This window comes from Chenopodium album, chromosome 1, assembly GCF_948465745.1.
Source record: "Chenopodium album chromosome 1, dcCheAlbu1.1, whole genome shotgun sequence".
Classification (NCBI taxonomy): Eukaryota; Viridiplantae; Streptophyta; class Magnoliopsida; order Caryophyllales; family Amaranthaceae; genus Chenopodium; species Chenopodium album.
Genome location: NC_137834.1, coordinates 82,690,069 through 82,762,157, shown reverse-complemented (window position 1 = coordinate 82,762,157; position 72,089 = coordinate 82,690,069). Strand labels below are relative to the sequence as shown.

Genomic DNA, 72,089 nt, shown 5'->3' with positions numbered 1-72,089 from the left:
AAACACACAAACTTTTTTTACCATTGTTGTAACTAACCCAACCACAAACGGATGGACTTTCATTAGCTTTGCTATCGATAAATATTGACAGCACCTCAACTATTTTGTGTCCATAAATTGGACGCAGCATACTATTAGTTAAAGTGTGCTCCTAGCATAAAGTACAACAAAAAATGAAGTCATATATATATAGTACATCCATCATGCATGCACACCAAGAAGCAAAAAGAAATAAACCAATGAACCTCAAGGCATTTTCGGGTAATGGAAGTGGTTGATCAGAAATCACCTGAAAATGAAACAGATGCCAATTAAAATCCCACATTTCCAATAATGGTAAAATATGTATGTATAGACTTGCGTACCTGATTATCCATATTAATTAATTTGAAACGACGAGAAACACAACAAATGATCAATAGAGCCTAATAGGATTTCTATATGTATACAAGAAACACAACAAATGATCCCCTCCCACCCCTTCACTTTTATTATAAAGATCAAGAGATATCATTGACTATGATTTAATATTATCATATTCGGAGTCATAAGAATTATAGTGAACATGATACAGAGTACTAATTAAGTTTTGTTAATTTATAATTAATTATGAAAGTTTATCTTAAGTTTATGAATAGTTTAGTGACTATGTCATTAAGCATTTAATTATCTTCTGTAACATTACATTATTAATAGTTGTAGAATTTCGTTCATTAATATAATCAAGATACTAAGGGCATGTTCTCTTACGTTGAAATTCAGTTCAGTTCAGCTCAGCTCAGTTCAGTTCAGTTCAGTTCAGCTCCTAATTTCCTTCGCTTATAAAATATTCATTTTATTTAATTTCAGTTCATTCAGTTCAGTTCAGCTGAGTTCAGTCAATGAGAACAGGTCCTAAGATATTTTATAGTCAAGTAGGACCATGTTAGATTCGTTATAAATTATAACTAGTTTTATGCCCCGTGCGATGCACGGGTTATTTATGGACTTTTAAGTTAAAATTATATTATGATTCAATTTAATTGAAAATAGAATTCTAAATTAACTTTTTTTTTTGCTTCAAAGTCTATCTATATTTATCCAACATGGTACGACACTTGGTGCGTGAAAAATTAAAATGCTAAATGATGTTGTCTTGTGGCCTAATTATAAGTTTATTATTTGGTATTTTATAGAAAATAAAACTCTAAACTAACAATATTATTCTAAACTAACTTTTTATCTTATGAAGTCTATCCAAATATATTCAAGGTGGTGCGACACTTGGCGATTTTTATGTATGAATTTTATTAAAATCTATCCAAGGTGGCGTGACACTTGGCGAAAAGTTGGAATGCCAAGTGTCGTAATTTCGTGATCTGGCTAAAAGTTTAGCTTTATATATTAGTTATATATGATGTCTATTTTTAAATTTTCAAAAATTTTGATAATTTTTGTATGATTTGTATGGATATGAGATACATATATTTTAAAACGCATATAAAAGAGAGTAATATATCAAATAAGGCAAAAAATTAGGAGACAAAACAATACGAGTAGTTTAGCTAATAGCATTAAAAAGTCATCATAATCATTTCAGATTAGCCATACATGTTCACGAAGAGACGCTCCGGAGGTTCGATTTTTGGAGAATTTCATACCTTTTGTGATATTGAAAGAATTGACCAAATTCAGCATGCTGATTAACGTAATACATAGTTTATTATTAAACGACAATCATATTGTTTGAATATTTGGACATGATTTCAACTAATCAATACTTTTATTTGATTTTCTCAACAAATGATTACTATATTACGTAGTATTATAGTTGTAATAGTAATCAACCTCGGACAAAACATATTGGAGTGAATCTTTAAAGATCAAGGTGAACAATTAAATATATTACTCCACCAATAAGGTGGTTGTTGTTGGCTGCAAAATTGGCTGCTGTGTGGGGTTTGTGGCGGTGGGACATTTTGAGGTGTAATTTTGAAAAATTGGCTGCGGTATAGGGTTTGTTTGAATGGGTATACAGTATGCTTGCTACAGAGTATTATTTTAGGACATGTTCAGATTTACTAAACAGAATTAAATTGATTGAAGCTGAATCAAACTGAACTGAATAGAGCTGAGGTGAATTGTTTATAAGAGAAAGAAATTAGAAATTGAATTGAATAGAGCTGAAATTAATTCTTTATGAGAGAAGGAGATTAGAAACTGAACTGAACTGATTGGAGCTGAATTGAACTAAATTAAATTTAAGCAGAAGAGAACAGGCCTATGACCAGTTGTTGTGAATGCAGCCTCGAAATGGTAGAACCCATGCTTTGGAGGAATTTGAGTTTGACTTATGAAATTAAGAAAAAATTCTTTCATGCTTTTAATGCGTAAGGTGCGAAATCATGATGAATTTTTTATTTTCTAAATTTTAGTTTTCAAAAATAATTTTTAAAAAATAAAAATAGAATTTCAAATGCTATAATACATTTTGACCTTTTAAAAATAAAGAAAAATTATGATATAGTAGAAAGATATGTCGCATGTTATGGTGCTCAAATGCTATAATTTCAAATGCTATAATACATTATTTCTTTTTTTTTTTTTTTTTTTTTTTTTTAGAAATGACACAATAGAATCATCCTTAGCTTAAAAATGGAGGATTATGATACATATGATTGGTTGATTAAGTATTCATGCACATCAACATTTTCGATAAAGGAAAAATTAAAAAGAATATTTTCATCTTTGCACAACTGGCTCAATACAAGCCAACCTTTGCATGCATAATCTGGTAACGAATCAACCATTGACCCTGATTTCTCAAAACAAGTCTTAACCCAGCCACCGTGGAAATCCACCCAGCTACCCCGAAAACCCAGCTAGCCCAAGTTCCACCTCCACCCTAAAAACTCCACCCAGCTACCCTAAAAACCCGACCCCACCTTAAAAACCCCTTCCTAACCCAACAATCAGCACCCTCGAAGAATCCTACATAGTCTCACCACCAAGGGAGGAAGACGGGGGTATGGGTTGAGGACAAGCTGCCGGGGAAGGGGAGCGGAGAAGGGGTGCGGGTGGCCAATTAGGCGGGAGCGACGCTACAGCTGGGAGGGGGTAGTCGTTTAGGTAGGGGCTGGGCCGGATGGGAAGGGGACTCGTGGTAAGTCATCACCTTCTAAAACCGGTTGTCAACTTAAAAAAACTGATTAAAGGCTTGTTTGATAAAATAGGGATGAAAGGTAGGCTCGTTCCCAAATTATGCAAAAATTGGCTCATTTTAAGCATATCGTGCAAAAGTGGGATTATATATTTATTTTCCATTTAAAAAATATTACGCAAAACTTATCAATTTGCTCAATTGTCTCTTTAGGGAGGTAATTAGCGCAATCACTAACCTCATTTTTGCTATAAAATGCCTTATCTCTCAAAGGTACTCATATGTATGATTATTTATTTATTGTTTGAGTAAATCAATGTATGAATGAAAAATCATATAAACATAACATGTATTTTTTTTAGTACGTAAATTGTTTGTTTGAAATATATTACATATCAACCCGACTTAGGTTAATGGTTTAGACACTTTGGGAATGAGTAGAAAGGGCAAGGGGATATGATCCTTCACTTATGAAATATATTATTCATCATTTGTTACATTTCTAGAACTCCTACTAACAACGTACATGGTGATCTCGAATTACAATACCACATAACAATCTACTTATATAAAATTATCAAATTATGTAATGAAGTAATTATGTGTATTACATGATACAAAATACCTAACGCATAAATTCCTCAAAGAAATACAATTTAAAAATAACTTAAATTTTTAAACCACTTTGATGAAAATTTCTTGCAAAAATTTCATCAAATTTCTCAATCATATCATCGGTGAAGTAATTAGCCCAATCACCAACTTCACCCTTTCGAAAAAAGATCTAATTATACTCCCCTGAAGACAAATTCCCAATCTTGTTTACCTCCAAATTGCTCAAATTATCAAAGCTACACAAATCAAGTATTTCTTCAACAATCCCATTATCTTTTATGCAAAGTAAATTAGATAAATAATGCAGAATGTCAAAACATTTCACTTATTTAAACACGAAGATAGTAGTGATTAACGTGATTATATTAATTGTTTATGATTAAATGACAATCATATAGTTACGAAATTGCCCCCAATTGGACATGATTTCAACAAATCCCCGTAAAATATTATTTTTATTATTACTTATTGGTAGTAGTCATACTGTCATAGTACCACAGACAAAACATAATAATAAAGTGAAGCTTTGAATCGACGAATTTGACCGGATCTAAGTGAGTAGTTGAACCAAACCATGTTCTACTAATAGTGTACATTATGATAATCTCAAACCACAATACAACATAAAAATCTTGTACCAGATGCATACATAAATTTCTTACATAAAAAACATAAACAGATTTAAAATTTCAAACCACATTGAAAAAATTTGTCAAAAAACATTTCATCAAATTTCTCAATCATCTCTTGACTGAAGTAATTAGCCCAATCACCAACTTTGCCCTTTCGAAAAAAGGACTTATTAAGCTCCCCAACCTTATTCACCTCTAAATTTCTCATATTATCAAAGCTACACAAACTAAGGATTTCTTCAACAACCCCATTATTTTCCTCCTCTAAAGAAAAAGGGCACCCCCAAAACTCAGCCAATTTTTTCAAATACAACTTAGGTTTCTCTTTAAGCTCTTCATATTTCAAGAAAAGAACCTTGTTAGGCTTATCTAAGCTATACTTCCAAGAGCTTAAAACATGATCCCAAAAAGGCCCACAAAAACTTACACCTTTGCAAAACTTGTCAAATGCCTCTTCTAGTTGGAGCTTACCACTATTTTGAGGTCTCAACTTGTTTGCAAAGTGCCACAATGATATGAAGGCATCCTTTGGGTCCCTAGCTAGGTACACAACTTTGCACCCCGTTTCCTTGATGGATAATGGAAGCAATTCGATTGGCAAGTGTGTCGAGAACACCCTAGTAGAGGGCAATTCGGTGAGATCAAGGACTTGGTGATCAACATAGACCTTACGCTCTAAGAAAGGTATTAACTCATGGGGGTTGTTTGTGAGAAGTGGGTGGTTATCTTCTTTTGGAGGATTGATTTTCCTGTTTACAATAGAATATGCTAAGGCTTTGAGCCATGTTGTGCACATTTAGGGTTAGTGATAAGGATGATATCGGTGTCACGAGCTTGGAAGTGGCGTTGGCTTGAAAGCAAACCTTCAAACAAAGTATTAGGATACCAAAACCCTTGGTATTGGTAAAGATGGGATAAAATCCATCCTTGTTCTTTGGGTAAAGAGGAGATTAAATCATGACATTCTTGGGTTAAGTCATCTTGTTGCGAATGTTTGGCCAATTTGGAAGGTGGAGTTGTATTTTTTGGATCATGAGAATCATGAGGAAGGGTTGATGATAGATTGGTTGCCATGAGAAATATTGTTGGCCTTGGATAAATGAACATTTTTATTAACATATGGTTGGTATTTAGAGAAGTTTGAGCATTTTGTTTATTATTATTTATTTTTTTAATGTTTAAATTTTGGTGCTATTCTACTAGTCGTGTTATATATTCCAAATCGTGCGTTGCTATCTATAATACACCCCCCATCTCATAATATAATGTCTTTTTTTTTTTTTTTTATTGAAAGAAATATAACGTCTCTTTTTCTTTTTAGGTGAAAACTAAAATACAATATATCTTTTTATTTAAGGGTTGTATTTTTTGTACTTTTAACATCATTTTCCAGCACTTTCTCTCTCTATCTCTTCGATTATATTCACAACTACTTTTTCTTTCTCTTTATCCCTCTCTAACCACGCATGCACATATGTATTTTGAATCATTAATTTTAAGGAATTTACAACTTTCTTAATTTCCGTGTAATAATCCAAAGAGACATTGTATTAAGGGAAGGAGGGAGTACTAAGGAAAGTAGATTATACGAGTTGATCGACATGGATTAGAGGACTAATCTAAATCTTCTACTCCCTCCGTCCTTTTATTATATGTCTTTATTTCTTTTTTGGATCTTAAAAATAAAGTGCATGTTTTATTTATAGATTGTACTTTTTTACTATAGTATATTATTCTTTATACTACCTCCGTTACACATTATCTGCAACGATTTGACATAAAGTAGATAGAAAAAATGTCTAATCGTTGCAAATAATGTGTAACAGAGGTAGTATATATATATATATTATTTGTCATCCTTTTTCTTTTCCTTTTTTGTACTTTAACACTAATTTTCAATACTTTCTCTCTCCTAATTCTTAACTAGTTTTTCCTTCTCTATATCTCTCTCTAACCCTACATGCATATTTATACTCCCAATTATTAGTTTAAGGCCATGCTTGGTTTGGGAGTAATATATTAAGGGGGTAATAAAATTCAAAGTTGAAAAAACATAGGTAAATAGAAAAAAAAAAAAAAAAAAAAAAAAAAAGGTATTGTTGTAGGAGACAAAGTGTTTACAAATTAAATAAGACAGTTGTAACATGAGGAAAAGAGGGAGATAGAGAAATTATTATCCTCAAAATAATAAGGGTAATAGTTCAACTATTACCCCCAAAATGAGGGTATTAATTCCTTTTTTTCGCCTCATACCACACCATCACTACATAATATTCGCTATAATCACACCATTACTATCTCCTCCTTCCTTATATCCACCTTAATTTTGCATAGTTTGAGTTTTATTACCTTAGTAATACATCTCCCTTAATCCAAGCCGACCAAGCATGCCCTAAGGAATCTTTAACTTTCTTAATTTCCGTACAAAATGAGAAATAGGCATATAATAAAAGGATGGAGGGAGTAGTATTTTAGGACTAAAATACTATGGAGTAGAAGATTTAGATTAGTTGGGAAATGGACTTTAATGATGAGAAAATAAATTAACCATAATAATTTAATAAATGATGTATAGTAATGTATGAATGAATGAATTGTACTCACTCGGGATGGCAATATTAAGTGAATATCCGCAACCCACTCCATCCGTTTTAAATAAATGGACGAAAATCCGAATTAGGAATTAAATGGATGAAAACTGGATGAGGGATAAAGCGGGTGATGGATCGGATCGGATGTGGATGATAGTTTTTTACCCACAAACCACCCACCCACCCATTTAACAAATATTAAATTTTTAATCTAAGAAATTTAAAAATAAAATATGAAATGTGCAAGAAAATTGTTTTTTTAATTTGTTGCAAATTAATTTTATAAACAATATGTTGTTATGGTTTCCTTTTTTATTAAATAAAATAAAAAAATATTGTATAAATAACCGAAAATTAGAGGTTATATGTAAATTTTTTCACTTTAATACTCATCCATTAGTCATCTTCCACCCGTTTCATCCGCAGATAATGGACGCACGGATATGGATGATGGGTGAAGCAGGTAACGGATGGATGTGGATGGAGTGATTAGAGTAGTGGATGGATGCGGGTAAAGCTCCATCCGGTGATCCGAATCTGATCCATTGCCATCACTAGCACTAATTAACCTACGTTTGGAAAGTTGAAATTAATTGGCGAAAGCTTTAAAACGGTAACCATCTAATAAATGACTAAACCGTAGTATGGGTATTACAATGCATGATCTATGCACCCGGGTGCACCATGAGTATGGTTCACCCGGTTAAATAAAAAAAAAAAGTCGGAAAGAACATTTAGATCTTCGAAAAGGATGCAGGTTTTTGAAAAAAAAAAACATATTTGTGTTTAACAATGAACATGCATTATTAAAGAACATAAAGACATTACAAAAAAAAATGTGACATAAACTTTATTAAAATTTTATGAAAAATTACACATTAACGGAAAAACTTACCAAAGATACCATTTCCCAAAAAATAGTTTTTTCTCTCTCCAAAAATTCTAATTTCCATAATAATTTTAGTTTTCTCTCTCTAAAATATTTTCAACTAAAAACATTCATGATTTCATTTTCAAATTAAATTTCAAAATTCAAATTAACACAAGTTAAAACTTAAAAGAACATGAGTTATAATGTAAAGAAAATATAATTTATACCCGAAAAACACATTGATTAAACTCAAAGAACATAAAAAAAATTATATATGATAATTAAAAAAAAAGAAAAAAAAAACAAAAGAAATTGTGCATCACTCATTACCTCAAAGAAAATACGAGCCAAGTTCAAAAAACATACTTTAGATTATTGAAACCCAAAAAACATGTTTAATCAACATATGTTAAAGAATTTAAGTATAAAAGAACATATTGTCAAACATATATGGGTATGTTATTTGTCAAATATAAGTATGTTTTTGTCTAATACGATATGTTCTTTATCAAACAATTGTATATTCTTTATGTGTACTCCGGTTTACTATCCTCTATTTTCCTGGGTATTAGGTATATGACGTGATAGCCAAATCTTTTGTGATATTGAAAGAATTGTCCAAATTCTGCAAGTGGTGATTAACGTGATACATATTCTATTATTGAACGACAATCGTGTTGTTTGCGTAATTGCATATAATGAAGTATATCTTTGAAGATCAAGGTGAATAAATTAATACTTCGTATATTACGACTCCCTCCTTGTTAATTACTATATTTATCTAGTGTTTCTTTTAAAAAGGACAATCATGTTTTAAAAACTGAGGATTAAGATTGGCTAAGTATTCACATCAACATTTTCTTTACAAAGGAAAAATTAAAAAGAATAATTCCATTTTTGCATGATCGGCTCAAAACAAGCCAACTTTTACATGCATAATTTGGTAACGAGCCAACCATTGTCCTTAATTTTCTCAAAACATGTCTTTTTATCTATATCCTATTTGATAAATAAAGTTTTAATTTTTTTTTTCAATTTTACCCTTTAATCTCCCCCCACCCAAACACCACAACACAACCCCCTTCAACGGCAACCCCACCCCTCCCCCAGCCACCTTCCTTGGTACCCCCACCTCATAAACCCCAACATCCATCTTAAAACCCCCACGTACATAGCCACTTTGAAAACCCCATCCAAAGTCTAAACCATCTCGAAAACCCCCCTCCACCCAAAAACTCTACCCAGCCAACGTGGAAACCCTCCCAACTACCCCGAAAACCCTAGCTAGCCCCAGTTCCACCTCCACCCTAAAAAACCCACCCAACCACCCTAAAAACCCCACCCCTACCTCGAACACACCCCTCTCTGTCCCAACAATCAACACCCCCGAAGCATCTTGCATAGTTGTACCACTACAAGAAAAAGACCTATTTCCGACCGAAAAGTTCCGTCGCCGAAGCTTGAAATTCCGTCGGAAATCACCTTTATGACGGAATTCCATCGTTACGCTTCGTCGGAAAACCTTTGGTAGGAAAAAGTTGTTTTTTGGAGAAAAATTCCGTCGAAAAGGGGTATTCCAACGGATTTTCCGACTGATCCGTTTCTGCGGAAATTATTTTGACTTTCGTATGTAATCCGTCGCAATTTTATTTACGACGGAAAAATCCGTCGTCGAAATTACCATGACGACGGAAAATCCGTCGTTCCGACCGAAATCAATCCGTCGCAGAGCCATCATATTGCGACCGAATTAAAATCCGTCGCAAGTTTACGACGGAATGTTTGGTCGCTAACTAATGACGGATTTTAATTCCGTCGCAATATGATGGCTCTACAACGGATTCTACTCCCTGTTTTTCTGTCGCAAAACTTTGTTCCGACGGAATTTAAGCTTGATTTTAATTTTCCGTCGGAAAAAACAGTCCAGGTCAACAATTCTAATTATTTTTAATAAAAAAAATAAGCATCATTCAAAACCTATATTCCTGCACCTAATACCTGTGATAATTAAAATCATAATCGAATTATATATATCCACAAAAGCTTGCTGAAGTAGAACATATCCAAAAGCAACATAATGTATAGTAAGTTCTACAAAAGTGGGAACATAATCAAATGCTATATAATTCAAATTAAGTACATGTCCATACTACATAAACCAAAGCTGCTAAACAATTGTCGGGGTATCCTGCCTGCTCCTCCACTACCCAGGTCATACATGGGGTCTCGACACTGAGGTTGAAAGGTGGAACATGTGTCGCCGTTGTTGGCGAATCGACTCATGAACTCATTCCATCTCTCCTCGGCTCTCCTCTCCATTTCGGCCACTTCAGCTTGAATTCGGGTTTGCATCTCAACTTCCATTTCACTCCAGATTTCACTACGAAGAGCCTGCACCCTATGCTCCATCTGATCCTGCATCTAAGAAACAACGGATGGTGTGTACTGTTGTGAAGATCTAGAAACTCGACCCATCCGGTTGCCATAATACAGCTCTGCACTTTGGTCAAGTCCCCTCACCCGACCCTTCTTGTTGCGACGGTCTAAGTCCGGTGACGGCATACAAGATTCCGTCGTAAATTTTAAATTTAACGACAGAAAATACAGCCCATCGAAATAAGTCCGTCGGAGATAAGCCTTTTCTAGTAGTGTACCCTCGAGGGAGGGGAAGATGGGGGTATGGGTTAAGGGAGGGGAATTGAAGACGGGGGTATGGGTTGACGACTAGCTATCGAGGAAAGGGGCGGTGAAGGGGTGTGGGTGGCCATTCAGGCGGGGCAACACAACCGGCCGAGAAGGGGTAGCCGTTCAAGCAGGGGCGAGGCTGGGTGGTATGGTAGGGGGTTGTTGCTTTTTATTTTTAAAATAGTCTGTTTTGTTTGGTTTATTTTTAAAAAAGGGACCAATTGGAAGGGGTCACGTGATAAGTCACCTTCTAAAACCAATTACCAACTTAAAAAATCGATTAAAGGCTTGTTATGAGAAAATTAGTGACGAAAGGTAGGCTCATTCCCATATTATGCAAAGATTATTGACTCATTATAAATAGGTCGTGCAAAAATGGGATTATTGTTTTTCATGTTTTCTTTTTTAAATGTATAAAATATTTAAAATTCATTTTCCTTATGTTTGAAATTCGAATTATGATTTCCATACAATTTTAGAAATTTAGCTATTAATTTAAACTGAATAGATATTATTTTTGTTGGGTGAAAAGATCATATTCTTACTGTAATAATTTATTTTAGTACTTCAAAAAAAAAAAAAAATCTATTTTGTACTAACTACGGAAATGGATATATTGCCTAATTATTGTACCAATTAAAGAACAGGTTCTTACTGTAATAATCTATTTTGAGCTAACTGCGGAGTAGTTTGCATAGTAGTTTGCATGATATTGTACCAATTAGGCAATGTATCTATTTCCAGTTTTACAAACAATTATTTAAACCCCACATTTGGAAAAATATTATGCAAATCTTATCAGTTTGCTCAATCGTCTCCTTAGGGCCAATTGACCAGATTGGTAAATAAAAAAGACCTCTAGCGATAATTTGGTAAAAAAACTTACTCCGGCGACAGTTTGGTAAAAAAAGCTAACAATATGTGACAATTTGGTAAAAATAATAAACTCCGGCGACATTTAGACCAAAAAATCTATTTTTTCCCGACAAACTCTTTAAAAATCCTATTTTAATTTGTTTTGTGTTCTTAAATTTATTTTTTCCATTTAAAATTTTGAATTTACATGTCATCCCTTTTTATTTCCAACCCCTTTTAAAAAAAAATTCGTTAATATATAAGGGGTATGAAACTTAAGTGAAAATTGATACTTAACGTTTTTTTTCTTCAAATGTTATTTCTGTAAAAAAAAAGGGTTGGTAAAATAACAAGAAAAACGAACTATATTAAGCATTCGCGAGTAATTTATCGAATTTTTTTTGTATTTTTTGGGTTAATTGTCGCCTGAGATTATTTTATTTACCAAATTGTCGCTTAAGGTTAGTTTTTTTACCAATTTGTCGCCGGAGTAAGTTTTTTTACCAAATTATCGCTAATGGTCTTTTTTATTTACCAATCTGGTCAATTGGCCGTCTCCTTAATTAGTGAGGTAATTTGCGCAATCACTAACCTCAATTTTGCTATCAAATTCCTTATCTCTAGAAGGTACTCATATAGTCATATACTCATGTGTGAAATATATATTATAAACATCGAAGTCCGTTTCTTTATAGTTTTAAATTGTAATACACATTTTATCACGGTATTTAAGAAAATTGAACCTCACATGATATAATACACTTAAAATTGAGTTAAGAGATAGGAGTATAATCAAGTGTGTCATGTGCTTTAAATAAAGGTTTTTTCAAAAAAAAAAAGTGCTTTAAATAAAGGTAATACTACAATTTTCACCATAAAACTCTTCCATTAATACTGTATTGCAATTATTGTGACATTTTTATTTTGGGGAAGTGTTGTAACTATAAAGAAACAAAAGAAGTATTTTGTTTAGTAGGTAAATTGTTTGTTCAAAATCTATTACATATCTTCTCAAAAAAAAAATATCTATTACATATTAACGGTTTAGACATTTTGGGAATGAGTAGAAACTATTACACGCATGAAATATATTATACATATGTTACATCTCTAGAACTCCTACTAACAACGTACACGGTGATCTCGAATTAAAATTCCAAATAATAATCTTTTATTTTTTTATTTTTTTTATAAGACAATACAACATAATAATCTATATAGAATTTTCAAATTATGTAATAAAGTAATTATGTGGATGACATGATACACCATACCCAATGCATAAATTCCTCAAAGAAATAAAATTAAAAAAAATAATTTAAAATTTTAAACCACTTTGATGAAATTTTCTTGCAAAAATTTCATCAAATTTCTCAATCATCTCCACAGTGAAGTAATTAGCCCAATCACCAACTTCGCCCTTTCGAAAAAAGAAATTATTATGCACCCCTGTAGACAATTTTCCATTCTTGTTTACCTTCAAATTGCTCAAATTATCAAAGCTACACAAACAAAGTATTTCTTCAATAACCCCATTATTTTCCTCCTCTAAAGAAAAAGGACACCCCCAAAATTCAGCCAATTTTTTCAAATACAACTTAGGTTGTTCTTTTAGCTCTTCATATTTCAAGAAAAAAACCTTGTTAGGATTGTCTAAGCTATACTTCCAAGCGTTCAAAAGATGATCCCAAAAAGGCCCACAAATATTAACACCTTTGTAAAACTTGTCAAACGCTTCTTCTAGTGTGATTTTACTATTTTGAGGCCTTGGCTTGTTCATAAAGTGCCAAAATGAGATGAATGCATCCTTTGGGTCTCTAGCTAAGTATACAACTTTGCAGCCGGTTTCCTTGATGGATAACGGTAGCGAGTCAATGGGTAAGTGTGTTGAAAACAGCCTAGGAGAGGGTAGTTTTGTGAGGTCAGGGACTTGGTGATCAGCATAAAGCTTAAGCTCTAAATAAGGTACTAACTCATGGGGGTTGTTTGAGTGAAGTGGGTGGTTATCTCCTCCCGGGGGATTGATTTTCCGGTTTATGATAGTGTATGCTAAGGCTTTGAGCCATGTTGTGCCACATTTAGGGTTAGTGGCAAGGATGATATCGGTGTCACGAGCTTGGAAGTGGCGTTGGCATGAAAGCACACCTTGAAGCATCTTAACAGGATACCAAAACCCTTGGTATTGGTAAAGATGGGATAAAACCCATCCTTGTTCTTTGGGTAAGGTTGAGATTAAGGCTTGACATTCTTGGGATATGTCATCTTCTTGCAAATATTTGGCCAATTTGGGAGATGGAGTTACATCTTTTGGATCATTTGGAAGGGTTGATAATAGATTGGTTGCCATGAGAAATATTGTTGGCCTTGGATAATTAAACACTATTATTAACATATGCTTTATATATAAAGAAGTTTGAGTTTTTTTTATGTTAAAAATTTGGTGCTATTCGACCTAGCGTTGCTATCTATACTATTCCCTCCATGCTCCATCTCATAATATAATGTCTCTTTTCCTTTTTAGGTAAACCAAAATATAATACATCTTTCTAGCTATTTAAATATTGTACTTTTTGACAATATTACCCTTGTTTTGGAAGAGTTGTCATTATTTTTTTAACATCAATTTTCAGCTGAGCAAGCCCCAGTTTTTCATATTGATAAACATCATTATATCTCAAAATGGCATATTGGTAAATACAAACAACTTTTTTAATATTTTATTTTATTTTTTGTACTTTTTTGTTTCTAATCTTTCGTCCCCTCACCTTCACCAAATCACTAGTATACTCCATTAAACCGTTATCAACCATAAACCACCATCATCGTGTTGCTCATAAACCACCATAATCTTCGTCGTCCCCTATTTTCTTCAACCTCCATACCTTTTCGGCCGTCGAATTAAACGAAAAATCCTAATAAAAATAGAGAAATTAGGGCTTGGTTAACCCTTTAGGGAAAGGTTCGACTTCTACCTTCATCGAAGATATTCATGTATTCTGATTTCTCCATTCAATTTCATTAAAGTAGGTGAGAGAATGGAGAACAGATGAAGGGAAGAAGGAGAATGGATAGAGGAAAAGAATGCCAATTTAAGAACAATTTACATCACTTACATACCCAAAATGACAAAAAATATTCCTTTGAGATACATATCATGTTTATCAAGAAGAGAAACTTGAAATTACCCTTTTGAGCTCTTTCTCTCTATCTCTTCAATTATTCACAACTACTTTTCTTTCTCTTTATCTATCCCTAGCCGTACATGCATATATATACTTCTAATCATTAGTTTTAAAGAATTTACAACTTTCTTAATTCCTGTGTAAAAACCCAAAGAGATATTGTATTATAAGATGGAAGAAATACTATAATACTAGAAGATTTAGATTAGTTGGTAAATGGACTTTAATGATTAGAAAATAAATATCCATAATTATTTATTAAATGGCGTATAGTAATGTATGAATATGAATGAATGATCTGTACTCACCTACATTTGGAAAGTGCAAATTAATAGGTGAAAGCACAAAAACGGCAATTATCCAATAAATGACAAAATCGTGATAACAGAAGCATGCGCAGTTTTGCGAAAGAATTTTGAATTGGTTAGTTAGGTCGGCAACTTGAATATGGTACTCTTCTTTAAAGTCAACTAGTTTAAGTCCCGTGCAATGCACGGTTTTTACTTAGCATATTTATAAATTATAATGTTAATTTAACAATAATTAAAAATAATAAAAATTAATATTTTTAATTGAAACAATACTTGATTTTCTTTTCCATTGAATTTTATATTATATTGATATCAAAAGTTATTTAAAAAAAAAAAGCAATATTTAATGATTATAGGGTTTTATATAAGATTAAAATGTTTTGTTAATTATAACCCGTGAAATGTACTTATGTACCCCATATATCCCTATTTTGTTGGCATGTTTTGACTGGCACAATGTTTTATAGAATACTTTGACGTTATAATGTTTTATACAAATTTAATTGAATATTTTTTTTTGTGACAATTAATAATCAAGGTTTTTTTATTTTTATTTTATAGTTATTGAATTGTAGTGTTATTTTTATAAATAAATCAACAATTCTAAAAAAAATATAAATAATAAATAAAAGGAAATGTAACAATCCCGGTTGGAGCAAAAAATCTTTCAAAGGAAAAAAAATATATGATGTAGAATGATATGAACTATGGAAAACTGGAGTTTTACATTATTCCAATATTCCTTATATTACCTTATATGTAGTATATGTTTGTTTGATATAGAAAAATACCTATTATAAAATATTATATGTCAAAATATTTTCATTGATTGAATGCATATAGAATATACTTTATATATAGTTGTCAAATTGAAAGTTAAATATTATAGGATATTATAAAATAATGTTCATAAATATTGTTAAAAAAAAAGGAAAGTAAAAGTGGCGGGAATTTTTTTAATCAAGACATGACAAATGTCATATCAGATTCGCCTTTAGTATTATGTTATTGACTAGTCTTCTTTATAGGTGTATAATATAAATTTTTATTTTATTATATATTTTAATTGAAAAATGAATTGTTTATACTCCCTCCGTTACATATTACTCGCAGCAAAAGAATATTTTATGCCTCACAAATAATACCCCTTTGTTACGAGTAATTCGTAACGGAGGAAGTAAAAAGAGAAAAAAGTTAAAATTGAAGACTTATTATGCTCCCCTGAAGTCAATTTCCCAACCTTGTTCAAAACTAAGGGCCTGTTCTCATAGACTGAACTCAGCTGAACTCAACTGAACTGAGCTGAAATGAAATAAATATTTTATAAGAGAAGGAAATTACTGAAAATAAATGTAATTGCTCAAATTATCAAGCTACACAAACCAAGCATTTCTTCAACAATCCCATCATCTTCCTCCTCTAAAGAAAAAGGGTAACCCCCAAAAGTCAGCCAATTTTTTTCAAGCACAATTTAGGTGTTTTACTGTTTTAGCTCTTCATATTTCAAGAAGAAAAAATAAATAAACTTGTTAGGCTTGTCTAATCTATACTTCAAAGAGCTCAAAACATGATCCCAAAAAGGCCCACAAAAGCTAACACCTTTGCAAAACTTGTCAAATGCCTCTTCACAATTTTAAGGCCTTAACTTGTTTGAAAAGTGCCATAATGAGTAGAAGGCGTCCTTTGGGTCCCTAGGCCCTAGCTAGGCACCCATCTTTGCGGTTCATTTACTTGATGGATAACGGTAGCAATTCAACAGGAAAATGTGTCGAAAGCACCCTAGGAGAGGGCAATTTTGTGAGGTCAAGGGCTTGGTGATCAACATAGACCATCCGCGCTAAGAGAGGTATTAACTCATGGGGGTTGTTTGTGAGAAGTGGGTGGTTATCATCTTTTGAAGGATTGGTTTTCCTGTTCACGACAGCGTATGCTAACACTTTGAGCCATGTCGTGCCACATTTAGGGTTAGTGATGAGAATTATATCAGTGTTACCAGATTGGAAGTTGTGTTGGCATGAAAGCAAACCTTCAAACAGATTATAAGGATACCAAAATCCTTGGTACTGGTAAAGATGGGATCATCCATCCTTGTTCTTTGGTTAAGGTGGAGATTAAATCTTGACCTTCTTTGGTTATGTCATAGTATGTGTGATGATTTTTTTGTAAAATATTTTATATTTTGGTGTTAATTGACTAGTCGTGTTCAATTATTTGTGTAATCATTGTACCATATTATATTAAAAGGAAATTGATTGCACAACAACTAGTGTCTAGCTACAAAAAGAATTATAATTGGGAAAGGGACTATTTAACAACCTTATATGAGTAATGTATAGTTTTGGAATAAATTTCAACTGTATACAGAGTACCATTTGAAAAATATATGACATTTCTCTTTTCACGCTTGTCAATGTATTATTTCAATCGTTAATAGCTTTAACTATCAATATGTAAAAATTACAAACATTTGATACTAAAATAGTACCAACATGTAAAAATTAAAAACATTTGATATTAAAATAATATAAACCGAGATGAATCTAACTTTTTTTTTTTTTTTTTTTTTTTTTTTGTGAAAAAATCTAACAAAATAGCTTAAACTTTGATTAGCTCTCAGGAAAGCTTACATGTTAAAAGTAATTCAAAAATTACCTCAGCAACTACTTTTAAAATGATAGGCCAGTTTTTCATTTCATTCACATAAAAAAAAGTACATACTTGGATGAAGTGATACACCATACCAGATGCATATACAAATTTCCCTCACAAAAACACAACTAATTTAAATCTTCAAACCACAAAGCTGAAATTTGTTCAAACAAATCTCGTCAAGTTTCTCAGTCATCTCTTGAGTAAAGTAGTTAGCCCAATCACCAACCTCGCCCTTTCGAAAAAAGGCTTCGTTATGTTCTCCTGTAGACAATTTTCCAATCTTATTCACCTCCAATTTACTCAGATTATCAAAGCTACACAAACTAAGTATCTCGTCAACAACCCCATTATTTTCCTCCTCTGAAGAAAAAGGGCATTCCCAAAACTCAGCCAATTTTTTCAGATACAACTTAGGTTGCTCTTTTAAGTCTTCATATTTCAAGAAAAATACCTTGTTAGGATTATCTAAGCTATACTTCCAAGAACTCAATACATGATCCCAAAAAGGCCCTAAAAAACTAACACCTTTGCAAAATTTGTCAAATGCCTCTTCTAGTTGGAGCTTACCATCATTTGGAGGCCTTAACTTGTTTGCAAAGTGCCACAACGAAATGAAGGTATCTTTTGGGTCCCTAGCTAGGCACACAACTTTGCAGCTTGTTTCCTTGATGGATAACGGTAGCGACTCGACGGGTAAGTGTGTCGAAAACAGCCTAGGAGAGGGCAGTTCTGTGAGGTCAGGGACTTGGTGATCAACATAAACTCTAAGCTCTAAGCAAGGTACTAACTCATGAGGGTTTTTTGAGAGAAGTGAGTGGTTATCATCTAGGGGAATGATTTTCCGGTTTACGACAACATATGCTAAGGCTTTGAGCCATGTTGAGCCGCATTTAGGGTTGGTGGCGAGAATGATATCGGTGTCGCGAGCTTGGAAATGGCGTTGGCATGAAAGCACACCTTGAAGCTCCCTAATAGGATGCCAAAACCCTTGGTATTGGTAAAGATGGGACATAACCCAATCTTGTTCTTTGGGTAAGGTGGAGATTAAGGCTTGGCATTCTTGGGTTAAGTCATCTTCTTGCAAATATTTGGCCAATTTGGAAGATGGGGTTGCTTCTTTTGGATCATGAGAATCGTGAGGATGGGTTGATAAAAGATTGGTTTCCATGGATAACAATGGTGTTGGTTTTGAATAACTGAACACCTATCATATGGTTTATGTATACATATACAGGTTTGACTTTTTTTTTCTTTTTTCTTCTGGTCAACTAGAAGTGAAATTGTGAAAAAAGATATCTGATAGAGAAAGGGAGTTTTTTTAAGAGTAATGTCTAATATTTCAACTTCATAAAATAATATTCTAAAAAATATACTTTGTATATACTTACTTTTTATTAATAAGAAATTATTATAAGTTATTGACCATGTAGAAGATAATGTATTAACGTGGGTACATCTCTTTTAAATTCTTATGTAGATGATGAAGTATATTATTATTATCATAGTACCACAGACAATATAATGGAGGGAGTCTTTAAATGGACGAATTTGTGCCGATCCAGGTAAGAATTGAACATACTACTCCAGCTTAAACTTTTATTAGCTTTCAGCAAAGCTTACATTTTAAAATTTGTTCAAAAATTACCTTAGCAACTACCCGACTACTTCTAAAATGATTAGTCAGCCTTTCAATTCATTTCATCTAGTTTCACATTTCACCTAACTAAAATGTAAACAGACAAACCAAATCAGGCATATGTTAACCTCATACCGGTAAAATTACTTCAACAAAGCAGCATAGTGAATGAAATTGTTAGGGCTGTTGTTCTCCAGATAAGAGGTAATTTCTAAAATGACTTTGCATGTAGAGCGAAAGATCACTATTGACAAAACTGACCACAAATTCACTTCCCATTACCAAGCATAGTCAACATCAAGTGATCTCCAGAGTATTATAGAAAGACTCCAGAGTGAACAAGACACATACAGTATGCAGAACGGGAAACTGGAGAGTTTGACGGTAGTTTACAGCTCCATATCCGGGACTCCCATCAGCGTGTAGCTAGGGTCATTTACTCCAAGCATTGGTATATACTCTGATCCTCTCACATGTACACTGAAGCAAGCTACAAAAAATAAAAGCTCAATGTCAAGAACGAAGAGGAAATAAAAGCAAACTTGACCTGAAATGATTCATTTTAAACTGATAGCATTTCAGATGCTAAAATGACTGCAATCACCCACATTTAAGTCAAGCTAGTATTAGCCAGCATACCATTTTCTATTTTCATCACACTTTGAAGCATTGTCTCCATTTTGAATTTCATATCATGGCTTTCATCCATATTTGGGACAATAATGGTCAGCTCCCTATGTAAATCACGTACAAATCTGCATATCTTGTCAGCAAAGTCAAGTTCACCATCTGATATTCGGCTGATAGCCAGCCTCATTAGCTCTCCGGTCAAGTCTGCAAGCTACATACAGATAGATTAAGCACTCATTGAAATTGAAACAAGTTTTTTAGCTCAAACACCCTCACACCACACAATTTATTAATTTTTTAAAAAAAATTACTCTATATGAACATCAGACACTATAAATATTTTATATGGTACAGTGGATGATACGCAGATAACTTTGAAAGATAAATCAGTAGTTAACACGTGCCATAAACTACAAAACACTAGAATTGTGTTTCATGTTAATTACCCCCAAAAGGTAGTCAAGTATATTAATTTGCAGAGGCTCAATGGAAGAATCACATAAATGTAAGAAAGTAGCATTAATCTCATCAAGATTCAGAAGAGTTCCAGTTCGGCAGAATTTGCAGAATGTTGCAGCTTCAACATATTCTTGTACCTGAAAAAAAAAAATTATATAGCATCAATTACCTAAATGTACAGTAAATATATACCGTAAGAGAGGGATGGAATAGGTGCAAACCCCAGGCGAGTATGCACGTCTCAGCTTCCAAAAGTCAGTCCCATTCAATTCTTTCACAAGTCGGGAGACATGCTGATCCCTCACAGCTTGTAGATCCTTCTCTGCCTTCTCTAGTACTTCATCTTTGTTATGTTTGCCAATTCTGTTGTTAAAAAAAAAAAGCTCCACACCATTAACCACCCATAGCAAAATCTAGTGCGAATAAAGAACTACAGCAGAATGAGATAGACAAGGTGGGAAAAGGCAGGAAAAGGCTAAAGTAAAATGAAGCCCCTCAGAATAAACTGTGGCAAATTCCAACAGGTCTTCATCAATACCGCCAATTTTAAATATACCATCAAGAGTAGAAAGTTCACAGCTTAGAGGGATTACATAAATTGCCTAAAAGTATTTCCACACAAAACATCACTACCTTAAAGATTGTGGTACAGCGTGAAACAATTTACCTGTGCACCTGAAAAATAACTTTTTTGCTGTTCATGGTGATATCACGGCTTGCTTTCACCACTCTTTCTCTCTTCTCATTCTACATAGAAATGATAGCAACATTGAACTGAGAATAAATATCATCCTAAACAACACTCACAATTCACGACATTTTGATGTTAAATCGTGAAACAAAATCTAAAATAAATCCCAAATATCAAGTAAAGAAAGCCATGTCTATTGTTCAAATTTTGATCATAGAACACCAACTTATAACATATGCACACAGCATAAAGATTGCCATACATAAAAGATCCAGCACAAACTAAGAGAGAATCCTTTACTAACATCTGAGTGGAATGGTTAGTAGAGGCATTGGAAAGCTCTGCCGCATTTAAGAAGAATTAAGGTAATGTTAGAAGACGACTGTCGGTATCTGACCATCAGATTTTATAGTGAAGATTGAAGAGAAAACCTGACCTGCCTATAAAGGCTCCAACTTCTGGCCAACATTGCACGGAGGGATGGAATCTCTTCTCATGCAAAGCTAAATGGGGGTGTAGTTGAGCACTGAGAACATAGATTTTTGGCAGGTTGAATAGACTAAAATAAAGATCCTAAGAAGCTTAAATCTCTATACCTTAGTACATCATGCAGAGCTGTTTGGGATGATCTGCCTTACCAACTGCATAAAATCTCCTTTGTTGGTCTGACCGTCTGATAAGAGAGAGCGGCCACCAATCATTCCTAGCTAGAAATTTTGCAAAAATAACTCTTGTGACTTGCCCTTTTTGCCAATCTCAAGAAGAATTGCCAGATCCCCAGAAAATTGAGAAGACTTGCCCACCCCCAACTCCTTCCTTCCTTGCATGTCTACAGATGAGTGGCCAAAAGTCAATTCCCCTATAAAGCCTCCCCCCAGTGGCATGTTCCCATTTCCTCTTCCATCTAGATGATTGGTTAAGAAGATTTATATGGGTCTTCCAAAATCATAACATAATCTTTCAATTTCTTGGCTAATATGATTCTCTAGCTTTGGTTCTTGCTCTTACAGCCCTATCACCCCTTAGATTACCACACCCCCCCCCCCCCAACTCCCCACATCTTGCAGTCTTGTAAGCATCTTTCTCTCAGGCTAACTCTTCCATCTGTTTGAGCAGCCATGTGCCAGGACCCCAGACTCCCAAAGGCATTTGGATCTGACTGTGGAGCTGTGGACCAGCCATACTTGGTGTATCTTGATGCAATCAACCAAAAACACTCTAATAAAATAAGGACCAACAGGCAACTACTCTCTCAGACTACAAGAGAGTAATCAATTGAATCACAGCAACATGATTCTCACTGACGATCAAAACTCAAGAGCCTACAACAGGTGAACATCAGCGGGATTAGTGATAAGCTAGCAAAGGATGCTAGGAGGAAGCTAAATTTGGATATCATTAACCCCTGACCTGGTTTGGTATTATTCCAACTTTTAATCAGTCAATGGCCCAATCAGTGGTTAACTCTTGCTTTGTTAATCTAAGTTCCCATTATTTTCTTAATTGAACAAAAATGTAAAAACACATTGTAAAGACAAGATCATCGGGTAAGTTTCTTCTTGGCAAACAATCCTAACCATTATTCCCTCCAACAAGTTATCATCAAAGCTGCTCAATAATATTATTGTACCCAAAACTTATCTTTGGCCTGAACCTGCCTCCAAGTATAGCCAGTTAGCCATAGGGAGTAAATGACATACCAAACCATCTCCACAGTTCATATTTACTTCTTGGGTTTTTCTACATGGTACCCTTGAATTTTTGAGTTTTCTACCTTGTACCCTCCTAAATTCAGATTTCTGCAAGGTGACCTTGAGTTATTAGTTTATTTTACATTATACCCTTGAGTTTTTGGATTGTTCTATATGATACCCTTGAGTAGTAAAATAAATGGCTCTAAATTAATTTGACTCAAACCCACACCACCTAAACGACTTATTTAGCACCATCAAATACACAACTAACATGTTTATTGCAAAAACAAAAAAAAAAAGACTAACAACTTGAGTCCCTCTAAAACAAGCTCTTTAAGTTAAAGTATGAGCAAAAAAAAGTTCTTATCTTCCATCTCAAATGATCATACAAAAGTTCCACTAAATAGCGAATAATGAAGATTGGTGATTCCTCCATCTAATATAAATATAGAAGTGGTAAATAGATCATTTAGACGGTGTCGGTTTGAGTCAAATTAAGTTAGAGTCATTTAATTTACAACTCAAGGGTACCATGTAGAAAAACCCAAAAACTCAAGAGCACCTTGTAGAACTTAGGATTTAGAAGGGTACAATGTAGAAAACCCAATAACTCAGGGGTACCATGTAGAAAAACCCTTACTTCTTTTATTGGGTTTAGGAGGATGACACCAAGACCGTACAAAGTTTGTGCGCAAAACATTCAACCGCCTTCTGATTTTTTTTCTTTTGTTGGGATTAATCCATCCACAAATGACTATCAACGATAACAACGGCCAAACAAATGATAAGTAGCCAAGAGTACTACCAGCCAAATTTTTAAAAACTTTCAAAAGAAGTACACATATGACTATAAGAGCGTAGGTAGGTCCCTGTTTACATTGTTTTACGTCAATACTTACCCATTCTTCACCTAATTACCAAAAGTACTACAATGTAATTTAATATTCAGTGGTGTGGCTAGGACATGGATAACATTAGAGCTCACAAGCCTAGAAAAGTGTTATCAGCAATCCATTACATATTCTGAATTCATAATTTTCATAAAGTACCATGGTATAATTCATGCACTCTACAAGGACCAATAGCCAATCCAACAAACCCTTCCTATAACAAATTACTGTATAAGTTCAGTAACATTTAGAAACAAAGGATTACAATTATTTGACATAACCGGTCAAAAATTAATACAAATATACAATACCCTTGCACTTTTCATGCTATCTCTCCTGTCATACTCATCGAAATGGTGCCAGGCTAACTTCTTTTGTAAGTATACTTGATTAAACTATACAACTCCAAAAATCAAATTACAGCTCCAATAATGACCCGATGAAGTTGAACAACGCAAAGAGATTTGTGTTTTCGTGCTAAAATAACATAGGTTATCACGTAACAGCAAAAAGCACCCCTTATGCTGACATGTCAACTGCAGCAGAAGGTAATGATAGTCTAATCTTCCAATTCTCTCTCTTGATTATAAAAAATATTTTATCCTTATTGCCACAATTTGTAAGGCACCATTACTATACTCTTCTGTTTTAGTTAACAAAATGTACAGCTCTAGAACAAAAATTTCATTTACAAATAAATTTAACTCCACAGAGTGCATCGCAGATGAGATATTGTAAACTAAATTTAAGTATTTAACCCTGTACAGAAGACATTCTTGGTTTGACCTAATTTTATCCACATGTCATTATTGGAATTTCCACAAATCCACAACTGCTAGTTATGTCCTAAAAAGCTTCTAAAACAGCCCTTGCCATCCCATCAATCATATCAACAAACTTCAAAATCTCAGTAGACGGGCAGACTTCCTAATACTTCATCTTTGGACATATTTCCATATCAACAAACCACTATCCAAAAAAGAGTACCGCATTTTTCTCATCCTAGAGTCCTACTTGTAAAGCATCACTACAAATTACCATCCAGGTACTACTTACAAAGTGCGCAAAGCTTCCTAGTAGCTAATCCAGTCAAGTAATAACAATTAAATCAGTCGCTTATTCAATACTCCCAATTGCAGTTTCTTCAAACACACTTTGAAGTCAGAAATTTTCCCAATTCCATTAAATATTGAAGATTTCCATCTCCAAAGGTGACAAATAACAGGGTACTCTCATTCAATCTGTTTAGGTCTACACTAAATGCCTTGATAAATAATAAGAGGATAGCAGGATCATCAACCTCAAAAGAACTTCAACAACATGCAATCCTATCATCCTAAACATCTTACGATAATTTCCAAGCATTTACAACTGCCTATTAATGTTCAAAATGCCCCTGAAAAAAAAATAGAGCCTAAATTCCACTACAGCAGAGAATTGTAGCAAATAAAGCAATGACCAATTCCTTCACCAAATACAACTTGCTCCACACACATCAATAATACATCACTGTCAAATGCAACAACGCCATGCCAAATATTGTCAACCATAGCAACACACTGTACACTGTCGCCAGGATACATGCAATATTACCATGAAACTCCAGCATGGACCTTTGTAACTATCAATAGACCTCCAGTTAGAAGAAGAGGGGAACAACAAACATCCCACTCATAAACCATCTCTTACACATAACCGCCGAAACAAGGTCTTCCTGTCCAGCGATAAGGACCCAACCAATGAATCACACAACTCTCTCAAATGCAGCCTCCTTAACCTGTTCCAACCCGCGTTGAAGTGAGGCAACTTTTTCCATTCCATTAAAGCTCAAAGGATTCCATCTCCAAAGCATGACAAACAACTGGGCATTCAAATTCAATCACTTAAGGGCTCCCTTGAGTGCTTTGACACATAAAAACGAGGGTTTACAAAACCCACCAAGCTAAGCCTGAAAACTACAAAGTTCCATACACTCTATTCACACATTCAATTAAAGTCACTACCAACAACAGGATTCAATTCAATTAATTAAGGGTTCCTTTCAATAACTTGATAACATCTATCATCAAACATTCAACACCCAAAAAAATCTCCAATTTCAACAAAAACTTAGAGAAAAATCCCAGGAAACTTACAAGGTTATTGAGATATTCAGCATACTTGCTGAAAGAGTCACTTATAGAAGCGTTAGTTGTCATCATCCTAGGCTTCTTTGCTACACTTTCCCACCTGGCTCCTGCTACTATTACAGATTTACAGCAATTTTCAGAGACAATTACAAAAACCCAGAATAGAAAAACAGTAAATATTGAAAAGGGTTTAAGGTTTAGGGCTTTAGAGTGATAATTCCAACGCAAATTATGGAAGAAAACTAGGGTTTAATAAATGAAATTGTGGGAAATTCGATGAAGACGTTGAAGAGACAGAAACAGAGGAGAGAGAAAGAGAGAAACTTACAGTTATGGAGGCGAGAAGACTTAGGTTTAGAAGCCATTAGAGCGAGCTTCTGAATTGTAGTAGCAGCATACATGTGTCTGTTAATGGGTACTTGTTCTTTCACATGCCTTTCTAACTACCAAAACTTGTTTCATGTTTCATCATATTCTTGCTTGAATCAACTTGTGCTAATTATTCTACTCAATCAATCAATCAATCAATCAATCAATCAAAGCCTTAATCCCAAAAGTGGGGTCGGCTAACATGAACCAAATTTGATTATTCCGTGTAGTCATCAACATAAATCTTTCTCCTCCATCCCTTACGATCCAAAACTTCATCCTCACGTAAATCCATGCACTTCATATCCTTCCTCACTCCTTCCAACCAAGTCATCTTTGGTCTCCCTCTTCCTCGTTTAATCCCTCCATGGTCCCACTCTTCCACTCTTCGCACCGGTGCACCCTCGGGTCTCCGTCTTACATGTCCAAACCAACGCAGACGATTTTCCCTTAATTTATCTACAATGTCCGCCACACCTACTTTCTTGCGAATAACCTCATTTCTGATTCTATCTCTTAAAGTGTTTCCACACATCCACCTTAACATGCGCATTTCCGTAACCTCCATCTTTTTAATATGCTCTTTCTTAGAAGCCCAACATTCTGTACCATAGAGCAACACTGGTCTTATGGCAGTCCTGTAGAATTTTCCCTTCAACTTTAAGGGAATGCTGCGGTCGCATAACACTCCCGTGGCCGCTCTCCATTTAAGCCACCCTGACTTAATCCTGTGGGTCACGTCTTGATCAATGTCACCATTCTTCTGGATGATCGACCCTAGGTACTTAAAACATTCACTCATGGTCAAATCCTTTCCATCCAAACTCACCACTTCATTGCTTGTCCCCCTCTGAGTGCCAAAACGACATACCAAATATTCAGTCTTACTCCGACTTAGCTTAAACCCTCTGAGTGCTAATTATTCTACTAATGAACAAATTTGATTTGTGGTAAAAACAAATTTGAGATGGTTTAGTGTTATGAAGAGAGAAAAATGTAATTAGACTGTTAGAATAGAGGTGATTGCATGATTATTGGATTGTTTGTAAGGTGATTGTTGTATTGTGTTGGTATCGTGCAATTCTCGTTTTGGTCGATAAAAAACTGCTGAAAATTTTGTAAAATTTGTACTAAAAACCGCACAACGTGATGTGATTATGTATATATTTGTCATGAAATGATGTGAGTCTATGTGTTGGTTGTGTTACTTCAATCTCTAATGGCTAATGTAATAGTATTGTGCATTAATCTATACTCGAATTTTCCAAGACCAAGGACTAGACTTGAAATTTCCGGTCCATACTCATTGCTTCAAAATATAAATTACAAACTTATACTTCTAACAAACGTAATTTGATGGATTTGTGCATGATGAGAATTGAACCTCACACCTCAAGGATGCGAGCGACCTCTGGCCACTACTTTAAGAGGTCTTTCTCCCCTTCTCCTTTGGCCCCTTGTGTTTTCCATACCATATTGCTATCTTTAATTTTTTTTTTCTTTTAAAAAGTGTTAGTATCCCCTAATGAATAAGTATTATTACACGAGAATTTACAAAAGGAAAATTACAATTAAAACCAATTTTATCCAAACGTCAATTACACACAAATCTTCTAATGAATGAAAGATTTATCTTAATGCCCTACTACTATCCTATTTCTATTGACAATGTCCATGAAAATAAAGTCTTTTTTTAAATAAAAAAAAAATATTGATATTAAGAAGAAGGGGACATACTTGAGGGGAGAAATAAGGAAAATCCCTCGCATGAATCCCATGAGAAGTGATGGAGCCACTGTGTGTCTTGGTAGGGCACACCATATTTTTTTTTAAAAACAAAAAAATTAGTTTTTTTTTTTTTTTGACGGGAAGTAGTGAGGCTTTATTAAATACTCATAGCATCAGAAATTACACAAGCATGAACCTCATGTGGGACTTTTTCAATCCACACACGAAGATATGAAAAGTTCCTGCTTAATTGTGCTAACTTATGAGCAGCTTTGTTACCTCCTCTACCAACATGAGTAAAAGAAAAATAAGAGCAGTGTTTTGCAAGCTCCAAAATGTCTTGCACAATCAGACCAAGGTGGGAAGGATCGAAGCACTGCAGCTTGAAATGTCGTACCAAATTCAAACTATCAGTCTCAAGTTCAATTTTATCAAGTCCAGCTTCGAGGGCAATAGTGATGGAGTGCCTAGCTGCTAGGGCCTCGGCCACATCAACACACACATCCTCTTTCACAACCAAGCAAGTGGAAACCATTATATCACCTACATGGTCACGCATGAACCCTCCAAGACCCACGACTCCATCTTTAAAGCAAGCAGCTGAAGGAATTGTGTCTTCGATAAGTGCAATTACTAGATATATCAAGGATCACTATTATGGAGATAATAAGTTCATTCTATTGGGGCGTCATCCTCTGTTGCTAGACTATGAGAGATGATCTTTAGGCTAGTCAAATAGCCCAAAGCCCTTTAGAATGGATCCTATATTGGTCACACACAAGGGTATTGGGTTAAGCAAGTAAGAGGCCCATTAATGGGCCTCATGAGCAATTAACTAATCATGAATTGGATTGGGCTAGCATAGTTAGATTGGAATTAGGTTTTGGGCTTTTGACATGGGCTCTTATTTAGAGATGAGATCTATAAATAAGAACCATGCCTAGGGTTTGCAGAGGGAGTCATAATTCACACACAGTGAATTTTGACATCAAGGCAACCAATCCCAAAACCCTAATCCTCTCTCTAACTCGTGGCTATCTCTCTCCTCCCCTCGTCCGTACAGCCGGCCACCCTAGGTGGCGCGTGTGGTGTTCGTGGTGGTTCATGGTGGTTCGTTGCTCGCTCTTCTCCATAGAAGGTCAATTGAAGTGTTCAATTGCAACTAACTAGCATTAGTGGAGGTCTTAACTTGTGCCCGTGGACCAATTAGAGGAATCACGCTTGGGGTTCTTTATCTCCCTTTGTTCTTGCTCGATCGCACGTGGAATCACGCTTCAATGGTACGATTATTTGTGCTTTATGTGTTATGCATTAGATCCTTGGATTAGGTACTGTATGAATATGATTCATGTTTATTTCCGCTGCGTAGTACCTATAAAACCCTACAGTGGTATCAGTTAGCCTATTGCATTTACGCATATTGCCAATAATTCTTTGATAATCCACAATTTTAATTCAATTAGGAGGGAGAATATTTAATTATGGGTCAATTATTATATTAAATGTGATTTAACTCTTGGAATTGATTAAATGTGATTTAATAATGCTCAAAATAGCCATGATGTGATCCGATTTTTGCCCTATTATGCTCGAATATTTTTCGAACCCTAACCCTATTTTTTCGAAAATTTTGAAACCATAAACCCGAATTTGTGAAATTTGTGTTTTAATTTTGATTTATTTCGATGGTAATATGTCTAAGGAATTTAATCTATTTGATTACATGTTAAAATTATGAATTTTTCATGATCAAATTATTTAATTTAAGTGTTAAATTAAATTGGGGATTAATTTCATCAAGAACCCTAATTTCAAAATTGAATATGATTTAATTTTGGGATTAAAAGGACCACATTAAGTTAATTTAATTTTAACAAAATGTTTTGTTTTAATTAAAATCACAAAAAAAAAAAAAAAAAAAAAATAAAAAATAAAATAAAAAAATTTAGCAGCGGCAACCGCGGCTGGGTGGCGCAGCCACGGCGGCTGCCGCTGCAGGTGGTCCGGAGGGAGGGGCGAGGAGGGGCAGCAGGTGGATCAGAAAGGTGCAGCAACAGCAGCACCGTGCAACAGTTGCGCGGCACTGCTGCTGCTGTGCGTCGCTGCCTATAGCAGCGTACACCTCACGGTGTACGGCCACCGTGGCTGGCTTCGGCTGGCGCACGTTTTTTCAAAAAAAAAAAAAAAAAAAAAAAAAAAAATCATGTTTATTTCAAGATAATTATGAATTATTTTGGGATAAAATCAGTTTTATTTTGGATAAGTTAAAATATTTTGAAAATATGATCTTTTATAAAATTGGTTTTATTTAGATAAAATCTTTTATTTTAGGATAAAATCAAATATTCAAAAGTTGTTATATTTGATATTATCCATATTTAAGTTGTTAAATTGGTAATTATCCTAAATTAAAGTGGTTAATTATGGATAAGATTTGTTAGGATATTCTGAGCATATTCCAAAAGGATAATAATTGATTTAAATAATGTGATTATCCCATAATTATTTTGGATATAATTGATTTAAAATATTGTGATTGGCAAGTAATTAGGATAGAATTCCTAAATTATTTAGGATAATCATGGAATATAAATATGATTTATATTCCATAATTTCAAATAAGATTTGATTCTATCTCATACCTAAATTAAAATATATGATATTTTATAATTGGTCATGATTAATATATGATATTATCTAATTACAGTAATTAATTAAAATATGAGATATTTATAGCCATGTTTCCTTTATTATAGACATTCGATGTTGTAGTTTAGGAAAGCATGATGAGTGATTTATTATATGGCACTTTATAATATATGATATTGTTTATTGCTATATATAGACTAGTATGGCCCATAGATTCTAAAATACGATCTGCGCATCGTGAAGTATTTTTGTAATCTAAATACGGTCTGCGTATCGTTGAGTATTTTTGTAATTTATTTTATTTTATTTAAGTAGTAGTAGAATAGAATAAAAATTACAGGTTGCAGTTGATCCAAAACCAATGAAGTGAAGGCCCAATGGAGCAAGATGGATGAGATCCATGATGTTTCAAGTGGGAGCATTTTGCTTAATTAGTTTTCTTAGGATTAAGGGGCCATACTATGTCATGTTTTATTGCATTAGTAGATCATGCATGTTTAGGTTTATTTATGTTGCTTGATGATGCGTTAGAGTTCACTATAAAATCACAACATAATAAATCTAGATCCCAGAAATATTGATGCAGCTTTTCCAATTAAAAACCCGATGAAAACCTTGATCGTTTGTGATGGGTCAGCACTCAGCAGAGCATCATAATATATCTTGGGGAAGTGGGGGTAGAACCGCATATCTACACTTTTAATTGGTTATATTCAACAAGGTTACCTAAATCGTTTAGAACCTTGAAGCTAAGAGTAATAATTAAACATGCGATGGTTAATTATTCAACCAAGAATTACAAGAGTTGTAATCAGTAAAGAGTTTACTCACCTTGAAAATGTAATGGTTGATGCGGAGCTTCACTCTGGTTAATTATTGCACAAATAAAGGATCTTGGAATCATTTTATTCAATAGGGGTCAATTTAAAATTGAATAAAATGCTTTAAAGTCACCAATAAATTCTAAAATTACTTATGGTACTTTAAATTTAATAAACATAATTGAATTTTGCGTTTACTTATTAGTAACATGTCGTTCTAATTTTATTATTATATATAATCTCCTCGATTGAAAATAAAGTTGAGAATCGTTCTCAAAAGTTTAAAAGATAATCCATAAACCTATATTCCAATTTTGCTAAGATTGTTCTAAAAGGCAAGTTTTAGAAATTCATGTCACATGTCTAAGGTTGGTTTTATTCAAAATATTTGAGTAAAATACCAACACATCTTCATTTTGAAAAATGTTTCAAGGGACATAATGAGATGAGAGGTACAAATCCTCCAAAAGACAATTATAGAAATCCAATAAAATCTCTTATCTTCAATATGATTGAATATGAGAAAATGATTGGAAATCTCTATGATCAAAAGTTGATCAAATGACAGTATTCTTCATCTACTTTATATAGAGTTTAATACTTGATTAAACTCAAATATAAATAATGATAGAATAGACTTAGCAAAATCATGAAAAATGCTTAAAGTAGTTGAGCAAGGTATCATTTTGAACCTAAGAGAAATGTTCTAAGTGGCTCAAATGGAAGGGTTTAGAAATATATGAGGATTGCATTAAGAAGTTATAGGCCAAGAAATGCAAACAAGTTGCTACTTCTCAAACCTAAAACTACTTACATGCTAAAAGTTGTTGTGAACAACAAATGTTTCAAATTAAATGGATCAATTCCAATTGATTAGATACTACCTCATATAGTTGGAAGGTAAAAGAATGGAAATGTTCCAATTTAAGAATTATATTATAGAAATTGATTTAGCATATTGCTACTTCTTGGACATATGATGTCTTGTTTAGATCACTCATTGCACAATGTGATTGAACTAAAGGAAGAAGTTATTGCTAAAGGAGAGATAAATCTACAAGTTTAGAAGCAAATGTTGCAACTTCACAAGTAGAATCTACAAGTCTGGAAGCAAAAGTTGCAACTTTACAAATAGAACCAGTATTTCACCAATAATGGCTAGAGTTAAATAAATGTTATCTACTCTTGCCATTATCAAAACACCATTCAATGTTAGTAATGACTAAGCATCGAAGATTCAAAAACGTGGAATAAATGTTATTCTATGCTTCATTGAGTCATAATGTGTTTTGAATTGCTAAATAGGTTTAAAGTTCTATATGATAGAAATAGTTAAACCATTTCTATATATATAAGTTGTCTCTAACATGTCAATTAATTCGAATGAGAATGAAAATTGCATGCGGAAGATCCAAAGGGATGGACTTTCAATATCATTAGATTATGAATCTATTGATATATGTAATTATCATTCTAATTTGAAATTTTGACTAAGTCACCATTTAGAGAAATGATGATGAGAACTCAAGGTCGAATACATATCGATGTAAGAAGACCAAAGGTTCAAGGCTAGAGACGGACAGTGAAACTTCATTTGTGATATGATCACTTGTGCTTAGTTGAAACACAAGAGTGAAGATTTTGAAAAGTTCAAAAATGTTCAGTATGAAGTTCAGTATCAACTTGACAAGAAAATGATTACATTACAATATGATTGTAATTGTGAAAATTTATGTCAAGACATGTACTTGGCAACACATTCAAAGTATTGCGATATGATCGTAATAATGAGAATTTAAGCCAAGACCTTGATAAACATCCAAGAGTTGTGAAATCGTTTTACAACAAACTCCGAAAGAAAACCTTGTGAAGTGTTTATGAAGGGAGCTATCAACCTATATGAGATATATTTTGATAATGGATGTAATTACCTATCTTCCAACCATTGTTCAAGGGATATACTTTTAAGATAAGCTACAAAACTAAACTAAAATTACATAGGTCAAATCAGAATGTAGCAAAGGCTTCATATGTGATATGGATAAGAGAAGTTCTTATATAGTCTTTCTACAAAGTAAGGAATAAAAGTTGTATTAAAACGTTTAAAGCACACTCGATTCCTATATACAGCAAGGGGTACTACTATACAAACCATACTTAGCACAAAATGTTTGTTGCTCAAGTAGGTGCCCTTATGGAAATTGTTCCAAAAGGTCAAGTGGGAGTAGTGTAAATCTCAAAAGAGTTCGAGAAAAGCAACAAACAAACGTGGTTCAAAACCTTGGTTGGTTCACCCTATGCTAAATATGCCTCCTCAAAAGGCAAGTGGGAGTATAAGAATCTCGAAAAGTTCGAGAGCCTTGAAAGAGTTCAAGAAAAGTGATTTCGAAATTCTTAAAGAAATTCGAGAAGCTATCGAATAACAGCAACAATATGAGCATGATTCACCTCATGTTACAAATGACAACGCATGGTCTCATTAGGTGTAATGGGATTAATAACCATGTGTCGAAGGTAGTACATTCCAAGTGCACATCCTCAATTGTCGTTTCTCATTGAAAACTAAACAAAGTTGTTGTATGAGTTTCAATTGTTGCATCAAACCCACAAGGATAACTAGCATATGAAAATCTTAGCCAAAGAAATATGATTTCATATTGACTAAGAGTTCTAAAATATTTATTTTGGAACATGATGATGATTATGCAAGTAATAAAGATGATTTGACACGTTATAACTCCAAGTGGTTTAAAACCAGGAAATCTGAAATAGATTCTAAGTCTGTAAGCAAGTGTATGACACTTGAATAATTTGCCTAAATTGGGTGAAACCCAATATAAGCAAAGCAGACAAGAAAGAAAAATGTTTTCTAACTAAAGCAAAGACTTGTTAAAGGATTCAACAAATTCATAGTATGACTATGATTACGATGAAACCTTTACATTAGTCATGTTGCAAAGATCTATTAAAGATACTTTAGTGATTTCTACCTTATGAGATTTGGTAGATGGATTTCAAAACACTTTCTTGAAATTGTTCATGAAATAAGATTTGTATATGATACAATCAAAAGTTTGGAGATCCAATAATCCTAGGGATGCCTAAAAGATCCATAATGGATTGAAGTTAGCATCAGGGAGTTAATGTTCTTAATTTTATGAGTTAATCAAATCGTTTGATGTTCTTGTAAAATGAAGAAAAGGTCTTGTATGTACAAGATGTTTAGTGGGAGCTATGAAGTCTTCTTGGCCCAGTACAAAGAGCAATTAATGAAGGATCAAGTAATGGCTATTGCATTTTGTATGAAAACCTTGAAGAAGAAGATGAGTACATTTGGGATTCAAGATCTATATAGATAGGTCTCGAAGGATGTTTGAGTTTGGTTAAGAAGCTTATATTGATAAGATTCTTATAGGGTTCAACATTATATTGAAAAGAGTTTCAATCCCATGTAACATGGCACATTGCTTAATGATTCAATACTTTAAGAAAGGTTGATGAAATTAAGACTTTGAGTGATGATCCTTATGCAATTTGCAAAGGACGCATCATGCATGTCATGGACTATACTTATCCATTTGATTCACGTGTTTTAAAGAACAAGTGATGATAGATTTCAATCGAAATCCAATGTAACGTTGGAATACAAATTAGAAATTCCAAAGTTCCTTGCGAAAGGGCAAAGGAAAATTCTTAGTGTATGGAGATGAAAATGATTATAAAATTTAGAAATTGCAAAGTTCATGTTTATGAGAATGTCTCATGAACTCTACTTTCTAAACCCCTTCCATGACCAAGGTATGAGAGTCATACTAAGGTTTTTGGATTGAAGCAAGTTATGTAATTTTAGTTGTGTATGTTTTGAGAAAGCATATTACAAAAGTAAATACATTAGCTTGCAGAATTATGTTTATCAATTGAAACAAAGTTTCAATCTTATTTAATTGTGGTTTCAAAATTAAATAAAATGTCCAAAAATAATTATGGATTGATGGGCTCATCAGGTTATCTATTCGATAGAGACCTGGTGTATGAAACCCCACAGGTGAACAAAATCCACATATTATTTAAGTTCCTAGTTCGAAATCATTAAAGTGGACATAAATGATTTCAATGAATGGACTAGCATGTAAGATTGATTGGATAGCTCGGTTTCATGGGCTATAGGAGCATAGTGATGAAGCTCGGTCAATCACATGGATATGCATGAATGATGCAGGATCGAACCATAGACCAACTTTGAAATTCAAGCATAGAATTTCCGGATATATTAGTGGATTCCTTTGACATGAGTGGAACATTGATTTCATTCAATGGATGATATAACTGTGGTACATTCAAACGTCTACCCGTAACTGGAGATTATAAAGGGTGTTTCCTGGTTATTTCAGAAGTTGAGTGGGAGCTTTGGTTGCCACAAGATTGGATAGAGTCTACCTATTAAATTAGGAATGTGTCATGTTTTGGCCTCTTGAAGAGGGAGAATTCAGAAAATGCATGGCCGTGCTCAAATGTGTTACATGGTAACCATTTGTTTTGTAATTCTAACTCAGATTTCAAGAAACTATTTGTAGATTAATATGGATTAGCATAAGATGCAATCATATTATCAAATTGACACAAAATGACTTAAGGAATTTGAATATTGCACACTTGTCTCAGACAAGTGGGAGATTGAAGGAATTGTGTCTTCGATAAGTGCAATTACTAGATATATCAAGGATCACTATTATGGAGATAATAAGTTCATTCTATTGGGGCGTCATCCTCTGTTGCTAGACTATGAGAGATGATCTTTAGGCTAGTCAAATAGCCCAAAGCCCTTTAGAATGGATCCTATATTGGTCACACACAAGGGTATTGGGTTAAGCAAGTAAGAGGCCCATTAATGGGCCTCATGAGCAATTAACTAATCATGAATTGGATTGGGCTAGCATAGTTAGATTGGAATTAGGTTTTGGGCTTTTGACATGGGCTCTTATTTAGAGATGAGATCTATAAATAAGAACCATGCCTAGGGTTTGCAGAGGGAGTCATAATTCACACACAGTGAATTTTGACATCAAGGCAACCAATCCCAAAACCCTAATCCTCTCTCTAACTCGTGGCTATCTCTCTCCTCCCCTCGTCCGTACAGCCGGCCACCCTAGGTGGCGCGTGTGGTGTTCGTGGTGGTTCATGGTGGTTCGTTGCTCGCTCTTCTCCATAGAAGGTCAATTGAAGTGTTCAATTGCAACTAACTAGCATTAGTGGAGGTCTTAACTTGTGCCCGTGGACCAATTAGAGGAATCACGCTTGGGGTTCTTTATCTCCCTTTGTTCTTGCTCGATCGCACGTGGAATCACGCTTCAATGGTACGATTATTTGTGCTTTATGTGTTATGCATTAGATCCTTGGATTAGGTACTGTATGAATATGATTCATGTTTATTTCCGCTGCGTAGTACCTATAAAACCCTACAGCAGCATCACAATTAACCTTATAGTAGCCTTCATTCGGAGGTGTCCATCTTTGACTAACAGAGGCAGCAGCAGGAACAAAAGTGGAGGAGACCTCATTTGCATTCTCATACTCCCTACCATGTAAACTGCTCTATTAACAACTTCAATTTCATGAGTTTCCTTTTTTTAAAACAGCCAGGCATTCCTTCGAAGCCATATACCCCAAAGTAAGCTCCAAAACAAACTCCACCATGTAACATTAGTGTAAATTTTTTCAAGAGACAAGCACCAATCCTACAAAGAAACAAAAGAACGGTCTTTGACATCGAGTCGGAGAGGGGAGGTATACCAGATGCGAGAGGCACCCGAACACAATACAAGAGCATGAATCAAGTTTTCATTAGCTTCACCACACATGGGGCAATAATTGTCAGTAAGCATACCTCTGAAATTAAGATTTTCACGAACTGGAACACCATTAAGCAAAGCTTTCCAACCAAACAACTTAATTTTCGGAGGGATGGCAGCATTCCAGACCTTTTCCCAAATACTCAATTTGCTGACAGCAGAAGATGAAGCTTTCTCCCTTCTTTGAGCATTCAAGGCAGCATAATAGGCACTACGGACACTAAAAGTCCTAGACTTCGTGAGAGTCCAAGACCAAAAGTCGTTGCAAACGAAACGAGCTACAGAAATGCTAGTAGTAGCCTCAATTTCCCATCCAGAAAAATAAGTTTCAAGCAGACTATGGTTCCATACATCCACCATCAGTCATTAGTTCACTGACCATATTAGGGTCCTCAAGGTCAAAATTTTGTTTAGGCAGAACACGAAAATTTGGCAGAGTTGGAACCCAAGGATCATTCCAGATTACCACAGAGTTTCCCTTCCCACAATCTTCAAGGCACCCTTTGAGATGATGTCTCTAGCGGACAGTATAGACCGCCATGTGAAACTAGCACCACTTGGGATTTTCACATCCATAAACTCAGAATTAGGAAAATACTTTCCTTTGAGAACTCTCACCATAAGGGAGTCAGTATTAGAAAGGACCCTCCAAGCTTGCTTAGCAAGCAAAGCTTTGTTGAAAATTTAGAGGTCTCTCATACCAAGGCCACCCTCCTTTTTTGAGAGTTGCATTTTGTGCCATGCAATCCAAGCCGTATGACGTTCTTCTTTCTTTTGACCCCAAAAGAAATTTCTGCACAACCTCTCAACCTCCTTGAGAATGCTAATCGGAATTGAAAAGCATTGCATTGCATAAGTTGGATCGCTTAAGCAATGGATTTTATAAGGATTTCCCTTCCGGCTTGAGAGAGATAACCTTGTTTCCATCCCTTAAGCTTTTTCCAAACTTTGTCTTGAATTGATTGAAAAACCCTTTTCTTAGAGCTTCTTAGGAAAGTAGGAAGACCAAGATACTAATCATGTCTGTCGACCGCCTTAAAGGATAACTTCATCTGAAGCAATTGTTTCTTTTCCATGCTCACATTTTGGCTACACGACATTTCGGATTTCTCCATATACAATCTTTGTTCGAAAGCAGCTTCGTAGACAGAAAGGATATCAAGAACATTCTCAAATTCATCCTCATTAGCTCGAATAAAAAGCAGGCTATCATCCTGTTGGGGTTTGGTGAGTCCGACTCACCGCGGAAACAACCCCGACCCAAGGAACCACTCGTAATTAATAAAACCATAAAGCATAAATAAATAAACACAAGAAAAGGAAGAACGAATCATACCCTTGAAGCGAGCTTCGCCCTCTCAAAACGAGCTCTTACTTGAAAGCCTTGAGCACCGCAAATGCCGTGCCTCCAACGGTATTCACCCACAAAGGACGAACACGACTTTTTAGGTCCGCTACCTTGGAGTTAGCAAGGTCCGACCAAAACCCAAGTGTTAATGGAGTTTAAGAGTTTTTCCCAAAATATGGAATGCTCTTTCTAACTCCCACTCAAGCAAAGAATTCTCAAGCCATGCCATGACTATTTATAAGGAAGTATGCTTTGTGAATTCCACTCATCTTTCAATGTGGGACTTTTCACAAAAAGATCCCACATGGAAAGATTGGTGAATTCAACCCTTAGTTAAATAAACCAAGGAACAAGTAACAAGTGTCACATGGTTAGGAGTGGACCACTTTCTCACTTGGTCCCCAAGGCATTTCACATGCAATGTGAACTAACCATGTGTCACCCAACCTTGAGCCCCAAGTTGGGTTTGGTTGGGCCATTTTATTTTGGCCCGTGACCATGACCCTTCACCCCGGGTCCACGGCCCCATGCCACTTGTGACGCCACCGTGGCGCACCGCCACCATGGCACGCTGCCACTTGGTGGCTGCCAACGTGGCTGCCATGCGTGCTGCCACATGGCGTTTTGCCATGTGTGCTGCCACGTGGCACGCTCCTATTGGGCACGCTTTCCTTGTTACTTGAAGCATTTTCCCGTCTTGCCAAATCCTAAATTTTGGCTCGACATTTGAGATTCTCCGACGCTCGGTTTCGACGCTCCAAGCTCGAATTTCCGACGTCTAAATATTTAATACTCGGGCGATGAATTAATTTCTTCCGAATTAATTCGTCGAGTCGGTTCGTATATTTTTCTTGGGTGTGACCCGAAGGGTTCAGTCAAGATTAAGCTGTAATATTAATTATATTAATATTACTGATCGGAAGCGGCCTCCACCCAGGCATTCCGATCACTTGACCTTACTGAATGTATTAGCTTTCTAATAATTCTGAACCCGCTATCAGAATAATACACTTGTTCAAAGGACACCATTCCTTTCACATCCGCAAAAAAATAGGTGAGAGATCGGGTCAACATTTTTTCCGATTTTAACCCCATATGAATCAACTTCCTTTCTTCCGCACTCCTCAACAATGAAGAGAAGCCTTCAGCACATATAATAAATAAGAAAGGGGACAAAGGATCACCTTGTCGGAGACCTCTAGAGGGTAGAAAATGGCGAGAGGGCTGTCCATTTACAAGAATAGAAAAGGAGGCAGAACACACACACTTCATAATGTTACTCACAAACATATTCGGGAAACCAAGTTTCAACATCATTTGTTCTAGGAAACACCATTCCACCCAACCATAAACTTTACTCATATCGAGCTTAAGCCCAAGAAAGCCATTCTTACCCTTCTATTTTTCCTCAGATAATGGAAACATTCATAGGCAACAAGAATATTATCCGTGATTAATCTGCTCGGGACAAAACCACTCTGGGAATCATGAATAACATCAGGGAGGACTTTTTTCAATCTATTTGCCAGAACTTTTGCAACAATTTTATAGAGTACATTACACAAGCTTATCGGTCTATAATCAACAGGAGACTCACATTTTTTTTTTCGGAATTAGAGCAATATGAGTCTGATTAATAGACACAACCTCACCGTTATTATTCAAAATATCAAGTACGTACTCTATCAATCAAGTTAAAATTATTTTGAATAAAATGCAAAGTGACTTATATTGCTCAAATTATTAGTAGCTTAGTGGTTGGATCATTAACTTGTCTACCACAGGTCAAAGAGTCCTAATCCCTTCCCCAACATTCATTTTTTTTTCCTATACTAGGTGAGGAGCGATGTCAATACTCCACCATCTCAATCTCAGAGGTGACACCGTGTAACTTGTTAAGTATATTATATGTATGTCTACATTGAGTACATGAGTACGCGGCTACGCGCCTACGCTATACGCCATCTATGTGAAATGTCCACGACCTCCACGCCACATCGACAGTGGTGGCCTCCACGCCATCTATGTGAAAAATGTATTAGACTGTTAGAGTAAACACAATGGTTATCACTTATTTAATTAATTTCTCTATCTTTCACCTCATTTTTAACCTCTTTTATACCCACTTAATAACCAATGTTGCCCAATGGTTGACCATGGTTACACATCTTATCTCTCTTACTTTTACCTAACCCCACCACACAATCTCCCTCTTTCACTCAATGACCAAGTAAATTGGCCCTACTATTTCACTCAATAACCAAGCTTTATAACCTGGTTATTTCCACAACCAGGTTATTGCTTTTTATTCCAAAAAATTTCTCTCTCTTCATTTTTTAATTATTTTTCCACATTCTCTTTCCCAATAACCATCCTAAATGGTTAACGGTTGGCTATTCTCTTAGAATAGAGGTGATTGCATGATTATTGGATTGTTTGTAAGGTGATTGTTGTATTGTGTTGGCATCGTGCAATTCTCGTTTTGGTCGATAAAAAACTGCTGAAAATTTTGTAAAATTTGTACTAAAAACCGCACAACGTGATGTGATTATGTATATATTTGCCATAAAATGGTGTGAGTCTATGTGTTGGTTGTGTTACTTCAATCTCTAATGGCTAATGTAATAGTATTGTGCATTAATCTATACTCAAATTTTTCAAGACCAAGGACTAGACTTGAAATTTCCAGTCCATACTCATTGCTTCAAAATATAAATTACAAACTTATACTTCTAACAAACGTAATTTGATGGATTTGTGCTTGATGAGAATTGAACCTCACACCTCAAGGATGCGAGGCGACCTCTGGCCACTTCTTTAAGAGGTCTTTCTCCCCTTCTCCTTTGGCCCCTTGTGTTTTCCATACCATATTGCTATCTTTATTTATTTTTTTTCTTTTAAAAAGTGTTAGTATCCCCTAATGAATAGTATTATTACATGAGAATTTACAAAAGGAAAATTACAATTAAAATCACTTTTATCCAAACGTCAATTACACACAAATCTTCTAATGAATGAAAGATATATCTTAATGCCCTACTACTATCCTATTTCTATTGACAATGTCCATGAAAATAAAGTCTTTTTTTTTTAAAAAAAAATTGATATTAAGAAGGAGGAGACATGCTTGAGGGGAGAAATAAGGAAAATCCCTCGCATGAATCCCATGAGAAGTGACGGAGCCACTGTGTGTCTTGGTAGGGTACATCAGTTTTTTTTTTTTTTTTTAAAACAAAAAAATTAGTTAAAATTTATTTGAATAAAATGCAAAGTGACTTATATTGCTCAAATTATTAGTAGCTTAGTGGTTGGATCATTAACTTGTTTACCACACAGGTCAAAGAGTCCTAATCCCTTCCCCAAAATTCATTTTTTTTTTTCCTATACTAGGTGAGGAGCGATGTCAATACTCCACCTTCTCAATCTCAGAGGTGACATCGTGTAACTTGTTAAGTATATTATACGTATGTCTACATTGAGTACATGAGTACGCGCCTACGCTATACGCCATCTATGTGAAATGTCCACGGCCTCCACGCCACATCGACAGTGGCGCATAATTGCATACATTGGTGAGAATAATCGCAGCCTACCTCGTCAAAAACAAGCTACTCTTCCCCCAAAACAACGTGCATAAGAAGCCCGCCACTGTAATCCTGTCGAGTCCCTCTTCATCTCCCTCTCTAAAAACAACAAAAAGAAGGCATTTCTTTCTGGGTTCCTCCATTAAAATCAAACCCACAATTCAATTTCCTCTCTCAATTTAGCACAATGGTGACACTTGTTGTATCCACTACAATTGATCCTGCTTCAATTGGCCCTGCTTCTGCTCTTTTAGCCATGCCCGGGTGGTCTCCAGGCCCTTCTTTCGAGGTTATTTCTCTCTCTTTCATCTCAATTACAGTATTATTTTCTGGGAATGATTTAATTTGATGTGGGTTTTTTGTGAAAAATTGTTGATGATTATTGGTAGGGAGTAAGAAGTTATGAAAATGGAGAAGTTAGAATGTTGCAGCATGACAATAGTATAGTTAAAGAAGACAATCTCGACGCTCGTTGGGAAGAATTAACTCATGAAAGCGTCGATAATGTCATTTTTCTTAGTAAACATACTGCTGCCACTAAACGCCCTGCTCTTACCATTCACCCAATTGGTATCTCCCTCTATTTCATCTTTTTTGTTCAATGAATTTGATTTGATTATTGTTTGGGTTTTTGGGTATAACATGTAATTTGTAGTATTATTTGATTTTGTGATTTGGGGTTTGATTTTGGATGATGTTTGGTTGTAATTTGATTGTTGGTGATGTGGGTGTTTTTGGAAATTGGTGTAATAGGGGTGCCACATTTGAAAGAAGGGGACGTACCACCACAAGGTGGGAAGCCGGGATGGGCTGCACCTCCTGATCCTAGAATGGGACCTTGGATTCGACGTTTAAGGAGTATCGCTGTATCCCGGAATTTGATTCCTGAATTTGAAGTGAGTATTGTACATTTGAGGTTTAGTTGTTTGATTGTAACATGTTATCACAACATATTTTAACTTGTACAAGAATTTGGAGAAGGGACATCCAATGTTTCATCTTATTTTTGGCGACTAAAGGAATTCTTATTTCTTTTAATGTAGATTACGATGGAGGCTACTCATCATGGACCTGTGACAAGTAAGCCGACTATGTTTCTTGAAATTGGTGAGTCTCATTTCTATTGTATGCTGGACATTTTATTTCTTATTGAAGTAACAGGATTAGTATAAAAGAAGGTAGTGTTCTAGTCACTTGAATTCCAATTATCTTATCTACTTCTAACTTATATTTTTTGAACTCTTAAGCCCTTATCTTTTTTTTATTTATTAGACTTTATTATAGGGACTTCTTTGACACATTGGAATGAAATAACCCTTATCTTATTTGAACTTATTATCCTCATATTATCTTTATGAACTTATTATCCTTTATTCTACCTTGTTTGAACTAATGTGAATTCATTAGACATTTAGACCAAAAATAAATGAAAATAATAAGGTAAGAGGAGAATAGAGTCTAACTTTTGAGACATGTGAATAGTTTAAAATCTTATAATCGATACATTGTTAGATCATAGTGAGAAATTTATGTCAATTTAAATGAACTCTAATTGTACATGTTTCTAAATATAAAAGATGAAGGTGCCCTTAATTGATATAGGGTTTTTATAGAGATCTAAGTTGTGGTTTAATTTGTCATGATAAAGAACATGCTTACTTGATTTTTATCGAGGATTAGAGGTGGTTATTGGACAGGGTAGCCCAATGATGATAGGGTTAGGGCCAAGCTTATAGGGTTTTTAATGGACAGAGCCCTTATTGGGTAGGGTCAATATAGGGCCAACATATTTTTCCAATTTAGTTGATAAAGAAAATACATAATGTAAAAATAATTATATAGATTAATTTGTATTCATATGTATTTAATAATGGCTTTGTCCAATATTAATTTTAATTGATATTTTGTAGGCCCGCCCATTATCGGCCCGCGGCCCGCATTGTCCCGACCCTATATTGACCCTTTAAAATGTGACCCTCTTTGACCCTGACCCGCAACTGACCCTGACCCGACTCGCCCAATAACCAGGTCTATCGAGGATATGACTTTAGTGAAGCATGATGTATTGAAGACATTCGTATTGAGTTAATTTTATTAGAAATGGCTTGTTTCTTGCATTTTTTATTTCTTAACTTCATGAGAAGATTTTTACTGATCAAGAAAGGTCACAACTCACAATCATCTGAATTCCAAGTCTGTAAAGAAAACAATGGGGATTTACTACATTGGTAGTGACATTTAGTTTGTGAAATTAGGTAGCTTGTCAAATATTATTTCCATTTGATATTGTTATTTTCTCTTACTGATTGCACTTACTCTTTATTTTATTTTTAGTAGTAACTAACTTCTCCACCTTAAACACCAAATGACCTTGTCATAATAAGGGATGTTACTAGAGAAAGTGACATCATATAATTGTATAAAATAGGAAAAGTAGTGAATATCATGCAGAAGGCAATTTATCTTATTTTCAGCCAAACTTTCTCGACTCTATGCCCTATCTTTACATGATGATTAGTTTTATCCCGTGGCACCCACCTTCGTTATACTAAGCAGTTGCAAATGTCATTCCCACGAGACAAAATGTGTGTTTGTGTTAGTTGTTACGTAGGAGTTAATGAAGAATTAACCTTAATTTTAAAATGCACAAGGTGCACTAAGGTGCAAAGGTTCCTTCGCCGCCTTCCACAACGCGAAGATGGCGGTTACCCATTAGGAATTGAGGGGTGAAGCGCACTTTCCCCTATGAGTTTGCACTTGGTCTAGACTCTAGATGCAATTGTGAGAGCCTTCAAGGCCCTAGTCTGCTACCCATTAGGAATTGAGGGATGAAGGGCGAGACTGTTTAGAGAAAGCAACTCTTTGCACGAAGAAATTAAAGTTGAGTATCAGGTTAAAGTGTTATTGAAACTTACTTCTTAATCTCGAAAGTGATCATCTTTAAGATGGAGCAACAAGCCAACAATCATTGACTTTGATACGATGGTCCATTTTAAATAGTTCAATTTTCATAAAGGCTCAAGGTGCATTCGACATTTCGTTCTAGGTATTTAAAACCTTATAATGACTATGTTAAGGGTTCTTGCACCCTTTTTCATAAACGGATACACAATGTTTGATATGGGTGTTTGGGCAAAGCAAGAAGAATTGCCGCATTAAGTACTTGGTAGAAGAATATGCAAGAATTCGATACTATGTTGTGGTAATTTGAGGGTCCAATTGAAGACTACTTAGGGCATCCGACTCTTCAAGTTAGACTAGTTTGTAAGCATCTTATTAGCTATGTGGAGGCATGACGTGCGTTTGGCAAGAACATTTATAAGCATATCACCTTGACGTAAAGAAGGGCCCCTATTAGCTATGTGGGGGCATGACGTGAGTTTGGCAACAACACATTTATTAGCATATTACCATGACGTAAAGAAAGGTTAGGTAAGTACATGTAAATATTAAAGTTGCTCTATGATATGGTGTGGTTGCTTGGTTGTTGTCAATTGGTGGTCTCAGCATATGGAAATAAGCTTATTATCATCGGGTGAGCATTAGATTTCAAGGATGGACCCAATGACCCATTATTATGTTTATGTGATCTCATTGTCCATTATGAGTATATGTTGAATCTTGTAAGAAGCTCTTTAGGGTGGTGGACGGCTATGGGCATGGCTCTAGCATATCATGGGAAATCTAGGCCTTAGCACATCGGGCTTGCTTGAACTTGGTGGACTCGGATGCGTGACATAGTAATGGGGGCTTGGTGCATGCGCTGGAAATGTAGTTGCATGCATAGGTGTGACAATATTTGAGTTGATGATGCTAGTTGGGTAAGAAAACATTGTGTATGTTGCGTAAGTATTATTTATTTTTTTATAGTATAAGGCGCATGATAAGAATTTGATAGGTCACACGTGGAAAATGGCAATATAGTAATATGTTGGGTAGTTGTGATTTGCATGAATAGTTGGCTAGAGGAGTTGGTTATGATTATTATAATTTCTTTCGTTTGTAGCCCTCACGATGCATTTTAAGCCAATTGGCATGTTTGTTTGGCCAAGGGAGTTGGGCTATAACGCCCAGATGCCTATAAACTATTTGTCTTGGAGGATTGTCCAAGTCCAAGCCATCTAGTAATAAAATGTGCGCTGTTACGCTATCATTTTGTATGCATTATAGTTTATCATCATGCTATTGTATTTACGTGTGTTAGGCTTGCTAGGGAGATATACGCCTTCATGCCAAGCAAAAAATTTAGCTGTGACACCTATCCAAGCACACTGTTGATGTACATACTCTTACCATGCATAGCCGAGATAGTTTGTAATTGACCCTTGATATGCAATGTCCATACTTCATTTCATACAAGTAAATATTAAGAAGCTCTGGCACTTTAACCCATCTTATATTAGTCAATTATCATCCAAAAGTTGTAGAATAATAGTCTTCAACTTCGTTGTGATATACTCTTTACATTCGTTGAACTGACCAACAGATACAGTGGTAAATATTCATATTTTTGCTCACAAGGTTGAAGGCAATCTGGATTAGCTGTTCTGTGTTTTCCTTTTATTACTTTGAAATTCAGGGAATCTCTGTAAAAATTCACATCATCTTTTATGGAATTTATGTGTTGCCATATTTTGGGTAGAGTGACTAATACAATCCCATTGCTAAAGGTATTAATTATCTAAATCTTATCTTGTTGCTGGCTTCTTATTTGCTTGCTTTTGGTAGTATAGGTAGCACTCTTGAGTACTGGCAGAGAGAGGATGCTGCTGAAGTCATGGCTCTAGTTGAGTTACTTCTCCATTTCTTTTTTTTTTTTCTTTTTTTCTATATTTATGTCTGAGATGAAATTTGTTGTTTTGTTTTTAAGAGCTTATTACAGCCCTTTATCAAGGAGGTGTTAACCGTCAGGAAAAGTTTCACCTATCTTCATTGCATTATACTGAAGATACTCTGATGTATTATTTTATTACTTAGTGTCTCTAAAAGTGTTGCCTTAAATTGATCACTGTAGGCGCCCTCCGCATCCTCTAACATCTTAATTGTTTGTAGTTGGTCTGGGAAGGGCTTGGGCTTGGAGGAGGTTCTCCCGTGGGTGTATGGGACAGGTATATATATTTTTTTTTCATCAGTTGGTGTCGCGGACTAGCTACTTTTGTTTCATTTGTAGGTCTTAATCACTAGCTCACCTGCTGGCTGCTTTTGCTGCATTGATTTATTGACTTATTCACAAACATGATTTCTTAACCCTTTTGGCCCCCGGATTGTCTCATTGTTGTGCGAGTATAATTGGTATATGGTAACATCTCTTCAGAGTCCAAATAACTGTTATGTACTTATGTGTAAGTTGCTCTTGATATGTGTAATAGATCAACCTAAGGAAGGGTAGTATAGGTATTCTACTAATATTAGCTCACTAGGTTAATAGTCCTTAGTATAAATAGAGAGGGAAGGAAAGGAAACGGGTAGGCAAAAATTGGATGAAACTTGTTGAGAGTTGTGACCTCAAGTCACTTGGAGAGTGGTAACCTAAAATTACCGATTGGGAGAGAATCAAGCCTCTCGAAAGCTTGATAATCTATCTTATGAGTAGTTTGTTTAGTGTGTTAGTGTGTGTCATTTCATCTCATCAATTATAATATTTCACAAAATTTAGCTTTTATTATTCCTTCTTTAATTTGCAATTTTCTGCCATTAGTTACTGTTTAATACCTAGCCATGTCGGTACATGACAATATGCCTCTGTATTAAGCTTAATATAATTTCTCTATGCATGTCTAGTTACTTGAAGGGCTTTCATAAAGTTTGGACTCCTGCACAAAATATTTGGTGTTACCGTGGTTACTTTTTTTATGTTTATTGATGGAACAACCACTATAATATAAAGAAGGAAATGTTGAACGAAAAGGGCTCATTGATCAAAACATGAGCTATGGGCTATGGCGCATCTCCAGCCATTTTTGTCCTGCAATGAATGGCATGATATCTGAAATTATTACTGCCAACAGCCCAATAGCTTGATGTCTTAGCTGGGAGTCTGGGACCTAAGATTTTGCTGAGAGTAATATATATTTTTTAATAGATTAATAATTCAAAATAATTAAATTATATTTTATAGTGCAGAAAAAGTGTAATAGTTTAATACCAGTTATGTATTTTTCTCACCCCTAAATATTGTAAATTTTAGATTCTTTTATACTTTGAAATACTTCTTACTATTTAGTGGATCTTTGATGATTATAATGATTATTAGTAAATTTAAAAGTTTCTGTTATTTTGTTGTATGGTGTCAAGTTTGGCTGGTTACTTGTAGTACCTGTGGACAGGTTGAAGTTCATGTATTTTAGCAATTTTCCTAAATAAAGTAAAGTATTAAAGGAGTTTACCTTTTCTGCTTCTTTATTTTTCTTTTCTTTTCTTTTTTATTGTGTGTGTTTTTGTGTGCGGCTGTTCGCAAATGTCCAAATTCTTGTCCTGTTATGGAATGCAATACCATGATTCATCTAACGTGTGACCATGTTCAATCAGGGATTCTGACAGAAGGAAAGTTATTATAGGGATTGGAGGTGGTCATTATGTACCTCGTCACATGGACATAATTATGTAAGCCGTTTTGTTAAACTCATTTGCTCTGTAAAACCGTACATGTTTTTAGGATTATGCATAGTCTGTGTTCTGTTGATTTCTAAATGCCTTGCATTGCAGTGCATTGGAATTGTTAGTTTACTCTTCATGAGTGGAGATCTATCTTTTGGAAGTGTATTTATGAAATACCACAACTTTGTACAAGTAAAGCTGTAGACTACATAATTTGGCTTTTTGCCAAGGTGATGTAAAATATGTCTTTATGAAATAGTTGCTTAGTTCCCAAGTGTAATGAAATTTTGAAAAGAATTACACCAGCGTGTGTGATGACTGTGATCTATGATAAATAATGATAAATGACTGTGGGGGCTCTCTTCTCTGCTTTCTAAGCAGATGGTATTTTGCTGTGTACAGATGGTAATGAAATGAGTTTCTTTTGGTTCTGTGTTTTGAGGAAAGAAAATATTATTAACCATGCTTTTCTTTTTAGAAATGTTTTTTGTCTTAGTTGCATTTGATGTTAGCATGATACCTATATTTTTTTGTCACATTTTTTTTTTTTTTTAAAAGTCTAAAGGTAGAAAATTTTCTTTGTTGAAGCATTTGGTGAGGTGCCATTTCTGTGCTCTACAGCCTGCTAGTGCTTCCCCTTTAACTGTAAGAAACTTTATACAGGAAAGAAAATGTTTGGGTGGGCCATCTGCTCTCTGGATATTCCTTGCCAATGGATGACCCCGGCCAGTCAAAAGTAGAAGATGCTAAAGGTATTGGCGGCACCTGGAAAGAAGCTATCAGAGCTGCTTTTGAGGCTACTGAAACTGCTTTTCCTGGAGGGGAAATTCTGGCTCATCTTGATCACAAGTTAGTTTTAATACCCCATTCAATTCTTATTATGGCATGTTTATAATATTTTTCTGCAGTAAGTGAAGTGATAATGTTAGATATAATGTGAGTCCAAAGATTTCAATGGGTGTTATGAGAAGCTGATGATCAGATTCAGATAATTGAATCTGTGAATTATTAAATTAAAATTTAAATGAAGGCTTGTGTTTGAAGCTAATTATTACCATAGGGTACTGCACCGATGTTCTAGTACCTTTCGTGAGGTGCCTGGTTTACTGGAGTATTTCACAGGATGCGATCTCAACCTGGAACTATTTAATGTGTATTTCTGTTGAACCCTTGATTGGGACTTGTTCATCATGTTGTGTCACATCTCAGTAACTAAGGACAATTAAGATGGTCCATCATAACTTATATTCAAAAGGTGAATAATATAATGCTTTTTAACTATCAACTGGTGCAAACTAGAACATTGAAAGTCAGTTTGATTGGCTGAAAGAAAAAGGCTCAGGATCAGCTATGCCCAAACCTGACAAAGAAAGGAGCAAGGAGGGAGTGAAAAGTTAATGTTTGAGTTGAGTAGCTCCTTGCTATTTTGATCCAAACATTCTTATTGTGTAATCAAGGAATAATATGACTGATTAGTGAATAAGTTATAGTAAAGAGGATGTGTGAAAATAGCTAAGCTTGCCAGATGATGGTGAAGAGGTTGTATCCCTTCAGCTTATTGAAAGTATCACAATGGATGGCTAAATATCAAACACTATACTGCAGAATGGACTGTGAAATTACTTGTCCCAATTTTTGCAACCATCTTTCCAGTTGATACTTGTGGTGCTGTACTCTTGTGGGGAAGGGAAGTGATTTTTACGATATTTAAGAACCATAATCGCGTGGAATGTCCATTTGGAGTGTGTACGACATTCAAATTATAAAAAGAAAAAGAATTAAACTGCCCTTAAGATTCTTTTCATGATCTTCATTCCCCTTTCCCCTGCCTTCTTGAGAGTATGGAGTAGGGAGGGACATTGTTAAGATGAGGCTTTAGCTAAAGCATAATATTATTATTTAATTTTCATTTTCTAGTTGCCAATTTCTTGCACCATCAACTGTGAATATGTTTTCACGTGCAAGAGGGTTGCATGAAGTGATTCTATTCTTTGCTTTTTTTTATAAGAGAAAATGAAGTGACTTTGTTCCTTTTTGCTTTTTGTCCAGTAAGTGAATTATTATTTGACTACTTTTCTTTATTTTTTGATGGAATATTAAGACTACTTTTCACCAAGAATATTTATCCAAGCAAGATTTTATAATTACTCTGTACTTGTCATAGATAAGAGTCCATACTACTATATTTGGTAATCCATTGGGTGATTAAAACCTTTAACCTTTTTCTTGTTGAGATTCCTGGGCACTTGATCTTTAGTAAAAAAAACATTCCCTTATTAATGGGGAAATGTTTGGATAGCAATAATGGAGAGAAGATGAAGTGGGTTTGTTATTCCCTTTCAAATCTTTTCTTTTAGAAGGATTTATTTTGTTAATAGGGAAAGGACATCAGATCTCTCCTTTCCCTTCGATTCCCTTTTGCTAATCTTCTCCTAATAAAGGTAATTAGATCCATCACTCTGCCTTTTCTCTTTCTCTCATCCAAACACTGTACGATTATTTTTGAGGCAATCTCTATGCTTGTTACATTAGCGGTATGATCAGCATGTATAACCTCTCATACTTCCAGCAGTATACAAGTTTATCTTTGTGATAAACAAAAAACGTTTATCCAATGGCATTTTTGTAAATAAATTAACAAATTTTTATTGTATTGTATTTATAGGCAATTAAAAATATATCATTTAAATATCTCCTCATGTGTTAACAAGATTTGTATAGTAGTCTTGAGCTCCCTGTAGAAAGATAGATATTGCATTAGGTGATACTTTGTGCTTTCCTCATAATCGGGGAATTTGAGTTGATCACAGACTTGTAGAAATAAAATTTAAAATTATACTTGTTTGTCTGGCAATTTTAACTAAGATAATTATATGTACCGTGACAATTCATAAATCATTGCTGTGTTCTAATGATTAAGAGCGATTTTAGTTGTGCTTGTGCCTTGTGCCTTGTGAAATGGTTGTCCATTGTTGGTTTAAGTTGTGTTAGCGTTTGTTTGTTTTTTCCAGACGTCAGTCCCAGTGTTCCTACTGAAACAACTTTAATTCTATATTTGACCCTGGCTGCAAATTGAATGCAGGAGTTTCAAGGGTTGGCAGAAGAAGGCAATCACCGCATTCCTTGAGGAACAGAACATACAGATTGGCAAGCCAAATGATTTCAAACAATAGGACAGTCCGCCTCACATTGACGCGGACTAGGCTTTTGTACTACATAGCTACAATCAATATTGCAATTCCTTTAGGGTTGAAGCAATGTTAGATGTGCTCTATGATTGTGAATGATGTTACAAGGTATGGTGTAAACGTTTCTCCAACATTTCATTTGTTGGCAATGGAGGTTTACAACGTACCTTATATAATAGCCAATACAGGGAAAATAAAACCAAATACGAGTACGTAATAGAGTAGTTTTTCAAATTATGACAAGGCTATATAGTACAGTAGTACTGCAGCAATGATGATCTTTGAAAGGGAAATAAAGCAATACATTATTCTAGCTTCTTTGGGTGTTTTTTTTTTTCTAAGCAGTAATTTTTCAATTTTGCACTTGACAAAGTTAAGAGTTTGCAGACGTTATGGTCAAATTGTTGCAACTTTACAATAGCGGAAAATGTATACTTGGATAAAAATAATTGTCTTTATGTTCGAATGTTAGGTGCCCTAACACCTTCCAAAAGAAGCAACTTAGATACATCAAATCATAATGAATTGAGGACCAATATCAACCTCAAATTTCATTGCAAATTTTGTTATTAATATTACGAAATGAATTGGTTACGTCTTCAAAGTTTGCATATTGAAGACGAAGATTTTCATGACACCCGCAATGACAACTCATAGTGTGCAAATTGCATAATATTCCTTAGAATGAAGTTTAGAATCTTAGATTTGCATTAAACTTCGCTGTGTTGTATAATTGTATTACAGCCGTACTCCACCATCTCTCAATGCATCACTTGCTCACCTCAAAGCTCAACCCTTGGATAATAAGGCTGAGCAAAACTACCCAAAAAACCGATCCGTAACCGTTCCGAAGATTAGGGTACCCGATCCGATAACCATAACGGTTGGGGTACCCGTTCCGATAATTTGTTATCGGGTATGGTTATGGGTATCATTTTAAGATTAACGGTTACCCGATCCGATCCGATAAGCATTTTTTTTTGCTTTTTTTTTTCCCTACTTAAATCTATTAATATAAATCTAAACTTTTACTTTACTTCATAATCACTTTATAATATCAATGATTAGTAATATTATTAATAATTTGGTCAAGATCATATGGTATTGTTTCTAATTAGTTGTAAATTATATCATAATAACTACATAATTAAATTTAATTATCATTATTGGATATCTTATTGGGTATCCGATAACTGATCTGAAAATCCGGATACCCGGGCACCCGAACTAATCGGTTCCAATTTTGGGTATCACTTTTAGTGATTTTGGTTATCGGAATATCGGGTACCCGAACCGTTAGTACTAACGGTACGGGTACCCGTCCCATGCTCACCCCTACTTGGATTGAGACAATGTTACCAACTTTGTGGTGTACTATATATGATCATTCTATTTAACCTTCTAGGAAGTGCTATCCCTTTGATACATAAATCCTACAAAACTACCTCCGTTTTCTGTTAGTTGTTTCGCTTTGACTTGTGACACTATCTACAAAGTTTAGTTTGGTTTTTTGATTTTATACGTATACTTTATAGTTTATATTAAACAAATATTATCATGTAAAACGTCTTTGGAATTGTTTCAATGTATATTATCATGTGATTTTTTTTTCTCTCTAGCTTTTTCTCTTAATTTGATTTATATTGTGCTCCGTAATGTAAATATAATATATGGACAATAACATAATAAGTTGGGGAATAAAATAGAAGATGTATAATGAGTAATAAGGGTTTAATAAATGGACAATAACATAATAAATTGTGGAATAAAATAGAAGATATGTGTAATGAGTAACAAGATATATAGCTTAAAGAGTCTTACCATCTTATATTTGTTACTTGTACATAAGAATATAACTAACTCTATATGAAAACCTACACTATTCTTATTCTTCTATTCTCTCTCCGTGATATTTAATGAATTTCACTGCTAATTTGGTACATGTAGTGTACTATATTTTTATCAAACAAATCAATCAAGTTGTTCCATTGTCCCAAACAAAAAATTCTCATTGCACCTTAAATTATTTATTTATTTTTTATCGTCTAAACTCAACTTATCTTTTTGGTTTTCTTATACTTAGGAAGGCCCTGTTCTTTTCACCTTAATTTTGCTGAACTGAAATTATTTTTACTGAACTGAAATTGTTTTTGCTGAACTTAAATTATTTTTACTGAACTTAAATTAATTTTACTGATTTTCTATTATAATTTTTCTTTAAGAAAACTGAATTTTACTGAACTGAAATTATTTTTACTGAACTGAAATTATATTTACTGAACTGAACTTATTTTTACTGAACTGAACTTATTTTTACTGAACTAAAATTAATTTTACTGAACTGAACTTATTTTTACAAAACTAAAATTATTTTTACTTAATATTATTTTTTTAAGGTGAATAGAACAGGGCCTAAGTTAGTATGGAGTATTTATTTTATTGTTCACAAAATTTTAAAAAAATCGGGTGTATAATAATTATTATACATCCATTATAAAGATCTCTTAAAGTGATCAAAAGTTATCCTTAAAATGAATAAAAGCTGGGTGTTGTTATTCGTCGCTTCCATTTTACCGGGTAACGCTCCCTTTTTGACTTGAAATTCCAATTTTACCCCTAACATTTAAATACGGTTTTTTCCACTTCCCGACCAACATTTCTCACTTTCTTACTTCTCTCTCTAACTCTCTTACTCTCTAACTCTCTAAAACACTCTAAATCTAAAAAAAAAATAAAAAATAAAAAAATCTTCCAAATTTTTTTCTTCATTTTTTTAAAAAAAACAACAATCATGAAAAACACAAAAAAAAAATGGGAGATTCGAGGCGTATAAGGATGACATTCGGAGGGAGGAGCTTTGGCGGCGGTGAGGCGGATCCTCCTTGGAACTTCCGGATTTTTTGGGCGGAAGTTCCATTTTTTTTTTTTTTCCCGTTAATAATATGGTTTTGTAATTTTTTATTGTTAACTTATTTTTTTTTTTTTTTGGATTTTGTTATTTTTGTTGTTATTTTGAAGTGTTATGATTAGTAACTTAGTATTATTATTATTATTGTTGTTATTATTATGGTTAGTATATTTTGTAGTGTTATTATTTTTAAAAATATGATTAGTATTATTATTTTGTTGATATTAGGGGTTTTATTGTTATTGTTATTATGGTTATTGTTGTTGTTGTTAATTTTTTTTTTTTTTGGATTTTGTTATTTTTGTTGTTATTTTGAAGTGTTATGGTTAGTATTATTATTATTATTGTTGATATTATTATTATTATTGTTATTATTATGGTTAGCATATTTTGTAGTGTTATTATTTTTAAAAATATGATTAGTATTATTATTAAACTAAGTTGATATTAGGGTTTTTATTATTATTGTTATTATGGTTATTGTTGTTGTTTAATTTATTTTGTTGTTGTTGTTGTTGTTGTTGTTATAATAATAATATTATTATTATTGTTATTAGTAGTACTATTATTAATATTTTTAATTATGATTAGTATTATTGTTGTTGATATTAGTGTTATTAATATTGTTATTATGGTTATTGTTGTTGTTGTTAATTTGTATTTGTTGTTGTTGTTGTTGTTGTTGTTGTTGTTGTTGTTGTTGTTGTTATTGTTATTATGGTTATTATTGTTGTTGTTAATTTTATTTGTTGTTGTTGTTGTTGTTATTATTCTTGGCCTTCTATGGTTATTGTTGTTGTTGTTGTTGTTGTTAATTTTAATTTTTTTTTGTTGTTGTTATTACGATTATGATTGTTGATGTTGTTGTTTTGATTATTGTTGTTTATTATTATTATTATTGTTTATTATTATTATTATTATTATTATTATTATTATTATTATTATTATTATTATTATTATTATTATTATTATTACTATTACTAAAATCGGATTTTGTACTTATTTTATGTAGATCGAGGGTTCTGGTGCTCGACACGCAATATCACGACGTCTGAATGCGTCTGTTAGGAGACAAACATCTCATTCAGCACCGCTTCAGCCCGAGCAGCAGCAATACGGGTCTACTAGTGGTTGGTCGGGAGACCAACAGTCTGGTAGTAGTCGGCCCTTGTACTCTGCAAGTGGAGCACCCATATCTGACGAGGAAGACGAATGTTCGGCTAGTCATGCTGGTGACCGGGATGAAGAACAGAACCCTCAGGATTACCATATGGTATATATATAGGGGTCAGTTTGGGAGATTTGTTGGTAGTGGATTGAGTCAGCCTACTACCAGCTCTGCAGAGGCATAGTTAGTGCAGGAACCGATGCCGGGTGGGCCTGAGGATGGGTCTGTTATCCCTAGTTTTGGCGGTCACGTGGCACGGTATATCTGGATTGGGTTTGAGTAGTGTTTTGCGATTACCGATATGACAATGGACTCGGGCCCATATGGTATCCAAAGAACCTGCCAATGATACTAATTAGTAAATACATTTTAATTTTTTTTTTATTATAATTAGAATTACGTAACAACGAGAACAACTAATAAAATAATACAACTAACCTGTGGATGATTCAAACCAAGTTTTCACTGCTAAATGTTGGCTCTCAACTCTGCAGTTGGTGGTGTTACCAAAGTGAAGAACCTGGTTCGTCCAAAATTTCACAAATTTCTCCTTATGACAAAGCCATGTTCTCTGAACATACTGAATCACTGCTGGATATTTTCCCCACCTCACTTGCATGGCAGCTAGAGCATGATCATACTCCGTCTGTGTTGTTGCATTCACGATTTTGAACCATTTGCCAGCTCTAAAACTGACACCAACCTTCTTGTTTCCGAACATCTTCGTCACCTTAGCCTCCACATCTCCGTTGATGTGCCATAGACAGAGTAAATGTGACGTCCCTGGAAAGACTTCTCTCAAAGCCGCACATAGCTCAAGATCACGGTATGAAATAAATACAGATGGCTCTTTATCAAACCCAATCAACTCCCTTAATCTCTGCAACACCCATCGATAGCTAGCCGTGAACTCGTCGCGCATGAAAACATATCCAACTAGAAAATTCTGGTTTGTCGGTGTCACACCTACTATCTCAAAGAAAGGCATGTTATATCGATTGGTCTTGTAAGTAGAATCCATACCTATGACATGTGGGTATGTGCGGAGTATGTTGACCATGATCGGGTGCACCATAAATGCATGTTGCAAAACGTTGTGATCATCGTTCGTGACCCAGTAAATGTATTTACTCTCTCTCGCCAGATGAAGAAATTGTTGAACAACTCCTCTTCCTTCGGACATCTCCATCCTGAAGTCATTTCGGCAATTGTCAATGTGTCGGATGTTTGGATGATCATCAGGATATTGCTCGGCAATAGTGGACATGATGTTACGGGGAGCAACCTTGGACTTTGTCATGTCCCGCACAACCTGTTTTGCACCCGGACTCAATCCGCTCACTTTACGGTGACCCTCTTGGTACACAATCATTGGGTGGTTATGTGTCCCGGTGTGATCATTTTTCGCAATGATCTTCCAACTGTCGGTGCTCACTTCATAATATATCTTGATGTAGAATGGACAACCATTAGCTTTGGTTTTGGTGTCCTTCCGTATCACGTTCTCCAAATCTCTCGGCTTGCTCTTTCGTGACCGATCACATCGCAAATACCGATACAGCCGACCATCTCTGGTTTTATTATAAGACGATTTCACCAATATAAATCCCAATTTTATGGAAACACCATCAGCCCATGTAACTGCATCGTCAAATGTAGGAAAAAACGTATCCGTGACAAAATTCCCACTATAATTCACACCGTCACCGCCTTCCTCAGATTCCATATCCTATACAAATTAAACAAAACATGGTTTATGTCAAAAAAATAATAATAAAAACAATAACAATAATAATAATAATAATAATAATAATAATAATAATAATAATAATAATAATAATAACAATACTAATAATGATAATAATAACAACAACAAATACAAAACAATAACAATATTAATAATAATATTAAAAATAATAATAATAAACAATTATAACAACAAATACAAAACAATAATACCATAACATTAATTACTAATTAATAATAATAATAATATTAAAATTATATTTATACTAATTAATAATAAGAATATCAACAACAACAACAACAACAATAATAATAACAACAACAACAACAACAACAACAATAATAATAACAACTACAACAACAACAACAACAACAACAACAACAACAACAACAACAACAACTACGATAATAATAATAATAATAATAATAATAATAATAATAATAATAATAATAATAATAATAATAATAACAATAATAATAATAATAATAATAATAATAATAATAATAATAATAATAATAATAATAGTAATAGTAATAGTAATAATAATAATAATAATAATAATAATAATAATAATAATAATAATAATAATAATAATAATAATAATAATAATAATATTTTCAATAATAATAATAATATAAATAATAATAATAATGTTACAAAAAATAATCATATTACTAATAATCATATTAATACAAAAAAATTACATTCATTATCAAATACTAAATCACAACAATAATCACAAGACCACGAAAAAAAAAACCAAACTTAATTAACATTAAAAAAAAATAAATAAATAAACGTACTTAACATTTAAAAAAAAAAAAAATAAACAGGGACATCCGCCTAAAATATCCGGATGTCCCTAGGTACTTTCGCCTAAAATTTCCGGATGTACCATGGAAGATCCGGATTTTTCAGGCGGATCCCTACTTCCACTTGAAATTTCCGGATGTTCCATGGTACATCCGGAAATTTTAGGCGGATGTACCTAGGACATCCGGAAATTTTAGGCGGGTGTCCTATTTGCAGAAAAAAAAACAGAAAACTTACAGAATGTTCCGACGCATTCTCCGGCGTACGAATGTTCCACTCGCCGTCCATGACCCAAGACCCGTCGGAAAATTTTACGATTAATTATTTTTTTTTTAAAAAAAAATTAGGTGGTCGTGGGGACCGATTTGGTTTTAAGGTCGTGGGGACCGATTTTGGGAGGCTCGGGATAGCAAGGTCGTAATGTGAGGAGACCGTTTCATGTAATGTGTCCAAATGGGGAACAAGGTCCTTTTTATAACAAAAATTGCATAAAGGGCATAGTTGTCCATTCAAGTCAAAATGGGAGCGTTACCCAATATGTATAAAAGTAACCCAATTCAAATAAAAATAATCTACACTTTATTGGTATAGAATTACATTTTAAATGACTAAAATTCAATTATTAGTGATTGAAGGTAATTTTACTACCCTTATAATACTTATATCGCTATTTAAAAAAAAAAAAAAAAAAATCATAGTATGTTCAAAATTACCCAAAAAAATGGGCTTAAAGTTACCCTAAAATCCTAAATTGGCTTAAAATTACCCACTGCGTACACGAATATTAGTGTAAACCGGATGTATACAATTTTTTTTTTCTATATAACCCAACTAAATCCACCAATTTTATTTTTATTTTTATTTTACATTAACCCTGTAAATAGGTAAATAAGCAGGATTTTTATTTAAGAATGGGTAGAGTACTAAAATTAAAAACTAAATAAAGATTATACTTCCTCTATACTTAAAAGTGTACTCCTACTATTAAAAATAACTACTCCGTACTACGTAATCAAATTGTACAAATAGCCCAAGTTTAGTCATATATAGAAATCGGATTAAGAAAAATTCAAATTAAAGCAAATTACTAAATTAGAGAAACTGAATATATACAACCATAATGACATAATCCCCCCCCCCCCCCCCCCCCCCCCCCCAAAAAAAAAAAAAACACATTATTGTTGTTGAGAAAAATTTAATCATCGTATGATTTGTAAGAGGGAGTAAAGGTCACATTAGCTAGCTGTATATAGTTGTTTTGAACTTGGCAGATTAAGATTAAGCTTCCTTAGCTATTGTATCATGTCTTGTCCTTTTCTGGCCAATTTACATGAAATTAAGCTTAATCTTAGGCATTTTGTCCCTCAAGATCTATCAAGTACCAAGTATAAGTCAACCAATTTTTTTTATCAACTACATTTTCTTTATATGGCTCTTAACACTTAAGGTAAGTGATCAAGTTTGGTGATTAACAACGTTAATATAACTAGGGTGGTTAATGTACGCGATGCGCGCAAGTAACTAGCCATATTCTAGAATTTCTTTCAATTTGGTTTTAGAGAGCCACGTATGATTTAATTTTTTCAGCGCGGCATCTAGAATAATAAATTTTAGTGGTAGCCGATTAAATACGAGATTATTAAATTCTTTTAGAATTAAATAATTTAAACAACACGTAAGTAAAATTGGCGAATGAGATTTTAATATTTAAATTATAATTAAATGATTCAAATGTCATGTAAGCAAAATTGGCGAATGTCATTTTTAAATTTAAATTAATTAAATATAAAATATTATCTTTTGATATTAGGAATCTATATATACTCACTATATACGGAGTACTAAAGTAATCACCGGGGGACACTTGGCATAATTTTGTGAAAAATTTTCCCTCCAAAATGTTTTTTTTTGTTAAATTCTATTAAAAATTAATTAAAATTCATTTTATAAATTTATTTATACGGAGTATATATTATTATTAACAAAATTAACTTTAATTAACTTTTTTTCAATTGTCTATTATTATTAACAAATCAAAACTAGTTTTATCTAAATATATAGCCAATTTTAACACATTAATTTAAAAATTTTGTTTTAAAAAATTCAAACAAACCGTGCATTGCACGGGCTTTATCTAGTTTTAGTTATAAAGGAATAAAGGGTATAGTTATCAATAGGTAGCCATGTTTTGAAATCTTTTCCAATTTGATTTTATGTAACAACTTTTGTTTTAAGAGTATAATTATCCAAACACTATTTATAAAAGTTATCTCAAACTTTTTAAAAGATAAGGGATAAACAAAGTCAGTTCAAAAAAGTACTTGTAAGAAGTATATGAGCATCGAATATGGTATCGTACATTTTATTCACCCACTAGGCCATAAGGCCACTTCCGTATTGTTTACTTATCTAAATTATCTTAAATTTTAATAAAAATAATACGGAGTAATAATAATAATAATAATAATAACTTATTATTATCTTACTTGAACTTAACTTATTCAAGAATATAAAAAAAACTTAACTTATTCAATTTTTTTTTTTTTTTTTTTTTTTTTTTTTTTTTTGGAAGAAGAAAACGTACTATATTTAATAAGACAGTAAAAACATGAATCGTTGTCTTTTTTTTTTCTTTTTTTTTTTTTTTTTTTTTTTTTTTGACAACAGCATATTAATTTGTTGCTGTACTTGGTGTCATCCTTCATAATTAGCTTATAGTTTCGTTTGTCTGTGGATAGTTGCGGAATTTTGTTTCAATATGATAACAACATTTCTTTAACTTTTAAAGGACTACTTGTTTATACCAAGATTGCCCTTATCTAAACAAGTAACGTTACTAATATAGTAATATAGGAGGAGATTACAGTTGATCTATAGATCAACAAAACATGTCAATCTATTACTACAGCTACAGGCATGTTCTCTTCAGCTTAATTTCAGTTCAAATTCAATTCAGTTCAGTTCAATAAATTCAGTCCGGTTCAGTTCCTAAATTCTTTTTCTCATAAACAATTCACTTGAGTTCAATTCATCTCAGTTAATCAGAACAAGCTCTAAGTCTATGCTTAGTCATCAACATTGGACGTTATTCCTCCATTGAGGCTTCCACGGACACCACCCCACTTTCTTCGCTTTCCAACCACCTTCCTCCGACACCACCTTCATTAACATTGTCCTTCTAGCTTCAATTTCTCTGTTGAAAGTTCTAAAATCTCCATTTAAAAAAAAAAAAAAAAAACTAAGAAAAGGACTTCGTACTTGGTTAATTACAAATAATTGACATATTTTGTAGATCTAATAAATCAACTCGTATTTTCTTTTGAAACAGACAACACAAAAATAATAAAGGCGTCACGACAAAATGATATGAAGATCCATTATAATAATACATACTCCATTCGTTCTAGAATTTTGATTTACTAAAATGACATGAAAACCCTAGCCTCTCTTTCCTCTCTTCTCTCTCTAAAACTCTAGCCTCCATTATTGAATATTGGAGGGGCTTCCATCGATTTTTATCGGTGGAAAGCCCCAATCGTTTGTTTTTGAGTGCTTTTTCTATTGTTTTAGGTTTATAATAACTCTTCCTCTTCTAGGAGGAATTTTTCTCCCTCGAAAGACAGGGTTTTTCTTCTTCTTTAGGAGGATTTGGCTCCTTCGAAAGACTGGGTTTTTCTTCTCTCTTTTGAGGGAGGATTTGCTTTTTTATTTCATGGATTGCTATAAAGTTGTTTCATGGGTAAAAATTTGTGCGGGATAAAAAAGAGCTAGGTTATTATTTCGATTATAATCTAGCGAATCAAACGGAAAATTTCCGTACGGCTACAACAGATCGATAGACCCCCTCGCCGATGAAGGCTGTAAATCACAGCGATATGAAAGAGGGTATAAAGAATGTACGATTTGCAACAACGATCGTAGCTTTGCTTATGGAATGTTTTTATTTGATTCAATTATTATGTATTTATTAGATTTAAATCTCTTTGTAGATGTCGTATGGCTTTATTTATGAATCAATTTTATTTCAAAAAAAAAAAAAAAGAATTTTGATTTACTTGACATTGGCATGGTTTCAATTTTATTTATTTATTTTAAGAAGAAGGATCTTATTAAATTGACACTTCTCACAAGTCAAAGAGAAAATTCACCGCCAAAGAATCCCTAGCTAGTGAGATTTGATCCCATGCATGACCTTTAAGTCAAAAATTTTCCATTAGGCTAAATCTTGAATGATATTTGCATTTGTACATTTAACTTTGACCATTTTTTTTATAAAAAAAAAACTCAATCAATTTTATTCTTCCCTTAAGAAATTTAGTGTAAGATTTAACAAAATCATTTTAAATAGTAAATGAGTCGAACTTTGAAAAATACGATGTCTATCGTACATTCAAGTATGACAATGAAATCGCATGTAGACAGTGCGCGCAAATGTGCAATTCATGTGGTAGCAAGTGCAAGAAATATGCCGCGCAAAAGAACGAGGAAAACAAAAAAAGAGACGCAATAAAAGAAGAAAGGCAACGCAACTTCAAAAAAAAAAAAAAAAAAAAAAAAAAAAAAAAAAAATTGGTGGTGAGTGGTCCAACAACATAGTATTAGCAACAGTAGTAAAGTATTCCACCTGTATACTCGACCAAATGAACGTGACCCTTCAACTCATCAACCTCTCTTAAACTTAAACCCACCAACATTAACATACCATTTTCTTTCGTTGACTTTTCTACTTTATTATCACTTCTCTCTCTTTTTTTAGAATTAAACTACAATTAATTAATTATTTATTTAATTAATTATTCTAACTACTCTAACGCCAAAATAATGACTACTCTAATCACTGACATTTGTCATTACTTCTTCACTCCATCCATATCTAAGAGATTGTTTCATTGCAATTTTAGTCAATGGTAGAAAATTTTAGCTCAATTCTCACTAAGCTAATTTATAAAAATCACTTTAATTCGATATGATAATTTTAATTTCGTTTTGATGTACGGAGTATACTTTTTCTTTTTTTAATATGATAATAGTAAAGAAACATTTACTAATATTATACTCGTAATTTTTAATTGTATGAAAATAATAATACTATTTGTGTTAGATACCTTATAATGACATATGACACAAGCAATTGTTATTAGTATTATTGTTATGATAGGATTTATTTCAAAATCTGTAAAGAATTCTTGCAAGGATACCCTATTTGTAATCTAAACAGACTAACCTACCAATCTTAATTTGACTAAATCCAAATTAAGCTCATACATGTACTCGCTCATCTAATACAATTCATGTAAGACTTTTTTTTTTTTCTATTAAAGATGATTATCTGAAGTTAAAACATTCCTCCTAAAATATTTATTTTAATTTAACTCTCGACCTTTCATCTATCTAGTAACAAGTTAAAAGTCAGAACGCTAGCCAAGGACTCTATCCTCCGATCTCGAATCACACACGTGATCTGAGCTGATACAAGTGATTAATTTAATGGACATGGTAGTAAATCTAAGAAGCAGGGTGCATGCACAAACACCCTCCCTCACACCCTCCCATATAATACGGCATAATTACCCACTTATAAAACAGAAATAATAAGAATGCTTTGGGATTGATGTCCAATTTCTTCTCCTGCTCTCTTTCTCTCTCTTCTGCCGCCTCATTTTAATTAAATAAACCTAAAAAAAAAAAAAAAAAAACACTTTTTAATCAAAATAAATAAAAATTCTTTTTGGGTTTTTTTTTTCAACACAATACCACTAATTTTTATTTCATTTTTCCTAAGTATATTAAAAAAAAATGTCAAACTTTGGAAAGAAGTAAGTACAGGACAAAAAGAGAGTACTAGAAATTTAATTAATTTAAAGGGTGAAGCTGGTGAGAGAGAGAAGGTATTTATTGCAGCTTAACTATCCATATTTATTAGCCTCTTCCCCATTTATTTATTAAATTTATTTATAATTAATATTTTCTGCTCAAAATTCTTGTTTTTTTCACTATTGTTCATTCCTTTCATGATCCACCAACAGAGGAGAGAGAAAGCTGCTAGAGAGAAGAAACAGTTGACCTAGTTTCAGGGATTTAGGGGATTTTGATGATGAATTATTAATTTGTTACTGATCAACAACACTTTTATAAGGTAAACTATTTTTCTCTCAAAAAAATTTCATAGTTTTTGTTTTAAAGTTGTCAACTTTTTTTTGTTTCTGAACATTTCTGTCAACATTTGATTGATTTTCAAGGGTTTTTCATTTGCGGGTTTTAAATTTTTTGTTTTTGTTTGGATGTTGTATTGTCTGTTTTAAAACTGAGATTCTGGGTTTTTTGGATTTTGGAATTTTTGTTCATCAGAGCCCACATACAAGCCAGCAACATCAGCAACAACACCAACAACAAAAAACACAAAGGGTTCTGTTTTTTGTTGTGTGTTTCTTGTCAGGTAAAATTTTCTGTTCTTTGTTTTTTTGTGCTTATTTTTTGAGCTAATTTTGATTTTTTTTTTTTGTGTTCTAAACCATGGGTTTTACATCTTAATGATTGGGTTTTTTTTTTTAATTTTTTTTAGTGGGATATTATTCCAAATTCAGAATCAGATCTCTTTTACAATTTCTTGAGTATAATTCTGGGTTTTTATTCTATTTTATTCATGTATTTTGTTATCTAACTAATTAGTATATTTTGGGGATTTCAAAAATTCCCTTAAAAAATTGGTGTAATTTGGATCTAATCAAAATTATCTGACAAAAATTGGTAGTGGGAATGTGATTGTTGATAAAAAGCAGACTGTCTGACTTTGTAAAGTTCCAATCTTTCTTTTTCAATACTGTTGTAAACCAAAAAAAAAGGGTCCTTTTGAAAGTTTTCAAGGTCTCAACTTTTGTCCTTTTCTTCTTTGAACTGTACTTTGATTATTGGGCCTTAGTTTAAAGGACATTCTCTAGTATGTCTACCTTTGTACCCTGATTACCGTTAAAATACTGTAAAATTGGTAATCAGGGTTAAAAATACCTCATAATTCATGTTACTTCGTGCTTAATCATCGCTACGATCATAAGTTAAGGGGGTTGATTTCATGGGTTAAATTTCCTGTAAGTGTCTTTTTTATAACAGTGTTACCAGATTTGGATTACTCAAGTTTGGTGCATAATTGTGTACAAATGTGGTTGATGGGATGAAGACATTGCTTCTAACTTTGGTAGTTTGACAGTTTTTTTCTTCATGACTATACTTTTTTCAATGATTAGGTGAATCATGCAACTTAAATTTGTGCCTTAATATGACTATTTATATACTTATAGCATTTCTGGCTTTATGAAGTAATCACATAATGTTGCTTGTTTGGGTTTCCAATTGATATTGGTTATTTATGGTTGCTGATTCATCTTAGAGTAATACTTGGTACTTTTTAAAGTATGTCTATAACTTCTTTTTTTGGCCTAATACTGGAATTGCCACTACTTGCTTCTTTGTCCTACAACCTAAAGCGGTTGAATAAGTGTTCAGTTATGTATTCTTGTTAGTGATTGGAAGACAACGTGCTATGATTTCGATATGAACTAATGTTTCTATTCTGTTATCAGGTTGCTGAGGAATCTTTTAATTTGCATTTCTTGGAGTTGATTGTGGTATCACGAGGATCTAATTCTTCACGATTTTAAGACGTCTTGTTGAAGATCCAGACTTATGTCAGAATGAAGCTAGGTAACTAGCAAATTCTATTTCTTTTGGTGCTTCTTGTAATTTCTGGTTCAATCTTTTACTTTTTGTTCTGTATGCTAGTTTATCTGGACAGTAAAATTCTTGGTGTTGTATGTTTTTCTTATTGACATCTTACTGAATGTTATGTGGATCGCGTGGTCATATATAGATGTTATTGATACTAAAGTTTGATGGCTAAATCTTATGCTTTTGTAACATTACCTAAAGAACTTGAATGCCTTGATCTTTGTATTTTGATTTAAGTACCACCTGAGTCTGGTAAATAATAGTCACATACTTCATGCTATCATTTTAGGGTGTCCGGAAAAAATGTAACTTTTCTAAGATAGTGATCATTTGTGATTGGCTTTCCTAATGTACCAATACTAAATTTAATTGGTGAGTAGAGCATTAGACTATTAACGGATCTTTTAAAAAATTGTCATAACTATAATTAGGGGGTACTGTGACAGTTATTTCTTTCGACTTTTGTTCTATTATACGGCTCTGATCATGTGTTGACAAATACTGAATTGTTGGCAGAAAACGACCTTGTTATTGGTGTTCAAACTTCCCCGAGGAAGTCATATAACCCTTTCGATTCGGATGATGAAGACACCGATGTTAAGAATAACATTGATGGGTATGATATAAAAAGCTTTGAGACATCTCCAGACTCTCTAACATTTCACTTGGACAGTAGCGATCTGTCATGGGAAGAAGCTATAATTGGGCATTCTCGGCTTTTAAGTAATCCAAATTCTGCTGATGCAAGCAATGAGGAAGTTCTTTATAGGAAGGATTCTGAACTATTTACTGATAAAACAATTACTGAATGTGAGTTACCAGAGTTGTTTTCCTACAAAGATAATGGTTTTCACCCGGTCAAAGACATTGGAATAGACGAGGGAGTGCCTACCCATGATAAGGTTTGGATTAAAAGCCTAGACAATCTTGACAGTAAAAACATGTCTACTGTCCTAGCTTCTAATGACAATGTTGATGGTGATGTGCTGTTTACTAATGATGTCGAAAAGCATCCTTTTGCTCAGGGCATGGCTGAAGAGTTAGTGAAGGAGAGTGGAGTTGTTCATGAAGCCTTAGAGAAGCCATACCCTGCTGATCAGTGTGGGACTGATGATATGCTAATCGCAGACGAGTTTGAACATAACTCTAGCAAGAAACAGGATGAGTCTAAATTTATTTTGCACACAGATGAACTGGTTAAGAGTGATGATGTTGTTAATGATAAAAAAAACCCTCAAGTAGGTGAGAAAGATAAAGTAGATTGTCAAAAGGTAATGACGGATAATGAAGTCTCTGAGGAGGAGCATTGCAAAGACAGTGTACCTCTAGAGCATGTAGAGCCTTCAGTCATTCATGAAGTAGAAACCACTATGCAGTCCAATGAGGCACAGCTTGCAGAAAAATCTTCCGCACAGCCTTCAATCGTGCATGAAGCAGAAGCCACTATGGAGTCCAATGAGGCACAACATGCAGAAATATCTCCTGCACAGCCTTCAATCATGCATGAAGTAGAATCTACTATGGAGTCCAATGAGGTTGGTTATATGCTACTCTTTATTTCAACTTGATATGAATTTGTGTTAATTAGTGTTCCCTTTGAATGCAACAAACATAACTAAATTGCTAATCAAGATTTACACTAACGATTAAGCTTCTTGATCAACCTAGACACCTCTAAATAAGAATCAGCTGATAATTATGCCTTTCACTCTGAGGATACATTGCAAATTGCAACATTACTGATAATTTTCATTGTGCGCATGATGTTATTATTCATCGATAGATTAATTGAGATTTAATTATGTCGCCTTCTATGTATACAAGACATGCACTTCTTTGACTGCTAAATGCTAATGTCTCTTCAAGCTTGTTGGTATAAAACTTATAATCATGTATTGTTGATCTTAACAAATACTTTGACAATTTTATTTTCTTATATGAATTTTTTAAGTATCAACATGTTCAAGAGTAGTCAATAGTCAAAGTTCAACCTAGAATTGTGAGTGTCTTATTAAAGGAAATGGAGGTAGTGGAACTAGGAAGTTTGTGTTTGCTAAATTGGCTTTGCTTTATTAGTTTATTTTACTGTGATGTTTAACGATCTTAATCAGTTTTATCTGTTTGCTGAATCACAATGATTTTTTTGTACTATGTTAGAGTCAAAATGAAGAAGCATCTTCAGCTCTACTTGTGGAGCACCCTGCATTACAAGAACCAGCTGACAATGTTAACAACAATGCTTTATCATACAACAGCAAGGTGGAGTCTGGAAGTATTATCTTGGATTTCAATGCTGCTGCTACTTCATCAGAGACGGCAGAGAAGGAGATTTCACAGAAAAACGAGGCAGTGGAAAAACCTCCTGCTGCTCAAAGTATGTCTAGGGATGATGTTGGATCTCTTCCTGGTAGTATCCTAGATTGTGGGACAGACAGAAGGGTTCATGGGGAGACAAGCTTTTCCGCCGCAATGCCACCTCCTTCATCTATAACTTACATGGGGCCTGTTGCACAATCTGGCAACATTTCTCTCCGGTCTGAAAGTAGTGCTGGCAGCACTCGTTCCTTTGCCTTTCCTGTGTAAGTTATCTTCTTGCTAAAAGCTTGCCTTTTCTACTGTTTTCTCTCTTTCAATAATCACCCAAATCCAAAATTATGGTTATGACTAAAGTGAACTGGCCTGTTGAGCCTAAATGAGGCCAACACTGTACTTATACCTACAATCAGCTAGACTGTATTGGAATGGACCTGATTTAAACAAATCGATTCATGATATGACTTAAATCATTTTTATGATAAACGAATTAACAACAGACCCATAAGTGCTAAAATTTGCATCATACCATTTATGCTACCTTCCACCCCTTATGAAATGTTTTGATTTAAGAACTGGTAAACACCTGTAAATCTGTAATACATGAGTGATCGTGTGAGATATGCTAATGAAGAACCATCTTGAACATCCTGTCCAGTGAACATGTTAATCTTACAATGTAGTAACGATGATTGGTGTTACAGGTTGCAAGCAGAATGGAATACTAGTCCAGTAAGGATGGCGAAGGCAGATCAAAGAAACTTGCGTAAGCAAAAAGGATGGGCCTTCATGTGTTGTAAATTCTGAGTTGTCTTTGTTCTTCTTAGTTTATAGAGTATACACATAGGTATTTCAACCGAGAAAATGCAAAACGTTACCGGTTAATCAGTATAGGTAATACATTATGGGTTTGGCTTCTTATTATCTTTAGTATGGTGGGTCTTGTGCAGTAGTTTTGATGATGGTAGTTACTTTTTTAAGTTTTGTTATCAAAGGTTTTGCAGAGTTGAGATGTAAAAAAAAATAGGATATCTTAACATATTTTGGTGTTAAGATTTCATCCTTTATGCTTCATTTCTGCATATTGATTTTATTTATAGGATACATGAGGAGGTATATTATTGACTTATGCTTTAAAATTCAATGGGCTAAACTTAATTTTGTTATAGGCTTTGGCCCAGCCCAATTGTTTTCACCATGGTATTATGGAAACTATTTTTGCCCATTTGACAATTAATTTTAATAAAAGTCTAAAGGAAGTTTTGTTGGTGTGAAGCAAGTCAATGTGAATATGTACTCTCTTCGTATCTATAATGTTGTTTGCAATTTACAAGTACTATTCTAAAATTTGAATTAAAGGTCTGCCTACATAGAACTTGAAACTTGAAAGTATATACTACCTCCGTTACATATTATTTGCAACGATTAGACATTTTTTCTCTTTACTTTATGTCAAATCGTTGCAAATAATATGTAACGGAGGTAGTATTTAACTGATTGAAGTAAATAGGAAGTACTAGTTAAGGCCCATGAAGTTATCCATATCCAAACTAGAACTCTAGCCCAAACTACATTAGTAGCTGAGCACCTAAACTTCTGTAGGAATTTGCACATTAGCAAAGAGTCAAAGACTACTACAATTGATGGAATTGGAATCCATTATTATTATGAATCCCATTTTTTGTCCTTGTGTGTTTCGTCTTAAAGGAATTATCCACTTATCTCTACATCTATAATATTATTAAAACTTATGGGGACAACATGCTAATGGCATGTGTCACTCATATGCCACATATGCACTACATGTTATCCTATGTGTCATCCCTCTTCTCTCACCATACTAAATTGTATTAATGTTTAGTATCTTTAACAAAAACTCTTCATTGGCTTAACTTTAATGCTATATAATACAATAGTGTTTAATTTAGGAGGCCTATATATATATATATATATATATATATATATATATATATATATATATATATATATATATATATATATATATATATATATATATATATATAACATTTTCCTTAATTTAATTGTAAAACTTTTCTTATTGACCTCTTATTACATTTTCATTTAGTGATTAATATTGTTCAACACTAACTCTTCTAATTTAATTTAATCGAACTTATAATTTATGATGATCTGGGACATCGCCCGGGTCAATAACTAGTTTGAAATTAAGTGCAATACTCTAACTAATGCAACAGTCTAATTAGTACATGTGCCAATGCATAACTTTGATTATCATATTTGCAATTATATTAGTATTGTAAGAAGTAAAAAAGTTAATCTAATGAAAATATACATAAAGACTAATCCAACAACTTTTACCTCACAACATTTGTTTTTTTTTTTTTTTTTTTTTTATTTACAAAGAAATATAATACAATCAAAGTAATTATATGAATAGCGCAAAAGTCAAATTATTACGATTATTATACAAAAGATGTATGTAGTAGTATGAAACTTACTTCTATTGTCTTTATAAGTAGATTAAACTCTTTTAACACCAAAATAGATGGACAAGAATGCCAATCTCCATATTATGCAAAAATAGATTTTTGTAAGGAAGTGTAGCATTATTATTCATTTTTCATCTACAAAATTGATAACTTTTCTTAATGAGTAACATGGGATACCGGATACATATAGTTAATGTTATTAACTCTTAAAATGGAAAGGAGTACAACTTTATGTTGTAACTCAAAACACTTTAAGGAAGATCCTTAGCCTTTTTGGAGTACAAATTCTTAAATGGACTTGGTTCACACTAATTTATTGTGCACCACTAACATTAGAGACAATATGATTTATTTGTTAATAAAAAAAAAGGTCACTATATTAAAATAAAGGTTATTATGTTGAAATAAAAGTTAGTGTGACATTAAAAGCTATAAGAGGTTAATTTTTTTAATGAAATTTTAATATAATGGTCAATATGAATAATAAAGATTACTATGTTAAAATTAGGTCACTATCTAACATAATATCGTTTTTTAAGTTCATAATAACATTAAAGGTCACACAAGTTTTTAAAAAGATTACTATCTTAAAAATAAGATTACTATATTAAAATTAAGAGTCACTATGTCGAATATAATGTCAGTTACGTGTGTATAAACCTTAGGTCCACAATAATATTATTGTGGACCAGGTCCACGCAAGATTTTCTATTTTTTGAGACCAGAGAAGACGAACGCTGGAAATGGCTACTAAGTTGTGTCCAAATTTAAAGACAATAACCCCTGAACACTGTAGAGTGTAGACATGCAAACTAAAAAGGTTTTTAACGATCAAATGTTTTTTTTTTTTTTTCTTCGTTTCTATGTTTACTTTTAATAGCTAATTCTAACAATTTAATAATCTAATGATCATACGAAATTACGAAGTACTCCCTTTGTCTCGTAATATAATGTCTCTTTTTCATTTTAGGTAAACCAAAATACAATCTCTCTTTTTATTTAAAGGTTTTACCTTTAGACATTAGTATTAAGCTGGGTATTTATCGACAATTCACGAGTAAATCGATGTAATAAATGTTTATTTATTGTCAATTCTTTCTATTTTTAGCTCCTTATATGCAACCCTTAGGGTTGTATATATCTTTTTCGTTC

General features: G+C 33.7%; 3 protein-coding genes and 3 pseudogenes across 6 annotated transcripts; 2 read left to right on the top strand and 4 right to left on the bottom strand.

Annotated features, from left to right (window-relative positions):
• Positions 1-4,331: 4,331 nt before the first annotated feature.
• On the bottom strand, positions 4,332-5,493 carry LOC145636969 (cytosolic sulfotransferase 12 pseudogene; annotated as a pseudogene).
• A 7,033-nt stretch (positions 5,494-12,526) lies between these two features.
• LOC145617609 (cytosolic sulfotransferase 5 pseudogene) lies at positions 12,527-14,425 on the bottom strand (annotated as a pseudogene).
• Positions 14,426-16,608: 2,183 nt separating this feature from the next.
• On the bottom strand, positions 16,609-18,701 carry LOC145636962 (cytosolic sulfotransferase 12 pseudogene; annotated as a pseudogene).
• LOC145558739 (uncharacterized) lies at positions 17,523-26,143 on the bottom strand. Of its 2 annotated transcripts, XM_081620075.1 has the most exons (8): positions 25,991-26,143; positions 25,669-25,775; positions 20,926-21,005; positions 20,480-20,621; positions 20,246-20,395; positions 19,809-20,010; positions 19,521-19,659; positions 17,523-17,794 (listed from the first exon to the last, which is right to left on the bottom strand). In XM_081620075.1, exons 1-7 carry the CDS (start codon positions 26,061-26,063, stop codon positions 19,559-19,561), a joined length of 855 nt encoding a protein of 284 aa, XP_081476201.1. In that variant the 5' UTR covers positions 26,064-26,143; the 3' UTR covers positions 17,523-17,794; positions 19,521-19,558. The 2 variants fall into 2 exon arrangements, with proteins under 2 accessions (XP_081476201.1, XP_081476194.1); XM_081620068.1 differs by lacking the exon at positions 17,523-17,794 and having other exon boundaries at positions 19,100-19,659.
• A 15,842-nt stretch (positions 26,144-41,985) lies between these two features.
• Positions 41,986-52,112, top strand: LOC145558710 (D-aminoacyl-tRNA deacylase-like). Its single transcript, XM_081620028.1, has 9 exons — positions 41,986-42,299; positions 42,400-42,580; positions 42,764-42,906; positions 43,054-43,117; positions 46,744-46,796; positions 47,063-47,118; positions 48,539-48,613; positions 49,271-49,456; positions 51,690-52,112. Exons 1-9 carry the CDS (start codon positions 42,198-42,200, stop codon positions 51,778-51,780), a joined length of 951 nt encoding a protein of 316 aa, XP_081476154.1. The 5' UTR covers positions 41,986-42,197; the 3' UTR covers positions 51,781-52,112.
• Positions 52,113-64,187: 12,075 nt separating this feature from the next.
• Positions 64,188-69,540, top strand: LOC145558692 (uncharacterized). Of its 3 annotated transcripts, XM_081620011.1 has the most exons (7): positions 64,188-64,319; positions 64,458-64,567; positions 64,780-64,867; positions 66,009-66,129; positions 66,670-67,688; positions 68,311-68,732; positions 69,171-69,540. In XM_081620011.1, the coding sequence occupies exons 4-7, from the start codon at positions 66,120-66,122 to the stop codon at positions 69,271-69,273; spliced, it is 1,554 nt and encodes a 517-aa protein (XP_081476137.1). In that variant the 5' UTR covers positions 64,188-64,319; positions 64,458-64,567; positions 64,780-64,867; positions 66,009-66,119; the 3' UTR covers positions 69,274-69,540. The 3 variants fall into 3 exon arrangements, with proteins under 3 accessions (XP_081476137.1, XP_081476128.1, XP_081476143.1); XM_081620002.1 differs by lacking the exon at positions 64,188-64,319 and having other exon boundaries at positions 64,352-64,567; XM_081620017.1 differs by lacking the exons at positions 64,188-64,319; positions 64,458-64,567; positions 64,780-64,867 and adding an exon at positions 65,544-65,672.
• Positions 69,541-72,089: the final 2,549 nt, after the last annotated feature.

What these genes read in the sequence shown, in the direction of transcription:
- LOC145558739 (XM_081620075.1), bottom strand. Translation starts at nt 26,063, where the DNA reads ATGTATGCTGCTACTACAATTCAGAAGCTCGCTCTAATGGCTTCTAAA. An exon ending in CTGAATATCTCAATAACCTT is followed by an intron (nt 21,006 to 25,668) that starts GTAAGTTTCCTG and finishes ATTTCTATGTAG; the next exon opens with AATGAGAAGAGAGAAAGAGT. An exon ending in TACTTGACTACCTTTTGGGG is followed by an intron (nt 20,011 to 20,245) that starts GTAATTAACATG and finishes ATCTGTATGTAG; the next exon opens with CTTGCAGACTTGACCGGAGA.
- LOC145558710 (XM_081620028.1), top strand. Translation starts at nt 42,198, where the DNA reads ATGGTGACACTTGTTGTATCCACTACAATTGATCCTGCTTCAATTGGC. An exon ending in TCTTACCATTCACCCAATTG is followed by an intron (nt 42,581 to 42,763) that starts GTATCTCCCTCT and finishes TTGGTGTAATAG; the next exon opens with GGGTGCCACATTTGAAAGAA. An exon ending in ATTTGATTCCTGAATTTGAA is followed by an intron (nt 42,907 to 43,053) that starts GTGAGTATTGTA and finishes CTTTTAATGTAG; the next exon opens with ATTACGATGGAGGCTACTCA.
- LOC145558692 (XM_081620011.1), top strand. An exon ending in CTACTATGGAGTCCAATGAG is followed by an intron (nt 67,689 to 68,310) that starts GTTGGTTATATG and finishes GTACTATGTTAG; the next exon opens with AGTCAAAATGAAGAAGCATC. An exon ending in CGTTCCTTTGCCTTTCCTGT is followed by an intron (nt 68,733 to 69,170) that starts GTAAGTTATCTT and finishes TTGGTGTTACAG; the next exon opens with GTTGCAAGCAGAATGGAATA.